This window comes from Oncorhynchus kisutch, unplaced genomic scaffold (genome assembly GCF_002021735.2).
Source record: "Oncorhynchus kisutch isolate 150728-3 unplaced genomic scaffold, Okis_V2 Okis06b-Okis10b_hom, whole genome shotgun sequence".
Lineage (NCBI taxonomy): Eukaryota > Metazoa > Chordata > Actinopteri > Salmoniformes > Salmonidae > Oncorhynchus > Oncorhynchus kisutch.
In genome coordinates this window covers 3,238,118-3,310,206 of record NW_022261983.1, presented here as the reverse complement: position 1 = coordinate 3,310,206, position 72,089 = coordinate 3,238,118, and the positions used below count along the sequence as shown (strand labels likewise).

The window sequence follows — 72,089 nt, the reverse complement described above, 5'->3', positions numbered from 1 at the left end:
CCTGCATTTCCGTGATGTTCATGAAGATCGTATTCACAGTAAACGCTGTGGATGTAAGCATCTGTTACAAGTCAAAGCTATGTTCTACATCCCATAATAAACCAACCATCTGTTATTGGTAGAAGGTAAAACAGCTTCAGTTTTGTAACTATGGGATCCCACACGTTCTAAGGGGAATGCTTACAAAGAGCATCGTTATTATGTGCTCAAGTCTCCAATCTGGGTTATGAGTTTGTACTGTATGTTGTATGTTTCTACAGGGTTGTGTGGGTAGAACAAGAAACCCTGCAGACAGACATTTCATCCTGTTTGTTGGGAATTTTGTGAACTCCTTCAGGAACACACCTATTCTGGTCCAAAGCAGGGCACCATATAGGGAATAGGGTGCCATTTGGGAAGCATGCCATGTCAGCAAAGTCAGGGTAAAACGCCAGACATGGTCAGTATCAAAACCCCTCTTATAAATTTGTCTCAACCTCGTCCGGATTAGGGGAGGGTTTGCCCGGCCGGGATGTCTTTGACCCATCGCGCTCTAGCGACTCCCGTGGCGGGCCGGGCACATGCACGATGACACGGTCGCCAGTTGTACTGTGTTTCCTCTGACACATTGGTGGGGCTGGTGAGCAGTGTGTCAAAACGCAGTGCGGATTGGCAGGGTCGTGTTTCGGAGGATGCATGGCTCTCAACCTTCGCCTCTCCCGAGTCCGTACTGGAGTTGCAGCAATGGGACAAGACTGTAACTACCAATTGGATTTCACGAAAAAGAGGTAAAAGGTATTTTTTCAGGAACAACTACTGTAGTCTGAATCATTTTAAAAAAATCAGATGCCACACCAAGGATCCGTACCTGAGTAGTACTGTACGTTGGAATGACTATGAATGAAAAGGAGTCGAATTGGAGGAGAATGAAAGGAGTCGTAAACTATTTAAAAACTGTAGAAGGAATAGAAAGAATATTATGAAGTCTGACAGCATTGATGCATCATTGGGGAAACTCTTTCTCTCTTTCCCCCCTCCCCTTTTCTTTCCATCCCTCTTTCTTTAACTCTCACTCTTTCCCACCCCTTATCTTTCTCCCCCATCCCCCCACACCCTCTCTCCCCTCCCCTCCCTCTATTCCCACTGTGTGGTAGAACCCTACCGAGGACAGGCCTGACTTATAGTGAGGGTTTACCCTGTAACACAGCAGTTAAAAGCAGCTATGATGAATCAAGACTTCTCAGTACATCTGCTGTGACAGCTGGAGTCAGAGATGTAGCATTGGAGAGAGGAAAGGAGAGGGAAAGGGGGATACCTAGTCAGTTGTACAACTAAATGCCTTCAACTGAACTGTGTCTTCCGAATTTAACCCAACCACTCTGAATCAGAGAGGTTCGGGGGGCTGCCTTAAGAGAGCTTCACTCATTATGAACAGCTCCGATAGTAAAGACGTCAGCCGGATAGACAACTCTGTCAGAGCTGGCCAAGCCGCGATGAAACCTACAGGCGTATCTCCCATGTTTCAGTCATATAGTACACACGCACATACTTCATGTGGCCAGAAGTATGTGGACACCTGCTTGTCAAATATCTTATTCCAAAATCATAGGCATTAATATGGAGTTGGTCCCCCCCCCCCCTCGAGCATTAGTGAGGTCGGGCACTGATGTTGGGCAATTAGGCCTGGATTGCAGTCAGCGTTCCAAATCATCCCAAAGGTGTTCCTTGGGGTTGAGGTCAGGGCTCTGTGCAGGCCAGTCAAGTTCTTCCACACCGATCTTGACAAACCATTTTTGTATGATGATGACTTGCTGTCCCCAGTCCACCTGACCGTGCTGCTGCTCCAGTTTCAACTGTTCTGCCTTATTATTATTTGACCATGCTGGTCATTTATGAACATTTGAACATCTTGGCCATGTTCTGTTATAATCTCCACCCGGCACAGCCAGAAGAGGACCCCACATAGCCTGGTTCCTCTCTAGGTTTCTTCCTAGGTTTTGGCCTTTCTAGGGAGTTTTTCCTAGCCACCGTGCTTCTACACCTGCATTGCTTGCTGTTTGGGGTTTTAGGCTGGGTTTCTGTACAGCACTTTGAGATATCAGCTGATGTACGAAGGGCTATATAAATACATTTGATTTGATTTGATTTGTATGGACCTCGCTTTGTGCACAGGGGCATTGTAATGCTGAACCAGGAAATGGCCTTCCCCAAACTGTTGCCACAAAGTTGGAAGCACAGAATCGTCTAGAATGTCATTTTTTATTTTTATTTTTTTATTTCACCTTTATTTAACCAGGTAGGCTAGTTGAGAACAAGTTCTCATTTGCAACTGCGACCTGGCCAAGATAAAGCATAGCAGTGTGAGCATACAACAAAGAGTTACACATGGAGTAAACAATTAACAAGTCAATAACACAGTAGAAAACGAAGGGGGGGTCTATATACAATGTGTGCAAAAGCATTAAGATTTCCCTTCAGTGCAACTAAGGGGCCCAGCCCAAACCATGAAAAACAGTCCCAGACCATTATTCCTCTTCCACCAAATTTGACAATTGACACTATGCATTTGGACAGGTAGCGTTTCCTGGCAACCCCCAAACCCAGATTAGTCCGTCGGACTGCCAGATGGGGAAGTGTGATTCATCACTCCAGAGAACACGTTTCCACTGCTCCAGAGTCCAATGGCGGCAAGCTTTTCACCACTCCAGCCGACGCATAGTGAGCTTAGGCTTGTGTGCGGCTACTTGGCCATGGAACCCCATTTCAAGAAGCTCCAGAAGAACTGTTCTTGTGCTAATGTTGCTTCCAAAGGCATCTTGGAACTCGGTAGCGAGTGTTGCAACCGAAGACAGGTGATTTTTATACACTACGCGCTTCAGCACTCGGTGGTCCTGTTCGGTGAGCTTGTGTGGCCTACCACTTCGCGGCTGAGCTGTTATTGCTCCTAGACGTTTCCATTTCACAATAACAGCACTTACAGTTGACCGGGGCAGCTCTAGCAGAGCAGAAATTTGACAAACTAACTTGTTGGAAAGGTTGAAAGTCACTGAGCTCTTCAGTAAGGCTATTCTATTGTCAATGTTTGTCTATGGAGATTGCATGGCTGTGTGCTCGATTTTATACTTTTGTCAGCAATGGGTGTGGCTGAAATAGCCCAATCCACTATTTTGATAGGCTGTCCGCATACTTTTGTGTATATAGTGTAAATAGAATGGAAATGATGGGGGAATAAATAGGATGTGCATCCTCCCAGCCTCCTGGATCCTCCCAGCATTCAGTCTTAGTGCACTCTCACTGTCAGACATAGCTTGAAAGTAGATGTTTTATCCTCTGACATTTACACTAACTTTCAATAAAAATGGATGTTGTAAAGTCTTCTTGTTTGGTGGCCAAATATTGACAGATCTTCCTGAAATGAGATCATTTCAAACAGACCCTCCATCACCTCAGGGCATGCAGCTGTAACTACAGACAGAGCTAGCTAACTCAGCAACTCCAATAGGCACCCAAACTGTAAACCAACCGCACAGAAGACATGTTTATGGATAGGATATGTTATCGTGGCTTGTCTAGGGGGTCAGAGGTTTGAATCCGGCCTACTGGCCTACTGACACAACCTCTCTGTATCTTTCCCCGCTGTCATCCTCTATCTCTATCTGTTCAGTCAAATCAGAAAATACATTCAAAATAGGATGTTGCAGGCACAGTGCATCCTAGGTGTTGTTTGAGCTTCGAAGAGGTGAAAACTAGTCATGTGGAGTCGTCAGAATTTTGTCCTTTCTCTGAACAGAATTCTGATTGTCACTTGTCAGTGTTTTTTAATGACAACATTTCCACCTTCCACTAGTTATTTTCCTCTCTTGTCTTCCTCCCTCACTAGAGCAATGTGGCGTGTTCTCACTTCTTCCTCTCCCGGGTTGCATTGCCTCATATGTGACAAGTCATTCTCTGTATCCACCGAGCTGTCAATCATACGTTCAGGTTGCATCCCAAATAGTGCACTACTTTTGACCAGGCTATGATCAGTAGTGCACTATATAGGGAAAAGGGTGCCATTTTGGACCCACACACTCAATCAATAATTCAACGCTGTGTTTTTTTCCATCTATCACATAGGAAGAAGGCCATGATAAGGGGGCTGCAGGACGTTGCCATGGCCAAACACGGTGTGGATTTGGAGTTTCAGGCATTAAGCTGCACAGGTATGTACATATTAATATACTCATTACCTTGCCTTTGGGGGGCAATTGGGAGGTAGCGGGGGTATGTGACCTGTATGTACAGAGGACACTGGAGGAACTAGAGAGCCCAGAAAAACCTCCAGACATAGGGTTGTGTCCAAAATGGCACCCTGTTCCCTATGTAGTGCACTACTTTTGACCAGGGCCAATAGGTCAAAAACAAGTGCACTATGTAGGGAATAGGGTGCCTTTTTGGATGGCTTTTCACTATGAACTGGGATCAGTCTAATGGAGTCTGTTTTCTTTCCTTGTAAATGTTTCCCCTTGCCCATTTGCCATGGACTCTCTTTTTATGGATAACAGCATGTCAGCATCTCAACATCTCAGCATCTCAGCATCTCAACACCTCCCACCCACCACCCACCACTCCTCTCCCCCAGGAACACCCAAAATACACAACCCGTTTTAATCATGTTCCATTTGATTCATTCTCACAGCCGACGGAGAGCGACAGCCTTATTAATCATATTCTGCCCTCACCGAGAAAACGGTGGGTGAAACGACCGCGGGAAACATATTGTCGCTTGTTTATACACTAAATTAATTTCTCTCACAACCACGTCTTGTTTCAGAATTAGATTAAATCCGCCCCAGGTTAAGGAATATTCATGGTTTGCGTGTTAATCCTTGTTTCGTCTTACTCCTCAGTGTATTTCTGTAACGGTTGGTAGCAACAGGCCAGATCCAGATATGGTGATGAACAAACTCCATGCAACATTGGTTTAACACAACATGTGTTAGGAGAATAGAGAAGAATTTAGCCAAATATAGTAGAGAAGAGAATAGAATAAATCAGTACAGAATAGAATTTGATAGAATAGAAAAGAATAGGACAGAATATAATAGGATAGAATAGGATATAATAGAATGTGATAAAATAGAATATAATATAATTGAATAGAATAGGATAGAAAATAATATGATAGAATAGGAACAGAATAGAACAGGAACGGAATAGAAAAGGATAGAATATAACAGAATATGATAGAATAGAACAAGATAGAATAGGAACAGAATAGAACAGAAACAGAATAGAATAGAACAAAATAGAATAGTATACAATAAAATACAATGACTTTATCTTCCTTCTTAGAGTGGATGGTTGTCACATGTTTTCAAACAAAGAAACAGCACAACAATAGCCATTGTTGTGGTACAAATGAACTTGGAATGTACTATGTGGTTTGCCTTCCAGCATTTGTAGATTATGTACAAATAAAGATCCTATTTAAATGCATTTCTGCAGTGTTCAGTATAGTTTTCAATGTAATTGTGCATTTCAAGTCAATAGCAGTGCCAGTGTTTGTTTTTGATAGGTATGAAATGTATTTTTTCAGCAATATGCTTTCCTGTTTCCCCACTGTAGTCAGTGGTACTGCATTCCTGGTCAGGTATTCACACACACACATGCATGCACGCGCATGCGCACACACACACACACACACACACACACACACACACACACACACACACACATACACACACACACACACACACACACACACACACACACACACACACACACACACACACATACACACACACACACACACACACACACACACACACACACACACACACATACACACATACACATACACATACACATACACACACACACACACACATACACACACATACACATACACACATACCTCCTGCAGCCTACACAGAGGACTCTTCTAGCTGGGTCATGTCACTGGGCAGCACCATGCCCATTCAGCCCTGGCAGGTCTGTTATCAGGCAGCCTTTAAATCTGTGAGCTCAGAGGTTAATGAATTACTCTTGACCATACCTGGGCCTTGGCAGACACTGGGGCACAGCCGGACTGGCATGCACTGGCACGCACTGGCACAGTGAAGTGGCATGGGGAGTCTGTGGCTACCAGAGTATTTGTTATTTCCCTGGTGTATCATCTCAGGGATCTCACTATCGATGAACAGCATCATTGTAGGGCTGAGAGAATATAAGAATATGCATTTAAAGGGCGTGGAGTAGGTTTAATGACCACCTAAGCTGATTGACCACTTGAAATACTATATTTAAACCCCTCTGTATTCAAGTTGTATCTAAACCTATGATTTTCGTATGCTGCCCAGTGGAAGTTTTGTCATTGGAGTCTCTAGAATACCTTGGATGCCAAGTAACTAGGGGCAGGTGACAACTCTAGCAGGATATTCTTATGTTCTCTCTGTATCTCTCTCTTCCTCTCTCTGTTTTAGCACGGCCCCTCCCTCAACTGGTTGGCATCCTACTATGGCTGTATGACAGTTATCTCCATAATTACAGTCATTGTCAAATCATTAAGAATACACATTGTGCTCAACATGACTCACTTTGCATTAAATCAGAGGCTGTCCCTTGGGCACCACACAATAAGGATTGGGACAGCTCACTCAGTTAAGCAGTAAGGATAGGACAGCTCATCTACATGGTGTTGGAGGGGACAGCATACATGGGGAGAGCAGGGTGGTGGACACAGGGGACCACCACAGGGGCTGAGGATAGAGGGAAAGAGGGGACGAGAGAGGGATTGTCTCTCTCTGGTCAATCACCAAGGGAAGGACAACTTTATTAGGGCCTATCCAGAGCCATACATAGAGGATGTTGTATAGTATGGTATGGCATATTATAATATAGTATAGCGTAGTATAATACAGTATATTACAGCATAGTACCGTGAAATATAGTATATTATAATATCGTTTAGTATAGTATAGGATAGAATTGTATAATATAGTATATTACAATATAGTATAGCATAGAATAATATAGTATAATATAGTATAGAAAATAATAATGTATCATAGCATATTACAGTGTTGTACAGCATAATATAGTATAGTAGAGTATAGTATAGTAAAATATAGTATAATTTAGTATAATATAGTATAGCATAGCATAGTACACTACAGTATATTATAGTATAATATAGTATAGTATAATATAGTATGATATAGTATAATTTAGTATAGTATAGTAGAATATAGTATAGTAGAAAATAGGATAGTATATTACAGTATAGTAGAGTAGAGGATAGGATAGTATAGTATAATATAGTTTAATATAGTATAGAATAGTGTGTTATAGTATATTACAGTGTAGTACAGTATAATATATTACACTATAGTAGAATATAGTATAATTTAGTATAATATAGTATAGCATATTATAGTAGAGTATAGTATAGTATATTATAGTATAATATAGTATGATATAGTATAATATAGTATAGTATAGTAGATAATAGTATTGTATATTACAGTATAGTAGAGTACAGTAGAGTAGAGTATGGTATAGTATAATATAGTTTAATATAATATAGAATACTATATTATAGTCTAGTCTAGTCTAGTATAATAACAACCTCAATGTGTGATTTTGTAGAGTACAGTAGAGTAGAGTATGGTATAGTATAATATAGTTTAATATAATATAGAATACTATATTATAGTCTAGTCTAGTCTAGTATAATAACAACCTCAATGTGTGATTTTGTTCTCAACATTAGCCTCCGTTTGACAATGGGTCTTAAACAGTATATGACATTGACTCTAGGCCTATCCATCCATAGTACACTACAGTATATTATAGTATAATATAGTATAGTATAATATAGTATGATATAGTATAATTTAGTATAGTATAGTAGAATATAGTATAGTAGAAAATAGGATAGTATATTACAGTATAGTAGAGTAGAGGATAGGATAGTATAGTATAATATAGTTTAATATAGTATAGAATAGTGTGTTATAGTATATTACAGTGTAGTACAGTATAATATATTACACTATAGTAGAATATAGTATAATTTAGTATAATATAGTATAGCATATTATAGTAGAGTATAGTATAGTATATTATAGTATAATATAGTATGATATAGTATAATATAGTATAGTATAGTAGATAATAGTATTGTATATTACAGTATAGTAGAGTACAGTAGAGTAGAGTATGGTATAGTATAATATAGTTTAATATAATATAGAATACTATATTATAGTCTAGTCTAGTCTAGTATAATAACAACCTCAATGTGTGATTTTGTTCTCAACATTAGCCTCCGTTTGACAATGGGTCTTAAACAGTATATGACATTGACTCTAGGCCTATCCATCCATTCTCATTGCTGCTGCTCTGTCCAACCCTACAGCAACAGTCAAAGTGGGACCATCACACAGTCATACATGTAGCGCAGCATATCATTACAATAACGGCCCAGGGCATACATAGCTCATCCTCACCATTGGCGTTGTGTGTGTAAGTGGATGAGACATGACATTGCCTAATGTTGTCATGTTCATTTGGTGTGATTGTTTTTGCATGTGTGCTAAATCATGTTCGATCCACATCAGATCGCCATCAATCAAAATGATTCCATGTAACTATGTTTGAGAAGTCACATCATTCAAATCAACTCATCATCATTCCATAACTTGTAACTGTCATGCTAAGTACATTACATCAAGCTAATGATGTCTCTTTCACTGTTATTATGTGTGGTCATAAGTATGCTAGCCTGGTTAAATGAGACCGAACGCTGTGCTCGCCATTGAGGGAAGCATTCAGTCTGGTTTAATCAGGCTATAGCCACACAGGGTGGACAGTCAGATGTAACGCAACATAATTCCATCCAACGGCACACAAGTGCCCATCGTCAATCTAAAAACAAAAGGAGATATGTTTTTACAGTTGTTGCTGTAGTATAGACAGCAGAACAGTCCAAGATACATATTTAATTAGAACAAACAGAGGATCTTCTAAGTAAAATGATTTGACCAGTGGAGGCTGCTGAGGGGAGGAGGGCTCATAATAATGGTTGCAATGAAGTCAATGGAATGGTATCAACCACACGGAAACCACGTGTTTGATACCATTCCATTGACTCCATTCCAGCCATTACTATGAGCCGTCCTCCCCTCAGCAGCCTCCTAAACAACACAAGAATCAGTCAGCAGCAGTCTGAAAGGCTTGAGGAGTTAGCCTGCAGTGGGCCTTTCCAAAGCTCTCCATGCCCACATACAGACAGGCTGACATACTGGCTGACCTAGCCTAACCTAACCCTCGAAGTGTGGGGTGAATCCTCTGAAGAACCGCCCTCTGACTAAAACCACTTGTTTACCCTGCACTCCCATGTTGACATCCAGGCCACAGTGACCCAAGGCCAGGTTGACATTCAGAGCCTTACCCACCATGACAATACTGTTCCCTGGTCAGGGATGAAAGGAGGGCTGGTCTTTCTGGAGAGAGAACCAGGAGGTGGGGACAGGGACAACAGCTCCATTGGGAGGAATGAAGAGAGGCAATGTACAGTTGAAATCGGAGGTTTACATACACCTTAGTCAAATACATTTAAACTCAGTTTGTCGCAATTCCTGACATTGAATCCAAATAAACATTCCCTGTCTTAGGTCAGTTAGGATCACCACTTTATTTAAGAATGTGAAATGTCAGAATTATAGTAGAGAGAACAATTTATTTCAGCTTTTATTTCTTTCATCACATTCCCAGTGGGTCAGAAGTTTACATACACTCAATTAGTATTTGGTAGCATTGCCTTTAAATTGTTTAACTTGGGTCAAACGTTTCAGGTAGCCTTCCACAAGCTTCCCACAATAAGTTGGGTGAATTTTGGCCCATTCCTCCTAACAGAGCTGGTGAAACTGAATCAGGTTTGTAGGACTCCTTGCTCGCATACGCTTTTCCAGTTCTACCCACACATTTTCTATGGGATTGAGGTCAGGGCTTTGTGATGGCCACTCCAATATCTTGACTTTGTTGTCCTTAAGCCATGTTGCCACAACTTTGGAAGTATGCTTGGGGTCATTGTCCATTTGGAAGACCCATTTGCGGCCAAGCTTCAACTTCCTGACTGATGTCTAAGATGTTGCTTCAATATATCCACAAAATGTTCCATCCTCATGATGCCATCTATTTTGTGACGTGCACCAGTCCTTCCTGCAGCAAAGCACCCCCACAACATGATGCTGCCACCCCCTTGCTTCACGGTTGGGATGGTGTTCTTCGGCTTGCAAGCCTCCCCGTTGTCACGCCCTGCCCTTAGAGATCCTTATTTATTCTCTATGTTTGGTTAGGTCAGGGTGTGACTCGGGTGTGAAAATCGATGTGGTTCCCAATCCGAGGCAGCTGTCTATCGTTGTCTCTGATTGGGGATCATATATACGTTGTGATTTTCCCTTTGGGTTTTGTGGGGTGTTATTTTTTGTTTCTGTTTAGTGTCTGTTACCTGACAGAACTGCTCGCGGTGTTATTTTGTTTTGAGTGGTTGATAATAAAATCATGAACACTTTCCACGCTGCGCTTTGGTCCTTTAGACGAGAGCTGTTACACCCTTTTTCCTCCAAATACAACGATGGTAATTATGGCCAAGCAGTTCTATCTTTGTTTCATCAGACCAGAGGACATTTCTCCAAAAAGTACGATCTTTCTCCCCACGTGCAGTTGCAAACCGTAGTCTGGCTTTTTTATAGTGGTTTTGGAGCAGTGGTTTTGCTGAGCGGCCTTTCAGGTTATGTCGATATAGGACTCGTTTTACTGTGGATATAGATACTTTTGTACCTATTTCCTCTAGTATCTTCACAAGGTCCTTTAATGCTGTTCTGGTATTGATTTGCACTTTCGCACCAAAGTACGTTCATCTCTAGGAGACAGAACACGTCTCCTTCCTGTGTGGTATGATGGCTGTGTGTTCCCATGGTGCTTATACTTGCGTACAATTTTTTGTACAGATGAACGTGGTACCTTCAGGCATTTGTAAATTGCTCCCAAAGATGAACCAGACTTTTTTTTCTGAGGTCTTGGCTGTTTTCTTTTGATTTTCCCATGATGTCAAGCAAAGAGGCACTGAGTTTTAAGGTATGCCTTGAAATACATCCACAAGTAAACCTCCAATTGACTCAAATGATGTGATTTAGCCTATCAGAAGCTTCTAAAGCCATGACATAATTGTCTGGAATGTTCCAAGCTGTTTAAAGGCACAGTCAACTTAGTGTATGTAAACTTCTGACCCACTGGAATTGTGATACAGTGAATTATAAGTGAAATAATCTGTCTGTAAACAACTGTTGGAAAAATTACTTGTATCATGCACAAAGTAGATGTCCTAACCGACCTGCCAAATCTATAGTTTGTTAGCAAGAAATTTGTGGAGTGGTTGAAAAATGAGTTTTAATGACTCCAACCTAAGTGTGTGTAAACTTCCGACTTCAACTGTATGTTGGCAGAGAGGGAAGGAGGTAAGATATGTTGGCTAAGAGGGAGAGAGGGAGGGAGGGGTTTGGTTAGTGTAAAGCTGAATATAGTGTAGCGTATCATGATATATAGAGATAAAATGCAGTCAGCAAATACAGGCATGTATACCTATTGTTCTACTGCAGTTGACATGATGTATTGTGTAAATATTGTGCATACATCCCTTAATAATGATACATATATACATTATTCCTCTAGGGGAGAGTAGAAGATGGGTTGACACCATGGTCCGTAAAGAATGGCACCGGCCCAGCACACACAGACAGCAAAACCCCAACACCTATCTATGCACGGAGGTTGTCCATTGTGGAGACTTATTTTTCTCTCCACAACTTTAAACATCAACTATCTGAGCAGCTAACCGATCGCTGCAGCTGTACATAGTCCATCTGTAAATAGCCCACCCAATCTACCTACCTCATCCCCATACTGTTTTTCTTTTCTGCTCTTTTGCACACCAGTATCTCCACTTGCACATCATCATCTGCTCATTTATCACTCCAGTGTTAATCTGCTAAATTGTAATTATTCGCTCCTATGGCCTATTTATTGCCTACCTCCTCATGCCTTTTACACACACTGTATATATACTTTCTTTTTTTCTACTGTGTCATTGACTTGTTTATTGTGTTATTGGCTTGTTTATTGTTTATTCCATGTTATTCCATGTGTAACTCTGTGTTGTTGTCTGTGTCACACTGCTTTACTTTATCTTGGCCAGGTCGCAGTTGTAAATGAGCCTACCTGGTTACATAAAGGTGACATGAATTGTCTTGTATTGGCAAAGCTTTAGGTGCTGTAAGTATTGGGATCGACTGGCGTAGGAATGAACTAGCTTGGACAATAGGAGAGACAAACTCATCAGAAATGGGTTAGGTCAAGATGTGTTTATACTATATAGCCTGGTCTCAGATCTGTTTGTGCTGTCTTGCCAACTCGAGACAGTACCAACAGATCTGGGGCTAGGCTAGATGATATATCGCGGGTGTCTTTTTTCCTGCGTTTTGAATGAGGGCCAGTGTTTTCATCAAAGCTGATAGGGGATTAGTGAGGGTGTCACACAGGGAGACAGAGGAGGGCCATCTGCATACCTCCCACCTTTCTGCAACAACACACAGAATCACTTCTGTAGTGTCGCTCAGACAGGGGAGGGCCATCTGCATACCTCCCACCTTTCTGCAACAACACACAGAATCACTTCTGTAGTGTCGTTCAGACAGGGGAGGGCCATCTGCATACCTCCCACCTTTCAGCAACAACACACAGAATCACTTCTGTAGTGTCGTTCAGACAGGGGAGGGCCATCTGCATACCTCCCACCTTTCTGCAACAACACACAGAATCACTTCTGTAGTGTCGCTCAGACAGGGGTGGAAACACCTGCAAAACCAACACAAACTCCACACATACTAAAACACACATACACACACATACACGTAAACACAAACACACTTGTTTTACTTCCTGGAAGCCACCCATGACAAAAGAGCCACCTTAAGAGAACACACGAGATTGATTTGTTTCATTAAACGGGTAGTTTATGTTTTTCACAACTCATTAAAGATAATTGCAATCATTTTCTTTTTGAGTGACACTAGTTATTGACTATCAGGCAGAAATAGCGGTTGATGTTATTGACATGCTTAACCACTTCTCTGCTGGGATGCTACCAGACTCTTCAATCATCAATGTTGAATTATTCAAATGTAATTACACTGAAATTCACATCTCTTCCCCACAGGATCAATAATGATCAGTTCCTTTAATCAGAGGAAATGTATAATTTGGTCCAATGGGTGTGTCATCCGCCCTCATCTGCTCTCAACTGTCGTCATCCTCATGGAAACAAAAACCACAGAGCAAACAGAACGATAGCTCACAAATGCACGCAGACACACACACACACACATCCTTAACCATATCCTACCAGAGTGTCGTCATCTGGCCAGCAGGCCTACTTCTGGTCTTTCAGGAAGTAGAGCCAGAGCCAAACACAACACCAGGCAGAGAGAGAGGCAGAGTCACAGCCACACAGACTGCTCCTGTTCCTGGGTCAATCACACACCCTCTCCCCCTGGCTGGCTGTTTCTCGTTCAACTTCCAGACTGAGCTGTAACATGCAGTGCATGTCAGTGGTGGCTGGTGGGAGCAGCTATAGGAGGACGGCTCATAGTAATGGCTGGAATGGAATAAATGGAACGGTATCAAACACATCAAACATATGGAAGCCACATTTGACTCCCTTCCATTCCAGACACTACAATGAGTCTGTTCCCCCAAAGCTCCTCCTACCAGGCTCCACTGGTGTGTGTGTGTGTGTGTGTGTGTGTGTGTGTGTGTGTGTGTGTGTGTGTGTGTGTGTGTGTGTGTGTGTGTGTGTGTGTGTGTGTGTGTGTGTGTGTGTGTGTGTTTGTGTTTGTGTGTGTGTGTGCGTGTGTGCGTGTAGCTACCCTAAACTTTAACAAGACAGGGGACCGGGCAAGAACAGCCTACGAGAGACACAGCTGACCATGACTGTTACTCAATATGACTGCTCTTTACATGACCCAGAGGTGAAGGGAGGAAGTCAGGGTGGTTTCATCCCACTGCTATGTGCCCCACCCCTGTTAGGAGTTTTATTAGTATTTATGGTATACACCGTCCAATGGAATGCTTACTTGCAGGTTCCTTCTCAACAATGCAACAACAATACGAAACAATAAGAGATAAGAATACGAACATAAAGTAAATGGAATAGAATAAACATGTTATACAAGTATAATACAAGAAGGCAAAATGTATGGTCCAATGTTTACATGTTTATTGGGGAAAGGTCTGATAGCAGCTGTTGTGATGTGTGTGTAGCATGAATGTATATGTGTGTATGTCTGTGTGGGTGTGTGGGTGTGTGAGGGAGGGCATGTGTGCTAAGGTGTGGAGAGTCAGTGGAGGTGGTCAGTACAGTTCAAGTGTTCAGCAGTCTAATAGCTTGTAGACAGAAACTGTCTCTGAGCCTGTTAGTATCAGACCTCATGCTCTGATAACGTCTGCCCGACAGTAAGTGAGAGAACAGCTCGTGGCTGGGGTGTGTTGGGTCCTTGATGATGCTGCGTGCACCGGTTTGAGTGGATGTCCTGGAGGGCTGGAAGCACGGTCCCATGGATGTACTGAGCCATCTTCACCACCCGCTGGAGGGCCTTGCAGTCGTGGACAATAGCATTCCCGTGCCAGGCCGTGGTGCAGCGGTTCAACCAATCCAGTAAATGTGGAGGAGGAGTTAAGACGGAGTGTCAACTTGTTATCGTCCAAAAGCAGAAGTCGCAGCACAGGCTCTCTTTTCATTCCCCCTGAAAACCAAAACGTGTGTGCGTGTGCGCGCGTGTGTGTGTGTGAGACTCTCCATGACTGCTTTTGGAACATTGGGGACATTATTTCAGCTAGTCTGTCACACAAGCCTTGAAATTGCAGGAGCGTGTGACCTTATTTCCATGACCTTTGATTAGAGTGCAACCTTAGTCTCAGTGGCATGGCTAAATGAGATGGAGTAGGGTGAAGACGTTGCCCCTAGAGGCCGATCTTGGGTCAGTTTAGCGTTTCTCCACTAATGTTTGAAGTTAGGATAAGGGAAAGCACCCAGGAGCTATATGAGATAGTGTTGTGACGCTCAAGGACCCATTCACTGCCCTTATCCTCTGACCATTGATTAGCTATAGATTGATATACTTATTGATTAATTATAGGCTTTTTTATGCATAGCAATAGTAGCCTGGTCCTAGATCTATTTGTGCTGTCTTGCCAACTGCTATGGTCATTGTCATTGTTTGGCATGTCATGACAATAACCTTACGAGTTGGCAAGACAGCACAAACAGATCTGGGACAAGGCTATAGAAATGCATCTCTTTACCACATCCACACGACTATGGTAGGAATACTATTATCAAATACAGTGTGTTGATGCCTCAGGGCAATATCCCAGGTATCTATTACAGTACATACTGTATGATAGCTTACTGGCAATATCACCCATCTGTCTGCACATGTTACTTTTGTTCGGGTGCACATTGATCCAATATCCCTCTTGCTGGTGAAATGGCTCATAGATTGTGTCCCAAATGGCACTCTTTTCTCTATAAAGTGCACTACTTTTAGTAGGAAATAGGGTGCCATTTGGGACACATATCAGTTGCCTCCCTGGATAGCAGCAGATCTCGGATGACATCCAGGGAAGGCTACCACAGGGCTTCCCAATAACCCTCCTCATGACAGCGTATTAACAGCAGAACTACGGGGCTTCCCAATAACCCTCCTCATGACAGCGTATTAACAGCAGAACCACAGGGCTTCCCAATAACCCTCCTCATGACAGCATATTAACAGCAGAACTACAGGGCTTCCCAATAACCCTTCTCATGACAGCGTATTAACAGCAGAACTACAGGGCTTCCCAATAACCCTCCTCAGGACAGCGTATTAACAGCAGAACTACAGGGCTTCCCAATAAGTCTCCTCATTCTCAGACTCAACCCTAGTGAACTGAAAGGACCCACCCCTCCACCCTGTGTTATTGTAGCTTTCCTTTGACTGGCTGACATTTTAACCCTCGCTGTTGGCAAGCTGGCGTTTGAACCCTCTGTAAGCCCATTGGTTCATTAGGGATATCCACCTCCCCTTTGATGATGATAATAGAGCAACACCATCTCATTTGAATATGTCAAAATCGTGACATTGAAGCCTTGTAGTTATATGCACGTGACTATTTTTCTACACACAATACCCAATGATGACAAAGCAAAAACAGGTTTTTGACATTTTAGCAAAAGTATAAAAAATGCTAAACTGCAATATCATATTTACATAAGTATTCAGACCCTTCACTCAGTACTTTGTTGAAGTACCCTTGGCAGCGATTACAGCCTCAAGTCTTCTTGGGTGTGACACTACAAGCTTGGCACACCTGTATTTGGGGAGTTTCTCCCATTCTCTACTAGCCTCTCAAGCTCTGTCAAGTTGGATGGGGAGCATCACTGCTCAGCTATTTTCAGGTCTCTCCAGAGACGTTTGATCGGGTTCATGTCCGGAATCTGTCTGGGCCACTCAAGGACATTCAGAGTCTTGTCCCGAAGGTTTCCATCAAGGATCTCTCTGTACTTTACTCCTTTCACCTTTCCCTCGATCCCGACTAGTCTCCCAGTCCCTGCAACTGAACAACATCCCCACAGCATGATGATGCTGCGACTAACATGCTTCAATGTAAGGATGGTCCCAAATTTCTATCTGTATCTATTCCAGAGATATAGCACACCTGATTCAACTTGTCAACTAATCCTCAATCTCTTCAATAGCTAGTTCAGAGCTAGAGAAACATTGTGAAATGACTGTATCCCGAGGAGAGGTTTGAGAACCACTGCAGTAGAGCACAGCAGAGTGCAGTATATTACAGTCAAAAAAAGTATAGAACGTTTTTTCAACATTCATTCAGAACCCAAAATGAACCTGATTTCAACTTCTGGAAAATGTGCATTTTCAACTTCCGAAAAATACAGATTTTTGGTACAGTCTCATTGGCTTGTACCTGCTGGCTAGTTGGTGAGCTAACTGGCTATAATAGCAGCCAAGTACTCTGAGATTCGGCTGAAAATATGTTCACATTGTCAGAAATGCTATAAAAAGAACATTGTTGGTTCTTAATGGACTGAAATGACCTGGGGAGAGCGATAAATTATACATTTTATAAAAACTGTTGCACCTCTAAAACGTAGTCAATATGGCAATAAGTCCAACGGTCACTTTATGGACGCGATAGCCTCGTTTTAATCCGACATCTAGAATATGAGCTAGGAAGGCGCAGAAAATACACTTAATTGCTAACGACCCTGTTAAAAAAATCTGGTATGTGGTTCTCGGTAATGGTCTGACGGCTCATGACGAGAGGCGGGGAGTGTGTTGTGTACCTCCCATCAAGTTGATTTGCGAATTTTCATTGAGAGTGGCGTCATTGGTTTATATATGATGATAGGGAGATTTGAATTTAACACTGAGCCAATGCCTATACTATTGTGGAGGCCACATATCATTTAATGTATCATTTACTAAGAGGGAAAGGAAACACTGGTTGATGAGGGATCGTCACCGAAGAGAAAAGATGAACAAATCATTACAGTTGTGGGTATGATTGAACCAGTGTTTGTTGACCAGAGTGATTCTGTTAGTTTTCTTTTCCCACTGAGGTACACACACACTCAAACACACAGTTGTATTGCCTGGGAGCCACCCAAACGATCAAACCACCCTCAGTGCTCCATTATCTCTATTGGCCATTGACGTCAGCCACTGATACGGACGCCGTGTGAAACGACCAGATCTTGTCAGAAGGAGGAGGGGGCCTCTCTCTCTCTTTTTCTCTTTCTCCCTCTCTGATAGTGCTGTGACAGCCGAGGATTTGTTCTGTTCCAATATCACTGTGGCTACAGCTTAGAGTAGGTAGGGGCTGGCTGTAGATAAGCCTGGTGTTGTGTAAAAATGTGCATCTGTCCCCGCTCAGGGGTGTCTCTTTCAGGGATTAGGAAGAGGCTGAGAGCCTGGGTCAGACAGTATCTCCTCTGGTCCTTCAGATTTACATGACAGAGATGGAGGGGTGGAAGAGGGTCACTGTCACTCACAGGGAGAGGGGTGATGGGAGAGGGGGAGAAAGGGGGGGTGAGGAGAGGGAGAAAGGGGGATGGTGAAAGTGCAATCAGTAGATGAGGAGGACTTTTGACCTCAATTAACCAGCTCGATTGCTCGTTAGCGGCAAATGAGAACCGGGGGTGACACTGAGAAGTAGTGTTCTTAATTGGGATTATTGGCCTTTGTCTTTCAACTTGGAATGGGGAATTGGTATCTGTGTGGGAGGTGACCAAGAACCCGATGGTCACTCTGACAGAGCTCCAGAGTTCCTCTGTGGAGATGGGAGAACCTTCCAGAAGGACAACCATCTCTGCAGCACTCATGGTAGAGTGGCCAGACAGAAACCACTCCTCAGTAAAAGGCACATGACAGCCCACTTGGAGTTTGCCAAAAGTCACCTAAATCACTCTCAGACCATGAGAAATAAGATTCTCTTATCTTAACAAACCAATTTTCAACTCTTTGGCTTGAATGCCAAGTGTCTCGTCGGGAGAAAATCAGGCGCCGCTCATCACCAGGCCAATACCATCCCTACGGTGAAGCATGGTGGTGGCAGCATTATGCTGTAGGGATGTTTTTCAGCGGCAGGGACTGGGAGACTAGTCAGGATCAAGGGAAAGATGAGCGTAGTAAAGTACAGAGAGATCCTTGAGGAAAACCTGCTCCAGAGCGCTCAGGACTTCAGACGGGTGAAGATTCACCTTCGCAGGACAACAACCCTAAGCACACAGCCAAGACAACGCAGGAGTGGCTTCAGGACAAGTCTCTGAATGTCCTTGAGCGGACCAGCCAGATTCCAGACATGAACCCAATCGAACATCTCTGGAGAGACCTGGAAATTGCTGTGCGTGATGCTCCCCATCCAACCTGACAGAGCTTGAGAGGATCTGCAGAGAAGAATGGTAGAAACTCCCCAAATTGTCACGCGCTGGCCATAGAGGCTTTTATTCTCTATTTTGGTTAGGCCAGGGTGTGACTAAGGTGGGCATTCTATGTTAATTTTCTATGTTTTGTATTTCTTTGTTGTTTGGCCGGGTGTGGTTCTCAATCAGAGGCAGCTGTCTATCGTTGTCGCTGATTGAGAACCATACTTAGGTAGCTTTTTCCCACATGGGTTTTGTGGGTAGTTGATTTCTGTTTAGTGTTTTTCACCTTTCAGGACTGTTTTGGTTATTCCCTTTGTTATTTTTGTATTTAGTGTTCAGTGTCAATAAACAAACATGAACACGTACCACGCTGCACCTTGGTCCTCACCTTCTTCCACCAACAGCCGTTACACAAATAAAGGTGTGCCAAGCTTGTAGTGTCATACTCAAGAAGATTCAAGGCTGTAATCGCTGCCAAAGGTGCTTCAACAAAGTACTGACTAAAGGGTCTGAATACTTATGTAAATGTGATACTGCAATTTTTTTTTCTTTCTAAAAAACAGTTTTTTCTTTGTCATTATGGGGTATTGTGTGTAGATTAATGAGGAGAAAAAAACGTTTAATACATTTTAGAATAATGCTGTAACATAACAAAACGTGAAGGGGTCTGAGTACTAATAGGGGTGGAAGGTAGCCTAGTGTTTAGAGCATTGGACTTGTAGCCAAAAGGTTGCAAGATCAAATCCCCGAGCTGACAAGATAAAAATCTGTTGTTCTGCCCCTGAACAAGGCAGTTAACCCACTGTTCCTATGGTGTCATTGAAAATAAGGATTTGTTCTTAACTGACTTGCCTAGTTAATTAAAATAAAAATTATTTTAGCGTCATCTTTATTGCAAAAATAGATACAAATGCACTCACAACTTTCAGCTACATATTCATTTGACAGAGGTAATGAACTGCCTGTTGATCAGCACAGCAATTGATAAAACAGGACCATGTTTGCAAGTGTTTCCGATCATATATCATTATTACACAGGTTAACTAATGGTTACAGAAATTAGGAATAGGGACAGGCTCTATAGACCTCCATACTAGAGGTCGACCGATTAATCGGAATGGCCGATTAATTAGAGCCGATTTCAAGTTTTCTTAGCAATTGGAAATCTGTATTTTTTTACACCTTTATTTAACTAGGCAAGTCAGTTAAAGAACATTAAGAACACATTCTTATTTTCAATGATGGCCTGGGAACGGTGGGTTAACTGCCTTGTTCAGGGGCAGAATTACTTTTACCTTGTCAGCTCCGAGATTCAATCTTGCAACCTTAGTTAACTAGCCCAACGCTCTAACCACCTGCCTCTCATTGTACTACACGAGGAGCCTGCCTGTTACGTGAATGCAGTAAGAAGCCAAGGTAAGTTGCTAGCTAGCATTAAACTTATCTTATAAAAAAACAATCAATCAATCATAATCACTAGTTATAACTACACATGGTTGATGATATTACTAGTTTATTTAGCATGTCCTGCATAGCATATAATCGATGCAATGCAGGGGGATGATTTAACAAAAGCGCATTTGCAAAAAAAGCACAATCGTTGCACGACTGTACCTAACCATAAACACGAATGCCTTTCTTAAAATCAATACACAAAGTATATATTTTTAAACCTGCATATTTAGCTAAAGGAAATCCAGATTAGCAGGCAATATTAACCAGATGAAATTGTGTCACTTCTCTTGCGTTCATTGCACGCAGAGTCAGGGTATATGCAACAGTTTGGGCAGTCTGGCTCGTTGCGAAATAATTTGCCAGAATTTTACGTAATTATGACATAACATTGAAGGTTGTAAAATGTAACAGGAATATTTAGACTGGATGGATGCCACCCGTTAGATAAAATACCGAACGGTTCCGTATTTCACTGAAATAATAAACGTTTTGTTTTTGAAATGATAGTTTCCGGATTCTACCATATTAATGACTACAGACTCGTATTTCTGTGTGTTATTATGTTATAATTAAGTCTCTGATTTGATAGAGCAGTCTGACTGAGCGGTGGTAGGCACCAGCAGGCTCAGTAGGCATTCATTCAAACAGCACTTTTGTGCGTTCTGCCAGCAGCTCTTCGCAATGCGATGTTTATTACTTCAAGCCTATCAACTCCCGAGATTAGGCTGGTGTAACAGATGTGAAATGGCTAGCTAGTTAGCGGGGTGGGCGCTAATAGCGTTTCAAATGTCACTCGCTCGGAGACTTGGAGTAGTTGTTCCCCTTGCTCTGTAAGTGGCGCGGCTTTTGTGGAGCGATGGGTAACGCTGCTTCGAGGGTGGCTGTTGTCATTGTGTTCCTGGTTCGAGCCCAGGTAAGAGAACGAGGAGAGGGATGGGAGCTATACTGTTACACTGGCAATACTAAAGTGCCTATAAGAACATCCAATAGTCAAAGGTATATGAAATACAAATGGTTTCGAGAGAAATAGTCCTATAAATACTATATTAACTACAACCTAAAACTTCTTACCTGGGAATATTGAAGACTCATGTTAAAAGGAACCACCAGCTTTCATAATTTCTCATGTTCTGAACAAGGCTTTAGCTTTCTTACATGGCACATATTGCACTTTTACTTTCTTCTCCACTCAAACACTTTGTTTTTGCATTTATTTATCCTTTATTTAACTAGGCAAGTCAGTTAAGAACAAATTCTTATTTCCAATGACAGCCTAGGAACAGTGGGTTAACTGGCTGTTGAGGGGCAGAACGACAGATTTGTACCATGTCAGCTCGGGGGGTTTGAGCTTGCAACCTTCCGGTTACTAGTCCAAAGCTCTAACCACTAGGCTACCCTGCCGCCCCAGGGCTAGCTCAATCAAGCATGATGGTCTTGTAAGTATATTAGCAAAGCTTGCTTTCATATAATTAAAAAAGGTAGAAAAGGATTAGTGGAATGGGATTAGTGTGGTGTGTGAAGAATCCAATACTTGAATCTGTATGGGTTACAAATCACATTATTGTGGGAGCACCTCCTCTAAGAGTATGAATCAGAATGTTTGAGAAGGTTTGAATCCTAAGAATGTAACAGATATCGTCCTCTTCGTCTGAAGAGGAGTAGCAAGGATCGGACCAATACGCAGTGTGGTAAGTGTCCTTGTTTTAATAGTATAAACTGAACATGACAGAATACAAAATAACAAAGTGAATATAAACGAAACAGTCCTGTGTGGCACAAACACTGACACAGGAAACAATCACCCACAAAATACCCAAAGCATATGACTGCCTAAATATGGTTCCCAATCAGAGACAACGATAAACAGCTGCCTCTAATTGAGAACCAATCTAGGCAACCATAGACATACAAAAACCCCTAGAATGGTTCCAAACCCCTAGACAGGACAAAAATATGTAATCACCCATGTCACACCCTGACCTAACCAAAAATATAAAGAAAACAAAGATAACTAAGGTCAGGGCGAGACAAAGAAACCTGAATACACATTCACATGGAGTAGACATTGTGGTGCTGGAAAACCTTGGTAGAGCATGGGTGGAGAAGGCATTGTGGTGCTGGAAAACATTGGTAGAGCATGGGTGGAGTAGGCATTGTGGTGCTGGAAAATATTGGTAGAGCATGGGTGGAGTAGGCATTGTGGTGCTGGAAAACCTTGGTAGAGCATGGGTGGAGTAGGCATTGTGGTGCTGGAAAACATTGGTAGAGCATGGGTGGAGTAGACATTGTGGTGCTGGAAAACCTTGGTAGAGCATGGGTGGAGTAGGCATTGTGGTGCTGGAAAACATTGGTAGAGCATGGGTGGAGTAGGCATTGTGGTGCTGGAAAACATTGGTAGAGCATGGGTGGAGTAGGCATTGTGGTGCTGGAAAACATTGGTAGAGCATGGGTGGAGTAGGCATTGTGGTGCTGGAAAACATTGGTAGAGCATGGGTGGAGTAGGCATTGTGGTGCTGGAAAACATTGGTAGAGCATGGGTGGAGTAGGCATTGTGGTGCTGGAAAACATTGGTAGAGCATGGGTGGAGTAGGCATTGTGGTGCTGGAAAACATTGGTAGAGCATGGGTGGAGTAGGCATTGTGGTGCTGGAAAACATTGGTAGAGCATGGGTGGAGTAGGCATTGTGGTGCTGGAAAACATTGGTAGAGCATGGGTGGAGTAGGCATTGTGGTGCTGGAAAACATTGGTAGAGCATGGGTGGAGTAGGCATTGTGGTGCTGGAAAACATTGGTAGAGCATGGGTGGAGTAGGCATTGTGGTGCTGGAAAACATTGGTAGAGCATGGGTGGAGTAGGCATTGTGGTGCTGGAAAACATTGGTAGAGCATGGGTGGAGTAGGCATTGTGGTGCTGGAAAACATTGGTAGAGCATGGGTGGAGTAGGCATTGTGGTGCTGGAAAACATTGGTAGAGCATGGGTGGAGTAGGCATTGTGGTGCTCATGTGAGTTTTCTTTCTTTTTTTTCTTACTTCAGACCAATGCCTACTTCTCACTTTAAACGTAGGTGTTTCTTTTATAGATCAATTTGTTTGTCTGCACTGTACATTACTTTGGGAGCGTTGTGCATCCCAAACTGCATCCTATTCCCTATGTTTTGAGCAGGGCCCATAAGGCTCTGGTCAAACGTAATGCATTTTATTTTATAGGGAATAGGGTGCCATTTGGGACCCAGTCCTTCTATGCATCAGCCCACATTCTCACAGCACAAAGAGCATGAATTGACTGTATGTCATTGATTTCACAGAGCAGAGTAACTGGTAAGCAACTATAGGTAAAGACACCTGCTCTCTGGGTTATGTTTTTTGTAATGATAGAATTGCTGTGAAAATTGCCTGGCGTGCACAGTTAGTATGTGAAGGGGAACTAGAGTCTGATGTCCTTGGTTCTCTTCAAGCATGTGCAAGGCGTTGGTTCCTACAGGGAGAGTGACATAGCTCAAATCAATGCGCACACACACGCACACACACACAGACACACACACACGCACGCACGCATGCACGCAGAGACACACACACACACACAAAACACACAAGACAACACATGTCAATAACACATCACTTATATCATCCGTCCAGATCTATCTATCATCTCTAGCTGAGAGCTGGAGTGATGATGCCTCATGCATCCATCATACCCACAATGCCCTGGTTAGCAGACAGACACAGTCGTCATCACTCCTCCAAGGTCCCCTTCAGACTGCTATCAGAAGACACAGAATAGATGGACTCTGTCTTTCAGTCTTTTCTTTACTGACCTCTTTGAGTTCTGCAATATGCATCATATTTACCTCAGTCACTGCTTGTGATGTAGGCTTGTTTTGTGTCATTTCTTATAAATGGTTTCATATTGCAGTGAATGCTCTACAGACACCTGTGCAGACTGATGTGTTCAGTTTGTTGAATGAGAGCTGTTTCAGAGGTTAGCAGAATGAACAGAATACACCACCTATCATCGACCCACAGTAAAGCAGACACAGTAAAACAGACGGGCTGACAGACAGACCCCCATGCAAGCACACACACAAACAAACTTGGTTTAGAAAACTATATAAGTACGCTCGCAAAGAACCTCGCGCTCAGTCCCACCTTTTAAAACACTCAAATTAATTAACCTTTCTATTGAGCCAAAGAGGTCCAGTTCAACATTCTACATTGAGCATCCATACAATCTTATCCCCTTCAGTCAGTCTACAACAGTCCAGCTCAGCCCTCGGGGCAAGATGAGCACTGCTGCCTCAGTCACACCCACACTCCTCTGTGTATATAGCCAAAGTTGGACAGACCAATGTCCAGAATCTGAAATATGCATTGATTTCTCCCTTCTTACATTTTCCAATTTCTACTGAAAAAAAAGAGTGTGTTTGTGTGTGTTCCCTCCCTTATTCTTTTATTTTTGTACACAAACTGAGAGAGATTGAGTCCTCCAGCTCTTCAGCTCCAACCAGTCAATGGTGGGAATAATTCCAGTCCCGCCGAGGGTAACTATGCCGGTCTGAGGTCACCCCGTCTCTTAGGCGTTAAAGGCCACCAACCTGGGGCAATGTACTTAAGAATTCACACCACTGAGTCAATACTTTGTAGATGCACCTTTGGCAGCAATTACAGCTGTGAGTCTCTGGATGAGTTTCTAACAGTTTTCCACACCTGGATTTGCAACATTTGCCCATTATTCTTTTCATAATTCTTCAAGCTGTCAAATTGGTTGTTGATCATTGCTAGACGACCATTTCCAAGTCTTGCCATATATTTTCAGATTTAAGTCAAAACTGTAACTCGGCCACTCTGGAACATTCACTGTCTTCTTGGTAAGCAACACCGGTGTAGATTTGGCCTTGTGTTTTATGTTATTGTCCTGCTGAAAGGAGAAATTCTTTCAGAATTCCAAAATGGGGAAAAAATTCATGGGATGTGAATACTTTCTGAAGGCACTACAATACAGTAGCTGCAGGATTAACTGTGTGTGTGTGTGTGTGTGTGTGTGTGTGTGTGTGTGTGTGTGTGTGTGTGTGTGTGTGTGTGTGTGTGTGTGTGTGTGTGTGTGTGTGTGTGTGTGTGTGTGTGTCATGAATAACTTTATTAGTTTCATATGTCAACCTGAACTCATTCCACGGGTATTAAATATTTTCCAAGACGTGCTATAAAAATAATACATTTCTCCCTTCTAACATACACAATGGCCCAGAGTGAAACAACTGCTGTCTCCGGGTGAGAAGAACATGTGTATGCTTCCTTTCTAAATAAATGGCCCAGCATTATAATCAGTGGTCTGTACACCAGATCTAACGCTTTCTTTTTATAAAATCATGGTCCTGGAATGAATAGCCCGAGGGTGATAACGATTACAGTTTATTATAGATGTCATTTCTATACCTGCTCAGTGGGTGTCTACCTAGCCGAATAAAATAATGAATTCCACTTCCTTGTCACAAGAAGAGTACAGATATGAAGAATGACTATAAATCACAAAGACATTTAAGACTTTTGAAAGGCACCTCTGATGTTCTTCTGCTTCCTCTCATGACTTCAGTCTCTACCCTTTTATTAAATGGACAATCTGGGATTGGTACATAATATATCTTTTTTTACTTTTACATTTTGATTTCATGGATCCTTGCATCTATAGCTCTGTCTATGTATTTGACAGTGGTTACATTTATCCAACCCCGTCCATCAACTCTTAAACACAACAAGTGGTGAGGTGCTCGCTTTGCTGTTGCTTCAATCCCAGATTGCCCCCTTTAAAACACATGATTCATATTACCCAACTCCTTTGTTGCTTGAATCCCAGATTGCCCCCTTTAAAACACATGATTCATATTACCCAACTCCTTTGTTGCTTGAATCCCAGATTGCCCCCTTTAAAACACATGATTCATATTACCCAACTCCTTTGTTGCTTGAATCCCAGATTGCTCCCTTTAAAACACATGATTCATATTACCCAAATCCTTTGTTGCTTGAATCCCAGATTGCCCCCTTTAAAACACATGATTCATATTACCCAACTCCTTTGTTGCTTGAATCCCAGATTGCCCCCTTTAAAACACATGATTCATATTACCCAAATCCTTTGTTGCTTCAATCCTAGATTGCCCCCTTTAAAACACATGATTCATATTACCCAACTCCTTTGTTGCTTGAATCCCAGATTGCCCCCTTTAAAACACATGATTCATATTACCCAAATCCTTTGTTGCTTGAATCCCAGATTGCCCCCTTTAAAACACATGATTCATATTACCCAACTCCTTTGTTGCTTGAATCCCAGATTGCCCCCTTTAAAACACATGATTCATATTACCCAAATCCTTTGTTGCTTGAATCCCAGATTGCCCCCTTTAAAACACATGATTCATATTACCCAACTCCTTTGTTGCTTGAATCCCAGATTGCCCCCTTTAAAAAACATGATTCATATTACCCAAATCCTTTGTTGCTTGAATCCCAGATTGCCCCCTTTAAAACACATGATTCATATTACCCAACTCCTTTGTTGCTTGAATCCCAGATTGCCCCCTTTAAAACACATGATTCATTTGAATCCCAGATTGCCCCCTTTAAAACACATGATTCATATTACCCAAATCCTTTGTTGCTTGAATCCCAGATTGCCCCCTTTAAAACACATGATTCATATTACCCAACTCCTTTGTTGCTTGAATCCCAGATTGCCCCCTTTAAAACACATGATTCATATTACCCAAATCCTTTGTTGCTTGAATCCCAGATTGCCCCCTTTAAAACACATGATTCATATTACCCAACTCCTTTGTTGCTTGAATCCCAGATTGCCCCCTTTAAAACACATGATTCATATTACCCAAATCCTTTGTTGCTTGAATCCCAGATTGCCCCCTTTAAAACACATGATTCATATTACCCAACTCCTTTGTTGCTTGAATCCCAGATTGCCCCCTTTAAAACACATGATTCATATTACCCAAATCCTTTGTTGCTTGAATCCCAGATTGCCCCCTTTAAAACACATGATTCATATTACCCAACTCCTTTGTTGCTTGAATCCCAGATTGCCCCCTTTAAAACACATGATTCATATTACCCAAATCCTTTGTTGCTTGAATCCCAGATTGCCCCCTTTAAAACACATGATTCATATTACCCAACTCCTTTGTTGCTTGAATCCCAGATTGCCCCCTTTAAAACACATGATTCATATTACCCAAATCCTTTGTTGCTTGAATCCCAGATTGCGCCCTTTAAAACACATGATTCATATTACCCAACTCCTTTGTTGCTTGAATCCCAGATTGCCCCCTTTAAAACACATGATTCATATTACCCAAATCCTTTGTTGCTTGAATCCCAGATTGCCCCCTTTAAAACACATGATTCATTTGCTTCCCAGATTGCCCCCTTTAAAACACATGTTTCATTTGAATCCCAGATTGCCCCCTTTAAAACACATAATTCATATTACCCAAATCCTTTGTTGCTTGAATCCCAGATTGCCCCCTTTAAAACACATGATTCATTTGAATCCCAGATTGCCCCCTTTAAAACACATGTTTCAGATTGCCCCCTTTAAAACACATGATTCATATTACCCAAATCCTTTGTTGCTTGAATCCCAGATTGCCCCCTTTAAAACACATGATTCATATTACCCAACTCCTTTGTTGCTTGAATCCCAGATTGCCCCCTTTAAAACACATGATTCATATTACCCAAATCCTTTGTTGCTTGAATCCCAGATTGCCCCCTTTAAAACACATGATTCATTTGCTTCCCAGATTGCCCCCTTTAAAACACATGTTTTATTTGAATCCCAGATTGCCCCCTTTAAAACACATAACTCATATTACCCAAATCCTTTGTTGCTTGAATCCCAGATTGCCCCCTTTAAAACACATGATTCATTTGAATCCCAGATTGCCCCCTTTAAAACACATGATTCATATTACCCAAATCCTTTGTTGCTTCAATCCTAGATTGCCCCCTTTAAAACACATGATTCATATTACCCAACTCCTTTGTTGCTTGAATCCCAGATTGCCCCCTTTAAAACACATGATTCATATTACCCAAATCCTTTGTTGCTTGAATCCCAGATTGCCCCCTTTAAAACACATGGTTCATATTACCCAACTCCTTTGTTGCTTGAATCCCAGATTGCCCCCTTTAAAACACATGATTCATATTACCCAACTCCTTTGTTGCTTGAATCCCAGATTGCCCCCTTTAAAACACATGATTCATTTGAATCCCAGATTGCCCCCTTTAAAACACATGTTTCATTTGAATCCCAGATTGCCACCTTTAAAACACATTTAAAGGATTCATATTACCCAAATACTTTGTTGCTTGAATCCCAGATTGCCCCCTTTAAAACACATGATTCATTTGAATCCCAGACTGCCCCCTTTAAAACACATGTTTCATTTGAATCCCAGATTGCCACCTTTAAAACACATAATTCATATTACCCAAATCCTTTGTTGCTTGACATTAGTACCTGGCCATCAATAAAGCTATTCATACAACAGACAATATCTTTGTCCTTTAAATCAGATTCCAGTGCATAGAATTTTGCTTTCTTTGTAACAGAGGTAGAATGTGTTGAACAATTCACAGGGAATGGTAGTTACTCTTTGTATGATGAAGACCCTTGTCATGATGCATTATAAGTATGCCTTATGCCATATTTAATAATTATGCCATACAGATCGGAAGTTTACATACACCTTAGCCAAATACATTTAAACTCAGTTTTTCACAATTCCTGACAAGTAAAAATTGCCTGTCTTAGGTCAGTTAGGATCACCACTTTATTTTAAGAATGTGAAATGTCAGAATAATAGTAGAGAGAATGATTTATTTCAGACTTTATTTCATTCATCACATTCGCAGTGGGTCAGAAGTTTACATGCACTCAATTAGTATATGGTAGCATTGCCTTTAAATTGTTTATTGTTCCCACAATAAGTTGTGTGAATTTTGGCCCAGTCCTCCTGACAGAGCTGGTGTAACTGAGTCAGGTTTGTAGGACTCCTTGCTCGCATATGCTTTTTCAGTTCTGCCCACACATTTTCTATAGGATTGAGGTCAGGGCTTTGTGATAGCCACTCCAATACCTTACTTTGTTGTCCTTAAGCTATTTTGCCACAACTTTGGAAGTATGCTTGAGGTCATTGTCCATTTGGAAGACCCATTTGCGACCAAGCTTCAACTTCCTGACTGATGTCTTGAGATGTTGCTTCAATATATCCACAAAATGTTCCATTCTCATGATACCATCTATTTTGTGAAGTGCACCAGTCCCTCCTGTAGCCAAGAACCCCCACTTCAGTCCCACCAGTCACTCCTGTAGCAAAGCACCTCCACCATCCCAACGGTTGGGATGGTGTTCTTCTGTGTTCTTCGGCTTGCAAGCCTCCCCCTTTTCCTCCAAACATAACGATGGTGATTATGGCCAAACAGCTCTATTTTTGTCTCATCAGACCAGAGGACATTTCTCCAAAAAGTACGATCTTTGTCCCCATGTCCAGTTGCAAGTTTTTTATGGCGGTTTTGGAGCAGACTTTCAGGTTATGTTGATATAGGACTTGTTGTACTGTGGATATATAAACTTTGTACCTGTTTCCTCCAGTATCTTCACAAGGTCCTTTGCTGTTGTTCTGGGATTGATTTGCACTTTTTGCACCAAAGTACGTTCATCTCTAGGATACAGAACGCGTCTCCTTCCTGAGCGGTATGACGGCTGCGTGGTCCCATGGTGCTTATTCTTGAGTACTACTTTTTTGTACAGATGAACGTGGTACCTTCAGGCATTTGGAAATTGCAGACTTGTGGAGGTCTACAATATTTTTTCTGAGGTCTTGGCTGATTTCTTTTGATTTTCCCATGATGTCAAGCAAAGAGGCACTGAGTTTGAAGGTAGACCTTGAAATACATCCACAGGTAAACCTCCAATTGACAAAAATTATATAAATTAGCCAATCAGAAGTTTCTAAAGCCATGACATAATTTTCTGGAATTTTCCAAGCTGTTTAAAGGCACAGTCTGAATCAGTGGAATTGTGATACAGTGAATTATGAGTGAAATAATCTGTAAACAATTGTTGGAACAATGCACAAAGTAGATGTCCTAACCAACTTGCCAAAACAATGATTTGTTTACAAGACATTTGTGGAGTGGTTGAAAAACAAGTTTTAATGACTCCAACCTAAGTGTATGTAAACTTCCGTTTTCAACTGTATATTACGCATAATGCATTATAATGTACAACAGGCTTTAATAACTGTTCATGACCCTGTAACTACATGCATGAAGCATTATGAACAGGCTATGTAAGGCCAAATGAAGCATTATGAACAGGCTATGTAAGGCCAAATGAAGCATTAATGAACAGGCTGTGTAAGGCCAAATGAAGGATTATGAACAGGCTGTGTAAGGCCAAATGAAGCATTATGAACAGGCTATGTAAGGCCAAATGAAGCATTATGAACAGGCTGTGTAAGGCCAAATGAAGCATTATGAACAGGCTATGTAAGGCCAAATGAAGCATTATGAACAGGCTGTGTAAGGCCAAATGAAGCATTATGAACAGGCTATGTAAGGCCAAATGAAGCATTATGAACAGGCTGTGTAAGGCCAAATGAAGCATTATAATGTATTATAATGTCCTTTGTTCTTGAAATTGTATTTTCTCTTCCATTTGTATGCAGAAAGTGTACAGGGCTGACATCAACTATGTGTGTCCTCAAAAACGACATGTTCAGACTGGTTCCTACTGCTTTGAAATGAGCATTGTTTCTCAGATGTAATAACACATGACATATTTCTCTCTCTCTCTCTGTCAGTCAGAACCAATTGCATATTGATGCGAGCTGGGACATTGACTACCTTTACACTTAGAGCTTAGCATCAGTGGATTCTCAGACGTCTGTTCATGCCAAATTGTTTTGTCTGGAAACACAAGATGAATTGGGACAGCAGGCTTGCCTTTGGAGAGAACAATTTGTTTACTTGTTAGCTTTAAGATCCTATTTTATTTATTTAGATGTGCAAATCTGGCAGGGGCATGAACTTGAACACAAATGCCTCTGGGACAAGAGACAGAAGCCAAGTGAAACTCTTCCATTCTGTCCCAGTTAGTGGTGCCTTCAGAAGCACAGTGTACACACACACGCACACACACACACACACAAACCCCTCCCTCCCCTCCATTTCACATCATATGTATTCCCCATAATTTCCATTCTATTTATTTTACAGTAATGTTTTAAGCGGTAGACATTTTCTCCCATAGATAGTTCATGTTTATTGCTCCGCATTGCTCTGCATCCCATACGGTTGAACCTGTGTGGCACATGACGAGGTAAATAGATGTTCTGCATGAGGAGTGTGTTGTATATTTAGCCAGTCAAAAGGCCTATAATTGGCAGATTGAATAAACTCCAAGGCACTTAAGCGGTTATTCATTTAATCCTCTTCCTCTGCTTGCATCCCAAATGGCACTCTATTCCCTACATAGTGCACTACTTTTGACCAGAGCCCTATGGAGGTAGTGCACTAGCGAACAGGGTGCCATTTGGGATGGAAATGCGAGCGCTTTAGGTGCCAGGCTAGCTCTTGCTGCAGCATGTAATAATTGCATGTCTTTTTTGCTGTCGTAATGAAATGTTTGTCTCATTTTCTCACAACAGATAGTTATTGTTATCATTCACTTTCAGAAGGAGGTATTCAAGTTGTTGATGCATAACAGCCATCACAACACATTCATATGCATTAATGAGATCCTTATATTAATGAGATCCAGTATTGAAGTCTTTAGGTTAAGTACAGAGATTAGGTATAGTGCCTATCATAGCCCATCATCTTCAGACAGTTAATCACAGACGGACAGACGGGCCATCTGGCATTTTGGGCAAATGCCATGTGAGCTGGTCCATTTTAATCCAGTGGGCCTATTTAACTTGTTTTTTTTCTTCACAAAATGATCTTTATTTGGCTAATAATGGTGTATAGGGTGATGTATTAAAAATGCTAAGGCTAATTTCTGGTCCTAGTCCACCCCTGCAGACAGACACACAGACAGACACAGAGACACAGACACATACACAGACACAGACACAAAGACACAGAGGGAAGTGGGGACATGGGCTTGCCATTCCCAAAAAAGGAGTTATCTTGAACCTAAAAGGGTTAGGAGAACTCTTTGAAGAACTGTTTTTGTTTCCAGGTCGAACCCTTTTGGTTCCAGGTAGAACTCTTTCCACAGAGGAACCCAAGAGGGTTCTACCTGGAAACAAAAAGAGTTGTTTTTCCTGTTGGGACAGCTGAAGATGCCTTTTGGAACCCTTTTCTCTAAGAATGTGGCTTCATGTCATGGAGTATGGGTATGTGCACCTGCGCGTCAAGTGTATCCAGCAAGTTGGAGCAGCATGATCCAGTGGTGTCTAGGCCTGCAGTTAATGTAGTCTAATGGACCAAGTCGACAAGGTGTCCTATATTATAGGCCTCAGAGCATCAGTGTCGACTGTGGGCCCGGCTCCATGAGGGGGAAAAGGGGGGCTTAGCCCTCTCATTTGAAACTTGAGCCCCTCAGTTTTAGTTTTATGTTGTTACATAAAAACAGCAAAAAAGTTCAAATAATTGAGTGAAAGTTTGGCGCAAAAACTGTATCTCCGCTGCCCAGCACCATGGACAGAGGGGCTGTGTGTAGGGGATAGGTTATGGAAAGCCACTGGGATGGTTTGGTATGACTTCTTTGGGTTTCCTAAAAAGTGGGGGGGAAACGCTTCGGATATGTGGTAGGCTACTGTAAGTGAATAACGTTATACGCCGCTGCCTGTAATATTTGATTTTGATTCATAAGGGCGGGGTCAAGATTACGTTGAAGCTGCTTCACCAAAGACAGTACAGTATGAAGATAGGCTCAAACTGCTTCTCCAATAGAAATCCCCGATCATTCTTGTAGGCGATGTCATGGCGACATTGGCTAGCTAAGCTTATGCGCAAAAATACATAATCGGGCCTAACAATCATCCCGCTCAGAACTGAACATTTTATAGGCCTTCAAATCAAAGGCATCAAACCACAGAGGCCACTGCCAAGCCCAGCAGCTATGATGCTGCCTAGTTCCATCTAGCTCCCCATGCAGAGCCCACCCATCCTTCCACAAGTGCCGCCAGGATGCTGGCTCCACAGCCCCCTCCGCCTCCGACTGTTCCTGACCATCTTGGAGCCCAAGTTAGCCTAGAATGCTATGCTAGTGGCCTAGCCACTGGTTTTCTGTCCAAAAATGTTAATTTAATAGCAACGGGTTCATAGGAAGAGGGTGTCTGGGATATTCAGTTACTGCAGAATTCAATATAATTCCAATGCAAGAACCCAAATGACGCCCCTGTGTAGAGCTACATATTGGTGTTTCATCATAGAAATAGATACATTCTATGATGGTTTTCTTGATGCCTATTGGTTTCTGTGATTGTAAACTATACCTGTTGGATGCGTGTTTATGGTAGGCTGGCATTGCTTAATTGATTACATGGATTGAATTTAATCCACAGAAGTGTATTGTGCCATATCAAACGCGTAGCTTTACTCATGAGCAGCCTGGTTTTCCATGTTTGAAGCGGGCCTATTCGCCTATTTGTTTAGCAAGATAGCTGTGCATGGCTGCATGTCACTAGCCTGTCGGCTCTGTTTTTTGTTATGTGGATCTCCATTTGCCTTTTGTTTACTGCTAATGTAACTAGGCTAAATATATATTGAACAACAATATGAAGAAATCAGTCAATTTAAAAAAAAATCCTTAGGCCCTAATCTATGGATTTCACATAACTGAGAACACATATGTGTCTGTTGGTTACAGATACCTAAAACAATGGGCTTCACAATGGGCCTCAGGATCTCATCACAGTATTTTTGTGCATTCAAATTGCCAATCGATGAAATGCAATTGTGTTCGTTGTCCGTAGTTTATGCCTGCCCATACCATAACCCCACCGCCACCATGGGGCACTCTGTTCACAATGTTGACATCAGCAAGTCGCTCGCCCACGAAACTCCATACACATGGTCTGAGGTTATGAAGCCAGTTGGACTTACTGCCAAATTCTCTAAAACGATGTTGGAGGCGGCTTATGTTTGAGAAGTTAACATTCAATTATCTGCCAACAGCTCTGGTTGACATTCCTGCAGTCAGCAGGCCAATTGCACGCTCCCTCAAAACTTTCAACATCTGTGGCATTGTGTTGTGTGACAAAACTGCACATTTTAGAATGGCCTTTTATTGTCCTCAGCACAGGGTGCACCTGTGTAATGATCATGCTCTTTAATCAGCTTCTTGACATGCCACACCTGTCAGGCGGATTGTTTATCTTGGCAAAGAAGAAATGCTCACTAACAGGTATATAAACACATTTGTGAACAAAATATGAGATAAATAAGCTTATCATCAAGGACAACAACCACCCGAGCCACTTCCTGTTCACCCCGCTATCATCCAGAAGGCAACCACCCGAGCCACTTCCTGTTCACCCCGCTGTCATCCAGAAGGCAACCACCCACTGCCTGTTCACCCCGCTGTCATCCAGAAGGCAACCACCCGAGCCACTGCCTGTTCACCCCGCTATCATCCAGAAGGCAACCACCCGAGCCACTGCCTGTTCACCCCGCTATCATCCAGAAGGCAACCACCCGAGCCACTGCCTGTTCACCCCGCTATCATCCAGAAGGCAACCACCCACTGCCTGTTCACCCCGCTGTCATCCAGAAGGCAACCACCCGAGCCACTGCCTGGTCACCCCGCTATCATCCAGAAGGCAACCACCCGAGCCACTGCCTGTTCACCCCGCTATCATCCAGAAGGCAACCACCCGAGCCACTGCCTGTTCACCCCGCTATCATCCAGAAGGCAACCACCCACTGCCTGTTCACCCCGCTGTCATCCAGAAGGCAACCACCCGAGCCACTGCCTGGTCACCCCGCTATCATCCAGAAGGCAACCACCCGAGCCACTGCCTGTTCACCCCGCTATCATCCAGAAGGCAACCACCCGAGCCACTGCCTGTTCACCCCGCTTTCATCCAGAAGGCAACCACCCGAGCCACTGCCTGTTCACCCCGCTATCATCCAGAAGGCAACCACCCGAGCCACTGCCTGTTCACCCCGCTATCATCCAGAAGGCAACCACCCGAGCCACTGCCTGTTCACCCCGCTATCATCCAGAAGGCAACCAGCCGAGCCACTGCCTGTTCACCCCGCTATCATCCAGAAGGCAACCACCCGAGCCACTGCCTGTTCACCCCGCTATCATCCAGAAGGAGAGGTCAGTACAGGTGCATCATCACCACCCGAGCCACTGCCTGTTCACCCTGCTATCATCCAGAAGGTAACCACCCGAGCCACTGCCTGTTCACCCCGCTATCATCCAGAAGGTAACCACCCGAGCCACTGCCTGTTCACCCTGCTATCATCCAGAAGGTAACCACCCGAGCCACTGCCTGTTCACCCTGCTATCATCCAGAAGGTAACCACCCGAGCCACTGCCTGTTCACCCCGCTATCATCCAGAAGGCCAGGTCAGTACAGGTGCATCATCACCACCCGAGCCACTGCCTGTTCACCCCGCTATCATCCAGAAGGCCAGGTCAGTACAGGTGCATCATCACCACCCGAGCCACTGCCTGTTCACCCCGCTATCATCCAGAAGGCCAGGTCAGTACATGTGCATCATCACCACCCGAGCCACTGCCTGTTCACCCCGCTATCATCCAGAAGGAGAGGTCAGTACAGGTGCATCATCACCACCCGAGCCACTGCCTGTTCACCCCGCTATCATCCAGAAGGCCAGGTCAGTACAGGTGCATCATCACCACCCGAGCCACTGCCTGTTCACCCCGCTATCATCCAGAAGGAGAGGTCAGTACAGGTGCATCATCACCACCCGAGCCACTGCCTGTTCACCCCGCTATCATCCAGAAGGAGAGGTCAGTACAGGTGCATCATCACCACCCGAGCCACTGCCTGTTCACCCCGCTATCATCCAGAAGGAGAGGTCAGTACAGGTGCATCATCACCACCCGAGCCACTGCCTGTTCACCCCGCTATCATCCAGAAGGAGAGGTCAGTACAGGTGCATCATCACCACCCGAGCCACTGCCTGTTCACCCCGCTATCATCCAGAAGGAGAGGTCAGTACAGGTGCATCATCACCACCCGAGCCACTGCCTGTTCACCCCGCTATCATCCAGAAGGAGAGGTCAGTACAGGTGCATCATCACCACCCGAGCCACTGCCTGTTCACCCCGCTATCATCCAGAAGGAGAGGTCAGTACAGGTGCATCATCACCACCCGAGCCACTGCCTGTTCACCCCGCTATCATCCAGAAGGAGAGGTCAGTACAGGTGCATCATCACCACCCGAGCCACTGCCTGTTCACCCCGCTGTCATCCAGAAGGAGAGGTCAGTACAGGTGCATCATCACCACCCGAGCCACTGCCTGTTCACCCCGCTATCATCCAGAAGGCCAGGTCAGTACAGGTGCATCATCACCACCCGAGCCACTGCCTGTTCACCCCGCTGTCATCCAGAAGGAGAGGTCAGTACAGGTGCATCATCACCACCCGAGCCACTGCCTGTTCACCCCGCTATCATCCAGAAGGCGAGGTCAGTACAGGTGCATCATCACCACCCGAGCCACTGCCTGTTCACCCCGCTATCATCCAGAAGGAGAGGTCAGTACAGGTGCATCAAAGCTGGGACCGAGAGACTGAAAAACAGCTTCTATCTCAAGGCCATCAGACTGTTAAACAGCCACCACTAACATTGAGTGGCTGCTGCCAACACACTGACTCAACTCCAGCCACTTTAATAATGGGAATTGATGGGAAATTATGTAAAATATATCACTAGCCACTTTAAACAATGCTACCTAATATAATGTTTACATACCCTACATTATTCATCTCATATGTATATGTATATACTGTACTCTATATCATCGACTGCATCTTTATGTAATACATGTATCACTAGCCACTTTAACTATGCCACTTTGTTTACATACTCATCTCATATGTATATACTGCACTCGATACCATCTACTGTATCTTGCCTATGCTGCTCTGTACCATCACTCATTCATATATCCTTATGTACATATTCTTTATCCCCTTACACTTGTGTCTATAAGGTAGTAGTTTTGGAATTGTTAGCTAGATTACTTGTTGGTTATTACTGCACTGTCGGAACTAGAAGCACAAGCATTTCGCTACACTCGCATTAACATCTGCTAACCATGTGTATGTGACAAATAACATTTGATTTGATTTGATGAAACATTTCTGTGATATTTTATTTCAGCTCATGAAACATGGGACCAACAGTTTACATGTTGTGTTTCTATATGTGTTCAGTGTAGATTCCTTTATGTATCTGATCATTTGTTTACTAGGCTTACTTGGTACTGTTGTTCTGTTTTCATTCACTCCTTTGTATTGCAGTATTTTTGCTTGAATTTTGGTAAAACAGCTGTATATATGGCTGCATTCACATAGGGTAAATCCCCTATGACAAACAGCCTATCTATCTTGCAGCCTATTCATTACCAAAACGGCCTTGCTTTAGTGTGCAGGGCGCTTTCCATTGTACTGATACAGCGCAGCCGAGATAGGTTGGAGAGAAATATGTAGCCTGTCACTTCAAAAGCACTCAATCAATGATCTCGGATCCTCGACATTTGAATTGTATGTTTATTGTGGTATAGCGTGAAATAAGCCGAATTTAATATAATTCAAATACAAGAACACCCCAAAAGTGTGCCCCTTCCCCGATTTCAACTTCCCCCTTTATCCTGGCGCAGGGTCTGGTCGACTGCACAGTGGTACAGAGCAGTATTGCGATTAGAAATAGAAGACGCCCTCTTCTTGCGCTATGGAGAGTTGCAGCCAGGTTTACAGTATATCGTTCCAACACGCTTTCTGAAGCTCTCTCTCTCTTTTTATGTCACTATCGCTGTTTGCATGTAGACGCAGCCAATCTCTTCCCTATGACGCCGGCGAGGCTGGGCTCAGACGGGTTTGATCATAATATTTAACACACCCACCCAGTAAGAGCACGATATTAGTTCGACTGAGAAGTATAACAGCCACGGGACAAGTGGAAGCGAAAATCTCTGCACCTGCCAAGCGGTGTAGCCTACTGGCTCTGCTGTTCCTTGAACGGAAAGACGGAGACGGGGGATTTATACATTTGACAGGATCTGGCCTAGGCTTGCATCCAGGTATCTTCAGCTGACAAAGCGTCACATGTTTTTTTTTTTAAATCTCTTCGATTTTTTTGCGTTGCTTTTCTTTAACGCATTTTTTGTGCCTGTTGCTATTTCCTACAAGGACTGTGGCTACATTTTTTAAATCTGAAATTGAATAAAGAATGTCCCTCGGACTTTTAACAAAAATGACGATTGGACAGCATTGACACGTTTTTATGCTCAGCATTGCATGTTCTGAGGATGGAACAGTGCTTTCGCAACACAATTGTGCTAAAACACGTTTAAAATTCCCTAAACTATTCACTGCTATTACGATTAGATATTGTTTTGTGTCGTATTCAGAATAGCCACAGACCTATTTGCTTTAAGGTGCCTGCTCTCCGCAATGAGTCGGCATGTCCATCTGGCTGAATATGAATCATTCAGTCTTTTCTAAAAGACCAGCGCTCTGTGCGTAAACATGGAGTTTCTGATATAACACGGATTATGTTTGGAATGACCAGAAAAAAATAGCAAAATTATCTACATTGGGTTTTTGCTCCATATTTCACATGTACTATACTTTTTATATATATATCGGTGTTGTGCGCTGCTTTTATGGTTTAGTGATATAACAACAACTACTTAGAAGTGAATCCTGTACAAAATGATCAAGATGATACTGTTTCGTAAATTTCGAGTTTTGATACTCATGGTGTTTTTGGTGGCGTGCACCATGCACATTATGATAGACTTGCTCCCAAAACTAGAGAAGCGAGCGGCGGGACCGGAAACCGGCAAAGGTGGCTGCCAGTGCACTCACAACCCGAGCGAGGAGGCCGGGAGCTGGGGGAAGCAACGCGCTAGGTCGGTGGCGGAACCGGGCTGGCCTAACAAACACACGCTGAGAATCCTGCAAGATTTTAGCAACGAGCCGAGCTCAAACCTCACGTCCCATTCCCTGGAAAAAATCACTGCCGCTGGGGAGAGAACGGAGTCTTTCAAACGAATGAAACAGTACGACGGGGCAGCGGATAACCAGAAGCCGCTCATCAGAGACGCCAGCGGGGGTAAGACCGTTGCTGCGACCGGTATCTTCCGGCTGCCGTCTCTGTTCGAGCACCCTTTATACAAGACGGACCTGCCGACCCTCACAGACGACGACACCTTGTTCAACGTCAATACTGACATCAGGTTATATCCGAAAGCAGCGGGGAATCAAGAATGGTAAGCTGGGGATAAAAATAATCAGGCGTATCACCTTATAAGAAATCAAGGTGACAGGTGTATAGTGCCATAAATGGATTATTACCCTCAAGCAACCGTTACTTAAATTGACTTCCTCCCTGACTTTCACTGTTTTAATTAAATTAATACAAAAGTGATATTAATAACTAATGGTCCACTTGTCCAGATACTTGAACTGAGCATCAGTCAATATACCCCGTAGCTTAAAGGCTACATGACTATATACATGACTTATTGTCCATACACTATTCATTGCACCTACTGCAAAGTGGTACTCCTGCATGCAAACCCATTCTTTATTCTCTACTGCTATCTCTCTCTATCCATCTATCTATCATCATTTCTCCTCACACTCTCTCCATTCTATGGGGATATCGTTAACTGGAAGACAATCCAATCTCTCTCTTCAACTCTTCCTCTCCACCTCTACCGTTGTGTAGTGAATAAACTATCTATCCATCCTTTCCTTTGATCTGAACTGTGGTGGTCTTCTGAGCACCCCCTGCCCTCTGCACCTGTACTTACCTATTTTATTCTGCCGTGGTTTACTCTAATATCTAATGATCTCCTAAGCATGTGGGGGTAGGAATACTATTTTCATACTTATTGTGTTATTACAATGTAACAAGTTAATTAAGAATAGAGAGTTTGGCCACAGATATGTGTCCTGTATTCAACCAACACTGTAGGCATAGATGTCAGGTTATTTGATTTGACTGTAGCCTATGTATGACTTCAATAAGGATGCTGTTTATGTTCAATCATGTGTAAACAACATATTGATTGAATTTCAATGGTGAGTCTCTCCAATATATTTTATGATGATGTGATTGCCATATATGGTGGTTGCATCATAAACATTGGCTTTAGGTTTGCTTAGCGAAATAGTGTTGTTTATTACAGCACTATTTGACACCTTCATTAAGCGGCAGCTTCCTTGATATTGCATGTAGGACTCTACTTTGACGGCCGGTGTGATATTTGATTTAATTAATGTCATTTGATTAGACTTAATGACATTTCTAAGGAAAGTTTTTGATAACCTGGATACCATTATAAAAATGTGAAATCCATCCAATCCCAAAGCAGACCCTGTAACACACCCATTAATGCAGGAGAATACTGTGAGGCTTATGAACACACCTGAGGCTGGTGGGAGGAGCTACAGTGTAGGAGGACAGGATCATTGTAATGTCTGGAATGGAATCTATGGAACGGACTCAAACACGTTGTTTCCATGTGTCTGATGTGTTTGGTACCATTCCCTTTATTCCATTCCAGCCATTACAATGAGCCCGACCTCCTATAGCTTCTCCCACTAGCCTCCTCTGCTGTAGCAGTCATCTTCCTTACCAAATCTGTAGCAGTGAATTAGACAATGCATTGACAGTTGAGCTCCTCTCCTCTTCTCCTTTCCTACAACTCATCCCTCACTTCTGTTCTCCATCCACTAGGCACAATGAAGCTAACGTGGAAGAGGAGGAGTACCCCCCTACAGGGGAGGTGACAGCCGAGTCCTACCCCAACTGGCTTCGCTTCCACATCGGTATCAACCGCTACGAACTCTACTCCAGACACAACCCTGTCCTGGACTCCCTGCTGAAGGATCTGGTCACCCAGAGGATCACCAGTGTGGGTGAGTCTGGGATGAACTAGAATACTGTGCAGTGCATCTCTGTGAGACTGTTGTGGAGGGAGGGAGGGAGGGAGGGAGGGAGGGAGGGAGGGAGGGAGGGAGGGAGGGAGGGAGGGAGGGAGGGAGGGAGGGAGGGAGGGAGGGAGAGAAAAACAATGATACACACATAGACACTTAAGTAAAGGCATTATATTGAAAGCCACATTCAATCAACATCCGGTGCTTTTGTCCCAATGCTGAGTTTCAATTAAATCCCCCTTCATTTTTACCTGAGGCCCTTGTTACAGATAGCAAATACATTCAGAGGAAGTGAAAAATAGATGAAAAACCATCAATCCTTCTGTGTCAAACAGTTTGGTTATGGAAAATAATCTTTCAGACCTCAAAGCAATCATACCAAGTGTTTAGGTGACATTATGTGGCTGTCGCAGGCTTAATGTGTCCACCTCTGTGACTGCTACTGTTCCCACTGGAGAGCTACAGCTGCAATGAAGTACTGCCTCCCTCGCTCACCAGTCTGAGGTCTGCCATATCATAGACCTGTGTGTGTGTAAGGGGGTCGGGGTGGGTGTGTGTGTGTGCCTGCATGCGAGGGATACATACGTACACAGTCTCGTGTCTATGCTGATGTTTGTGTGCATGAAAAGACGAGGGCTAAAATAAGAACCGCTGCACCACGCCATTAAAGTTCCCACCAGCATCGATATTAGTTCCTCAATCACTCCTGGACAGGATGTAATCACTCGTGCTCCATGGCACCTCTTGTTGTAGGTGTGTGTCACACACTGTTTCCATTCCTCTGCCCATCAATCAACTGCATCTGCACTCAGAGATGGCCATATAAAACGCTGTGTGTGGGAGGGAAGGAATGTGGGGGTTGTGGAGGAGTGTGTGTGTGCTTACTGTACCTCCACACAGACAGCCACCTTCCCAATCAGTCCAGCCTGGACCAGGGAGAGAGACAACACAGGGTGCAGATATTGAGGAAAGTTTCCACTTCAGCATTTTTCCTGCTGATAATGTTTGGTTGAGCCTGTCTCTCTGTAAAGATATGACCTTTTTCTCAGTGTGCAGAACATCTCATAACTCATACATCTACAGCAGCCCAGGTGTGTGTGTGCGTGTGTATGCGTGCGTGTGTGTGTGTGACCATGCGTGTGTGTGTGTGCGTGTACGCCTGTGTGTGTGTTTGAGAGAGAGAGGGAGAGAGAGAGAGAAAGAGACAGAGAACACATTCATCAATATGATACAGAAGTGTTCCACCGAGAGGGAGCTTTTGTAAAAAAAAAAAAAATACATTGTCATTCATGAATTCAGGGATGCTCAGATAGAGAGGGCACTATGGATGGCCATCATAACCGTTATGGAATGCATAGCAGTGCTTCTACTACAGGTGGCCGTGACTCACACTGTAGGCTACTCTATGCTAACACTGGCCTAGTTTCAATCCACTTGAACCATGAATCTCATTTGAATGTTTCATCAGGGATGACCTTTTTGAGTTTTGTCGATTAGATCGGCGCTTCCCAGCTGGTGCATCTCATCCAGTACCTTTTGGATCGCGGGTCGCGGCTCATTATCAGTGTCCTAGTTACACACAATGGTTTTGTTTGTGGGGGCGGGTCACAAGCAGTTTTCGAAAGCTTTATATAGAGGCAGGTCACGGTGGCAAAGTGTTTAGACAACTAAAGGATTAATGTTAGATTATCTGATAGCACTATCAATATGACCCAGCAACCGGAAAATCTAATACATCTTGCCCTATAACAAAAGAGAGAAATGGTAAGAGAGAGAGACCTAGCTGGGAGAGAGAGAGTTTAAGAAAGACAGAGTTTAAGAGGGAAATACAGAGAAATAAAGAGAGATTGAGAGAGAAAGACAGAGAAATAGAAATAAAGTGAGTGTGAGAGCAAAGGAGAAAGAAAGAGTGAAAGAGGAGACTGCAGGGCTTGTTTACATTGTGGTTAGGCAGAGCTGCAGGGTTGTGTAATATGCTCAAGTTAATGCTCTGTAATATATGGACAAATCCCCTGAAAGCCTGTCCATTATGACAGAAACACAAGCCATTTAGACAGCCCCTCTCAGGCCTTTTGTTAGACAGATAATCAGGCAGAGTCTGGAGCGTGTCTGATTTAGCCTGGCCCACTCCCTCCGCGTGAAACGGAGCGATGGCGCAACGGCCAGATCTGAAGGGAAAGATGGGCGTAGGTAATTGTACTGTTCTTTTACACGGGCGGAGAGAGTTTTGGAGTTGGAAAACTTCTAGCCTCCTGGGTAGTCTGGAGTTTCCTAGTTACTGTACAGCCTAACCTGGTCCACCTCTAACAGGGTTATTGAGTCTTCTCTTTGCAATTGAGGAGATCCATGCATGGATTCAGCAGAAGTGTAGTAGCTACTGTTTCCTGCTAATAGTGTATTTGTACATCATAGGAATATGATCACTGAAAAGAGCTGAAGGCAATAGTTTGGTAGACCTCCTATGAAGACATATTACTGTAAGTGCATTTACAACACTTCACAATGCTTCTAATGCATTATGAAGAGGGTGAAGAGGGTATTCACTAAGTGTTACCAGTCGTTTGTATTAGGTACGTCAACGTTAAGAAAACACACAGACACACGGAAAAAGGTGTCACCCAGGTTAGGTTTCGTCAACATCAAAGAGAGGATGGCATTGACGTTTCTCTAAAAGTAGGGGTTTTCTTCTTGCACGAACGGACACACACACACACGCACACACGCACGCACACGCACACACACACACGCACATAGAAATCAGAACCATGGACAGCCACATCATATTTAGCTTACGTTGATTGGACTAAATTGTTTTTGGTATCTTTTAGTTGTCTCTGTATTAGACTAAGCAGAGGTGATTTGATGATGTTGAAATGTTGAAGTGTAAATGGTGCTGGAATAGTGGAGCTTCTGTTTTCTTTGTGACTTGCAGTAACTCTCTGTGGTTCTAAATCAATAGTTATTTAGAAGTCTGAAAATGTCAGAAACATGAACTTTCTTGACCATGCTGTAGGTCATGTAACTGTTTGTTACATGCAATATGCTTTGTGGACTTCACTGGACAGAGGTTACTGTCTGGTTTTGTGATGAAAGAAAGGTTTGGTTGAATTTATTCTGCTCCTCTGTCTTCTTATTGTCTCGGCCTTTAGGCCTGTATATCACAGTGTCAAGGCATATGAACCAAACAACACAATTATCACAACAGACAGGTTGTAATATAGCTCTTTGGGGGGGGGCTTTGGTTCCCCAGTGATTTTACCTACACACTGCTACTGTACAGGTTGTAATATAGCTCTTTGGGGGGGGGGGCTTGGGTTCCCCAGTGATTTTACCTACACACTGCTACTGGACAGGTTGTAATATAGCTCTTTGGGGGGGGGGGGGCTTGGGTTCCCCAGTGATTTGACCTACACACTGCTACTGGACAGGTTGTAATATAGCTCTTTGGGGGGGGGGGGGGGCTTGGGTTCCCCAGTGATTTTACCTACACACTGCTACTGGACAGGTCGAGGAAGACAATGATTGCAAATTGATTCATATTTTTGGAATATTGAGTGTCAGTTGGGACATTGAGTACGCATCGTCTCAATGCTCATTTTGGCCAAAACACCTTCCGACTCTAATTAACACTATCGAACACAACAGCAAGTGGCCACGATAAAGGGCCTAATCCAAGTGTTACATTTGAGATTCAGCCTACTGCGGTACATAGAACTTCATTGCCCCCTAGTGCTCATACGCGATAGGAACATATTCTGCATTGGGAATTCATGTGGAATTTTATACTTTATGGTTTTATGTAAAACCGGCTGTTTAATAGTTAGGAAAATGTTTCAATTTGTCACATTCCTAGTGGGGTGGGGGAAGGGTGGCCATTGGTGTGTGTGTGTGACCTGCGTTTGTGTGTGCCTGCGTGTGTGTGCCTGCGTGTGTGTGCCTGCGTGTGTGTGCCTGCGTGTGTGCCTGCGTGTGTGTGCCTGTGTGTGTGTGCCTGCGTGTGTGTGCCTGCGTGTGTGTGCCTGCGTGTGTGTGCCTGCGTTTGTGTGTGCCTGCGTGTGTGTGCTCGTGTGTGGTCGTGTGGATGTCTGTGTTTCTGTACCTCAAGATGATACAGTAAATTCACATTTGACCTCTTTGTCTCTTCCCTAAACAGTCATGAAGTCAGGAGGAACTCAACTGAAGCTCATCATGACCTTCCATAACTACGGACAGGCGCTGTTCAAGCCCATGAAGTAAGTACCAATCGTTTGTATAAAATGTACAAGAAGGATGAAGGATAACCTACCTGACATCTCTTCAAGTAGTGTCTGTAGTGTCTGTAATGTCTGTAATGTCTGTGGTGCCTGTGGTGCCGGTGGTGTCTGTGGTGCCGGTGGTGTCTATGGCATCTGTAGCGTATGCGGCATCTGTGGTGTCTGTGGTGCCTGTGGTGTCTGTGGCACATGTAGCATCTGTAGTGTATGTGGTGTCTGCGGCGCCCGTGGCACCTGTATCGTCGGTAGTGTCTGTAGTGTCTGTGGTGTCTGTGGCAGATTGAATAAATGTTGACAAAGTAAAAGACCTTCAAAGCCCCCGTTATATCATCCATTTATGAACGTTAATGACATCATAATATATCAGGTTTGCCTATTTATGTCCTATGTATGTCCTAATGATGCCCTACCTATGTCCAATATATTACTATTTATGTCCTAGTGATGCCCTACCTATGTACAATATAATACTATTTATGTCCTATATATGTCCTAATGATGCCCTACCTATGTCCAATATAATACTATATATGTCCTAATGATGCCCTACCTATGTCCAATATAATACTATATATGTCCTAGTGATGCCCTACCTATGTACAATATAATACTATTTATGTCCTAGTGATGCCCTACCTATGTACAATATAATACTATATATGTCCTAATGATGCCCTACCTATGTCCAATATAATACTATTTATGTCCTAATGATGCCCTACCTATGTCCAATATATTACTATTTATGTCCTAATGATGCCCTACCTATGTCCAATATATTACTATTTATGTCCTAATGATGCCCTACCTATGTCCAATATATTACTATTTATGTCCTAATGATGCCCTACCTATGTCCAATATAATACTATATATGTCCTAATGATGCCCTACCTATGTCCAATATAATACTATTTATGTCCTAATGATGCCCTATCTATGTCCAATATAATACTATATATGTCCTAATGATGCCCTACCTATGTCCAATATAATACTATTTATGTCCTAATGATGCCCTACCTATGTCCAATATATTACTATTTATGTCCTATTTATGTCCTAATGATGCCCTACCTATGTCCAATATATTACTATGTATGTCCTATTTATGTCCTAATGATGCCCTACCTATGCCCAATATATTACTATTTATGTCCTATTTATGTCCTAATGATGCCCTACCTATGTACAATATAATACTATTTATGTCCTATTTATGTCCTAATGATGCCCTACCTATGTCCAATATAATACTATATATGTCCTATTTATGTCCTAATGATGCCCTACCTATGTACAATATAATACTATTTATGTCCTAATGATGCCCTACCTATGTCCAATATATTACTATTTATGCCCTATTTATGCTATATTATGTCCTAGTTATGACATATTATGTCCTATTTATGCCCTATTTATACCCTATTTATGCTAAGAAAGGCCACCATTTACTTTGCTTCTTTTACTCTTCTTTACTCTTTTAACACCAAATCCTATATCATACTCCCTGATGTGCTTGATCAACTAAAGGAATGAACAAAGTGCCTAAAAATCAAACATTTTATTCCAGGGAAAAACAACCAGAATAAATGCTAGATATTTCAACTGCTGCGCTCATGAGTGGTTAGGATCCATCATTCATTTTCTGTCTGATCTGTTCTAGTGGGGAATGATCAGTCTGTTTTCAATGAATGAATGAATTAACATCAACAGGCTTACGTGTTAATTAAAAAGATAACCCAGAGCCGTCACACCAAGCTCTTGGGGGAGACATTTTGCCAACATAAGCACGGCACATAAAAACCATCCAGCTGAGTTATTATGCCCAGTGAATTCCCCCACCGTTAAAACAGACAGTGTGTGTGTGTGTGTGTGTGTGTGTCTTGGCTAACTCGCCTGTGATCAAACAGTAATTGCTCAAGAGCCCACTTTGACACATTGGATGCTGGCGTTTCCGACTGAATTCAACCACAGTGTGGATTGAGGGAGAGAGAGAGAGAGAGAGAGAGAGAGAGCGAGAGAGAGAGAGAGAGAGAGAGAGAGCGAGAGAGAGAGAGAGAGAGAGAGAGAGAGAGAGAGAGCGAGAGAGAGAGAGAGCGAGAGAGAGAGAGAGAGAGAGAGAGAGAGAGAGAGAGAGAGAGAGAGAGAGAGAGAGAGCTGCCTCTTCTTCATTGCAGGTGCGATGTGGTGGTGACCCATAGAGGTTTAATAAGGTATCACACTTTTCTGTTAGCTAAACTCCAATGTTTACTTTGATGTTGAATAAATAAAAATAAAGACTACAACAAAGGCTATGGTTTAAGATTATGTGTCACTTTGTAACAAAGTGAGCTAGCGTACTCATAGTCCACTTACCCACATTAAAATGAAGCCAATTCACGACTCAGGCTTTTCCCTCTGTGTTTAGTTCCTATTTCTGAATGCCTCTAGACGAGACAATGTTTAGAATTCATCTGTCAGAGGTTCCAATAGTGTTTGCCGAAATATGTATGATTCTGTGATGTCCCTGAGCCCCACAGACAGCTGGGGAGGCAGGACAGACTGAGGCTGTCTCGCTGATGCTGTGTGTGTGTGTGTGTGTGTGTGTGTGTGTGTGTGTGTGTGTGTGTGTGTGTGTGTGTGTGTGTGTGTGTTGACTGGCCGTTGTGCCTCAGCACGTGTCAATGTTCACACTGTTAACATGCAGAGTTACTGCCCTGGCTGTCTCCTCGTATCATGTCTCCTCATATCATTCAGCAAGTCCAGCCGAGCATAGAGCTAATTTGGGCTGGTTAGCTTTGGGATAGCTTTGCGTTAGCTTAAGGGTTAACTATGGGTTAGCTTTGGGCTAGCTTTAGGCTGCCTTTAGATTAGCTTTGGGCTGGCATTAGGCTGATTATGGGCTAGCTTTGAGCTAGACTTGCTTGGCTGGCTTTGGGCAACCTATGATTAGATTGGCAGGTTAGCATCATGCACCAACTCAACCAATCCAGGGTGTTTCTTGCATGTGAGAAAATGATGTGAAATAGTAGAAAGCCAGCTACACTTGGGGTGTTTGAAATACAGTATATTGAATGATGATAGTCAGTGGGGTGTTTGAAATACAGTATATTGAATGATGATAGTCAGTGGGGTGTTTGAAATACAGTATATTGAATGATGATAGTCAGTGGGGTGTTTGAAATACAGTATATTGAATGATGATAGTCAGTGGGGTGTTTGAAATACAGTATATTGATTGATAATAGTCAGAGGGGTGTTTGAAATACAGTATATTGAATGATGATAGTCAGAGGGGTGTTTGAAATACAGTATATTGAATGATGATAGTCTTTGGGGTGTTTGAAGTACAGTATATTGAATGATGATAGTCAGAGGGGTGTTTGAAATACAGTATATTGAATGATGATAGTCAGTGGGGTGTTTGAAATACAGTATATTGAATGATGATAGTCAGTGGGGTGTTTGAAATACAGATTATTGAATGATGATAGTCATCGGGGTGTTTGAAATACAGTATATTGAATGATGATAGTCATCGGGGTGTTTGAAGTACAGTATATTGAATGATGATAGTCAGGGGGCTGTTTGAAATACAGTATATTGAATGATGATAGTCATTGACCATAGCAGCTCATGTAGAAAAACACACTTGAGTGTCACACCACAGTAACATCTTGTTTTTCATCAGAGACGATTGGACTTTTTTCATCAGATACATAGTCTTTAGTCTAGCTATGAGATGAGACATAGTTTTCGGTTATCTTGCATTTAATGATATGTTATTAACCTGAAATCTCCTAATGACACGTCTGAGATTGCACCAGACTTCTTATTAGCCTGATGGATGAACTTGAGTGGAATGATGGATGTCTGTGGTGCAACATGTACAGTTTAAAGTTCCTCATAGGACAGATGGTTACTGATGATACTGAAAGACGGAGTAAGAATGTAGAATGTTCTGGTAACTGCCCAAAGTAAAGGAAGCACCAACATAAAGTGTCTTAATAGGGTGTTGGGCCACCACGACCACGAGCCAGAACAGCTTCAATACTTGCATTTGTTGATGTTGGTAAAACATGCTCCAGAATCTCCCATAAGTGTTCATTTTTGTTGAGATCTGGTAACTGAGACACACACACACACACACACCACAAACCCCACATTCCTTCCCCCACACACACAGCGTTTTATATGGCCATCTCTGAGTGCAGATGCAGTTGATTGATGGACATAGCAATGGAAACAGTGGGTGACACACACCTAGAACAAGAGGTGCCATGGAGCACGAGTCACAGATATCTCTTCTTCTAGCCAGGGTAGCCAGAATAATGGGCATTTTTATATATGATCCTAAGCATGATGGGATGTTAATTGCTTAGTTAACTTTGGAACCACACCTGTGTGGAACCACCTGCTTTCAATATACTTCGTATCCTTCAATTGCTCAAGTGCTTCCTTTATTTTGACTATGTCTATGCTAGATATAATGTACAATGTCTGGAGTGTGTTTTGTTGGGGGCTGATCACTGATCTTATAGGCAGGGCCAGTTTCTGCTGTATGAGCTCTAGTTATATGCTATAATGATCTTTTACAACCCGACTGTATGCTACAGATGTGTTCCTTTAATTAGAGCAGGCTTGCCATGGCAGCAACACTATCATGCCACTGCAGCATTTTGAATGGCTGATCATTTGAATTCAAATTCTAACTAACTAGCTATATGCTATAACTACATGCTACGACTAGGGCCCTGGGATGGTCTAGGACACATTTGGAGGAATGTTGTTGTGTTCAGATTTCCGATGCCTCGAGAAAAGATTTTCAAAGAGTCTTCCAGAGGCGTGACGGTGGGAGAGACAAGCAAGGGGGCTAAGAGGAGTTCATGCTCACACCCTTGGTAGAGAGCCAACAAGTAGGCCTGCAGGGTGGTTCAGTCAAGGGCTTCATTATCCCACAGTCTCACTGTGAAGAGTCCTGGCTCACATAATACAGGGGAGGAGAGAGAAAAGGAGAGAGATATGTCTGAGGGAAGGAAGCAGCAGGAGGTAGGTGGGTAAGGCCTGGCAGGGCAGAAGGGGTCAGAGACAGATAGATAGATGGAGGGACACCATATAGGAAAAGGAGGTAGACCAGAGGAGACAGGAACAGAGCTGAAGCCTGATCAGACAGTTGGCTCCGCCCTGGGTCTGTAAGTTGGCAAGAAGAGGGGAAGTGGTTGAGAGCATGGAAGGGCAGAAGGGTTGATTGAAGGGGTATGGAGTGAGGGTATGTAAGGGAGGTCAGAGAAGACGAAGAGACAGAACAGTGATTGTGGCATAGACAGAAAGCAGAGAGGAGCGATGCAGTAGTTGGCACTGCCCACGTCTGTGAGCTGGCAGTGCCAGCCGTGGAGGAGGTTCGAGCGCTCTATCTATTGCTGCAGAACAGATGCACTATGCCAGGGCCCATCCACAAGGGTGCCCATCTGCCACGCTGTCTCCCTGCCCTGCCCTGCCCTGCCCCGAGCCTGGCATCCATCCTGGGCAGTGGGCACCCACCCTGCGCCAACCGAAGCTGGCATTGCAGATTTGGGCATGGTATACGGGCGCTGTAATGTCAAGTTAATTGGATTTGTCAAAAGGGAGGAAAGGGAACAACATTGGCGCAGAGAAATGCGATGACAGAATGCAGCTCATCCTCATAGAGGAAACAACAAGCCCTGCATTTCTTTTTCTTCTATGATGTTCCACAAATAGATATCCGCTCGGTGCTCGGTCAAAATGGTTGACGCACCGAGTGCTGAATAAACAACTCTTTGATTTGATTTATTGGTTACGGAAAGGCTAGAATCTCGGTGCACAGGGGGGCTTTTCACACACGTGTCCCGTGTATATATTTATAGGACCCATGTGTGTTTGTCCCTTCGCGCTGCGCCCATGGATGTATGTGCCTGAGGGAGGTGAGGTAGGAACTCACTTACAGTATATCTAGTCCACATGAACTCAATGAGAAATAACAAGGCTTCATCTCTCAGCCCTGCGAGGACCCCAATGTGTGTTTGGCAGTGGCCTCTTTACTGCCTGCACTAAAAGGCTGCTGTGTTTTCATCAGCTCAGGCTGTTAATAGTTCTTTTCCAACCATAAGCTCATACATATAGGACCCCTTCTCTCTCTCTCTTTCTGTCACTCTCTTGTTCTCACTGTCTGTGTTTTGTCAATCTCTGACTCTGCCCATTGCAACTCACCATAGAAGAGAGAGAGAGAGAGAGAGAGAGAGAGAGAGAGAGAGAGAGAGAGAGAGAGAGAGAGAGAGAATCCAATGTGATATTCCATCCATCACCCGTAAAGTTTCGAGAGAGAGACAGATTCATCTGGTTGTATAGATTCATCTGGTTGTATAGATTCATCTGGTTGTATAGATTCATCTGGTTGTATAGATTCATCTGGTTGTATAGATTCATCTGGTTGTATAGATTCATCTGGTTGTATTCCTATGGCCTGATAACATGAGATTGATTACATCAAGTTGATAACTCTTCGTATTGATCTCTGCACATTTTACTACAGAATATTGTTCACGTTCAATCTTCGTCTTGGTAGTTTCATGTGGCTGGAATATTTGTACCTCTGAGTGGATTTTGGTCATGTTGCATCATACATATTGCACATTTCACACACACATACATACATGCAGACACTCTTTCACTCTCTCTCACAGCAAGGAGTAAATCACTGTCTTGTTACGTACTGAGGTGGTGAATTCTAGGGGTTTTCTGTCAGGGTTGTTCATGAGAAATGGGGATTGATTGAAAGTGAAAGTCAGAGAGGCCAGGGATCAGTGCTCCCATCCTCTGAATAGTGGATCGTAAATCCAACTCCACAGATTGAGCTTGATCCAAATGGCTAAATCCAAAGTTAAAACGTGCACGACTGCTCCCAATCCGCTGCGGGAAAAGTGGAGGGGAAATGTCTCTCTTTCATGGATAAAAGCATACACAATCTACAATTCCCTCTTCTGTATTCAAACCCCCAGCTTAACACAGAGCTGTCCTCTCTGTCTCACGCCCAACATCTTGCTATCCATGTAAAGAGGACAGAAAGAAGGAGGGAGGATGGAGCGTTGAAATGCAGCCCGTTTTCTCTTTCTCTTCTCTGGAAGTCAACTGAGATGACATGGTTCATTTAACAGGGCCAATGGAGGACTATAAAAATGCCAATAGTTCACATGAAATGGAGGGGCATTGGGGTGTGTGTGTGTGTGTGGGGGGGGGCGTGTGTGTGCGCGCATGCACGTGTATGTGTGTGGTTGCACGGATGTGTCAGAGCGGATGGAGCCCAGTTACCACGGACAGCTGTCTGCACAGCTGCAGCTCATACAGCACACATACACACACACACACACACACACACACACACACACATACACACATGTTGAACAGAACTTTAGAGGAGCTGCAGCACATGCAGTATTTCACACTATAGGAAATCCTAAGAAATCAGCACATTGTGTTGGTCAATCTGACTTCTGGTTATGATTGTACTGATGTGTCCTATGTGGTGTGAAATGCCACATTAGTTTGTTTTACGCTCAGATTGATCAACTTTCTGCACCTGATTAGCAGTTAGCGGTTAGCAGTTAGCGTTAGCAAACCTTTGGCAGCTCTGTACCTAAGTACCAGTTAGTGGTTTGCATTAACCTGATCATCAGTTAGTTATGGCTACTAGGTTAGCGCTAGCTAACCCTTGGCACGGAGAGGTTCCTGAGCCTCAGCGTCTGATCGTGTAACGCTATTTACAGTTGGGCCTCACTTGTCACTTTTACTCAATGTATACATCAGGATCCGTCCCCTCGCACCGACAAGTGTGCCTGTTCTCCTCCAGGGAAGCGAGCTGATCATGATGCTGTGTCCATGTGCATCAGGCATCAATTTGTTAGTCCTGGCGCTTCTGATCATGGCTCGGAGAATAGATGAGATCCACATAAATATGTAATTATGAATAAAGTAGACAAACATAGATGAATAAGCCTGGAAGCACAGAGGCAAACTGCCAGACATTTGAGTTGGAAATTCTAGAAATCACACAATTCCTGCCTAGAGATAATGAAGAGCTCGGTTGATTCATAATGTAGTCTGTCATGAGCAATAACAGGCTCTCACTGTCTCATATGTCAACTGGTGACAGGTGTCACCTCTGTTTACTACTCAGAGATAGGGGGAGATAGGGGGGAGAGATAGAATGGGAGGGAGACATAGAGAGAGGGAGGAGAGAGAGAAATGGAGGGAGACAGTGAGATAGAGGGGAGAGAGGGAGAAAGAGAGACGGAGAGAGACCGAAAGAGATAGAGAGGGAGAGTGATGGAACAGAGAGTGAGAACAGAGAAATATACCAAAAGAGAGAGAGATGTATTGCCACGATGAAGCCAAGAGGTAGAATTCATGTTGACTGTTTCTGTTTTTAACACGTTGGCTGGGAAAGTTGTTATTCTGTTCCTGGTTTCCTGGACAATGTGTTGGACATCACTCATCCAATGCCATGAGTGAGTTTGACGTGGTAAGCTGCAGATGATACAGAGGGCAGTGAAATTCCTTCCTTCCAACACACTCACACACACACACACACACATGTACACACACACGTTCGCACATGCAAATACACACAAACACCCACACAGACACAATCTCCATGGCACCGGCCCTGTGTAACGCTTGGAAGACATCTGTTCCACAGCTCAGCCTGAAGTGGGCCAGGCCCAGTCTGCTTGCAGTGAGAGTCCCAAATTGAAACCTATTCCCTACATAGTGCACTACTTTTGATCAGAACCATATGGGCCCTGGTCAAAAGTAGTGCACTATATAGGGAGTAGGGTGCCAATTGGTAAGCAGCTACAGTGTCCAGGGTCTCGCTAAAGCCTTCTTTAATTTGACTCTGAAGCTGCTGATCTGATGGAGACGAGGATTGCTCATCTGAAATGATTTCTCTGCCCTCCTACCTCCCTCTCTTCTTTCATTTTATATTTCCTCTCTCCTCATCCCTGCTGGCCTCTGTGTTACTGTCTGGGAAGTCAGAACACGGACTGAAAACAATTTTGCATTCTCAAACCGACTTAAGCTTTCTGTTTTAGCATGAATACAATGACCTCTATGAAAATGCCTGCATGGGTTGTGTGTGTGCATGCCTGCTTGTGTATGTGTGCATGCCTGCTTGTGTATGTGTGCATGCCTGCTTGTGTATGTGTGCATGCCTGCTTGTGTATGTGTGCATGCCTGCTTGTGTATGTGTGCATGCCTGCTTGTGTATGTGTGCATGCCTGCTTGTGTAGGTGTGCATGCCTGCTTGTGTATGTGTGCATGCCTGCTTGTGTATGTGTGCATGCCTGCATGTGTAGGTGTGCATGCCTGCTTGTGTATGTGTGCATGCCTGCTTGTGTATGTGTGCATGCCTGCTTGTGTATGTGTGCATGCCTGCTTGTGTATGTGTGCATGCCTGCTTGTGTATGTGTGCATGCCTGCTTGTGTAGGTGTGCATGCCTGCTTGTGTAGGTGTGCATGCCTGCTTGTGTATGTGTGCATGCATGTGTTTGCGCCCCGTGCGTGTGCTGGTGTTGATAGAAAGTGTGTGAATGGTTCACCTGGGGGAGATGTGCGTGGAAGTGCATAGCTACACATGCATTAGAACAGTAATGGCCAGCAGTAGGACATTGAGAACATGTCATAATGAGACAGTCATCATCAACCCCATTACATTCAGTATTTAAGTTACTGTTCAGCACGGCTGTCAACACAACGGCTTCACACCATTTGATATCTCACTCAAATAAAAATGCTGTGGATTGTCAAACACCTGAGGATTTGGTCTTTTTACAACCATGATCTGAATGAATTGTCGATGTATTTTAGATTCATGCGTATGTGTCGCTCTATAAGAGTTGTAGTGGTCAGACTTCTCACTGTTTGTTCTGTGATGCTGGTCTATGTGAGGCTGTGTGTGTCACACACATCTGTGTTACTGTGACACATTTCCATTTCATTTGTCACAAGTGTTCGCATGAGAAGATACAATGTCTGTCTGTGTTGTTATTCATCTCACTGTTATTTTCAATCAGTTTCTCTATCTATTTTCTCTCCTCTCTCCTCTCCCTCCTGTCTCTCCTGTCTCCTCTCTCTCATCCCTCTCCTGTCACCTCACTCTCCTCTCTCTCCTTTCTCTCATCTCTCTCCTGTCACCTCTCTCCTCTCTCTCCTGTCTCCTCCCTCTCCTCCCTCTCCTGTCTCCTCTCTCTAGTCTCTCTCCTGTCTCCTCCCTCTCCTGTTTCCTCTCTCTCCTCCCTCTCCTCCCTTTCCTCTCTCTCCTCTCTCTCCTCCCTCTCCTGTCTCCTCTCTCTCCTCTCTCTCATCTCTCTCCTCTCTCTCCTCCCTCTCCTGACACCTCTCCTCTCTCTCCTCTCTCTCCTGTCTCCTCTCTCTCCTCTCTCTCCTGTCTCCTCTCTCTCCTCTCTCTCCTCTCTCTCCTGTCTCCTTCCTCTCCTCTCTCTCCTGTCTCCTCCCTCTCCTCCATCTCCTGTCTCCTCTCTCCCCTCTCTCTCCTGTCTCCTCCCTCTCCTCAATCTCCTGTCTCCTTTCTCCCCTCTCTCTCCTGTCTCGTCTCTCTCCTCTCTCTCCTCTCTCTCCTTTCTCCTCCCTCTCCTCCATCTCCTGTCTCCTCTCTCCCCTCTCTCTCCTGTCTCGTCTCTCTCCTCTCTCTCCTCTCTCTCCTGTCTCCTCCCTCTCCTCCATCTCCTGTCTCCTCTCTCTCCTCTCTCCCCGTCTGTCTCACCTATCTCCCCTTTCTTTATATCTCCCCCTTTCCCTCTTCTTTCTCTCTCTTATGTGCCCCCCCCCCCCCCCCCCATGTCTCTGAGCAAGGAGGTAGTGGTCTATCCTTAAACACTCCTTTCCTCGCTGACCTCATCTGTCTGGCTTGGAACATGTGCCTGCCGCTATGCCCGCGTGTCACCCCCAATCTGACAAAACGACTCTGACATACAGACAGACAGACACGTCTTATGTTAGATTCACGAACCGAAGCCGAGCCCGGCATTACCCCTCATACACACCCCCCTACACACACACACATACACCCCCCTACACACACACACATACACCCCCCCTACACACACACACATACACCCCCCTACACACACACACACATACACCCCCCTACACACACACATACACCCCCCTACACACACACACATACACCCCCCTACACACACACACATACACCCCCCTACACACACACACCAGGTGTAAGAACATCAACACTTATCAACCCTAAGGTTACACACACACACACACACATTAGCCTCCTTAGACAGCTCTTCTACATGTTTTACTAGGTCAGCTCCAGTGGTAGCTACAAGCTCCACGCACTGCCTTCCCAGAATGCTCTCTTGTTGGACTTGTTTATTAGATTTGCCGTGGTACGTTTGATCCTAATCCGGCCCTCCCTTCCTTCCCTCCCTCCCATTCTCTCTTTCTCTCTCTATGATGTTTTCGGTGGTGTTCTGTGGCATTGTGGGTCTCCACGTCTCAATATGATTACAGCTGATCTGGGATCTGTGGATGAGGCTATGAGTGGCAGGAGTATGAGTGGGTCTCTTATGTAATACACTGATCTGGGTGCAGTCAGGGAAGGCAGGGCTCTCATCCTGGGTCACTGGATTGTGACATTTCTTGTTCATTACAGTGTGATTTTCCAATTTTACAGTTTTAGGCTATAAATAGCCTGATCCCAGATCTGTTTATGCTGTCTTGTAAACAATTATCATTGAGTTGGCTAGACAGCATTAACAGATAAGGGACCAGGCTACATACAGTTGAAGTCGGAAGTTTACATACACCTTAGCCAAATACATTTAAATTCAGTTTTTCACAATTCCTGACATTTAATCCTAGTAAAAATTCCCTGTCTTAGGTCAGTTAGTATCACCACTTTATTTTAAGAATGTGAAATGTCAGAATAATAGTAGAGAGAATGATTTATTTCAGCTTTTATTTCTTTCATCAAATCCCAGTGGGTCAGAAGATTACATACACTCAATTAGTATTTGGTAGCATTGCCTTTAAATTGTTTAACTTGGATCAAACGTTTCAGGTAGCCTTCCACAAGCTTCCCACTATAATTTGGGTGAATTTTGGCCCATTCCTCCTGACAGAGCTGGTGTAACTGAATCATGTTTGTAGGCCTCCTTGCTCACACATGCTTTTTCAGTTCTGCCCACAAATGTTCTATAGGATTGAGGTCAGGGCTTTGTGATGGCCACTCCAATACCTTGACTTTGTTGTCCTTAAGCCATTTTGCCACAACTTTGGAAGTACGCTTGGGGTCATTGTCCATTTGGAAGACACATTTGCGACCAAACTTTAACTTCCTGACTGATGTCTTGAGATGTTGCTTCAATATATCCACATAGTTTCATCCCTCATGATGCCATCTATTTTGTGAAGTGCACCAGTCCTTCCTGCAGCAAAGCACCCCCAAAACATCATGCTGCCACCCGCGTGCTTCACGGTTGGGATGGTGTTCTTTGGCTTGCAAGCCTCCCCCTTTTTCCTCCAAACATAACAATGGTCATTATGGCCAAACAGTTCTATTTTTGTTTCATCAGACCAGAGGACATTTCTCCAAAAAGTACGATCTTTGTCCCCATGTGCAGTTGCAAACTGTAGTCTGGCTTTTTTATGGCGGTTTTGGAGAAGTGGCTTCTTCCTTGCTGAGCGGCCTTTCAGGTTATAGGACTCGTTTTACTGTGGATATAGATACGTTTGTACGTGTTTCCTCCAGCATCTTCATAAGGTCCTTTGCTGTTGTTCTGGGATTGATTTGCACTTTTCGCACCGAAGTACGTTAATCTTTAGGAGACAGAACGCGTCTCTTTCCTGAGTGGTATGACGGCTGCGTTGTCCCATGGTACTTATACTTGCATACTATTGTTTGTACAGATGAACATGGTACCTTCAGGCGTTTGGAAATTGCTCCCAAGGATGAACCAGACTTGTGGAGGTCTACAAATCTTTTCTGAGGTCTTGGCTGATTTCTTTTGATTTTCCCATGTTGTCAAGCAAAGAGGCACTGAGTTTGAAGGTAGGCCTTGAAATACATCCACAGGTACACCTCCAATTTACTCAAATGATGTCAATTAGCCTATCAAAAGCCTCTAAAGCCATGACATAATTTTCTGGAATTTTCCAAGCTGTTTAAAGGCACAGTCAACTTAGTGTATGTAGTTACCTTTTGACCTATTGGAATTGTTATACAGTGAATTATAAGTGAAATAATCTGTCTGTAAACAATTGTTGGAAAAATTACTTGTGTCATGAAGGAAGTAGATGTTCTTACCGACTTGCCAAAACTATAGTTTGTTAGCAAGAAATGTGTGTAGTGGTTGAAAAACGAGTTTTAATAACTCCAACCTAACTGTATGTAAACTTCCGACTTCAACTGGACATGCTATTGATCTGACAAAGACAAGTGGATTATGTGATGAGAGGAAATCACATTTCAAAGGAAGTAAGTGATTGTTTGGGGTTTTTCATGTATTGAGATATAATCTGCCTGGGAACAACAGTTTACTAGGGATTTTCTGATGAATTAAGGAGTCAATCAAAATCAATCTGGTTTAATACAAGTTGCTACAGGCAGAGAAAATGTGTCACTCACCTTCTCTAATCAGGCCCTTATATTGTAATCTCACAGCACCAATGTTCTGTAAACACCTGCCAACAGGATTGTAGGAAGTTAAACATCAACTGCTACAGAATCACACAGGGTCACAGAACAATCTCTGTCCTTGTACCTCCAGTCTGTCGTCAATCACTATCAACTGATATGAGCACATGAAATATGAGATAAACAGAGAGAGATGAACAGCTTCTACCTCCAGGCCATCACTGTTAAACAGTTACCACTAGCTGGCCTCCATCCAGTACTTTACCCTGAACCTTAGTCATTGTTACTCCCGGGACAATACGAGTATCGCAATATTTTTTCCATGGCAAAAATGAAAACACGAAGCAGACCAAACTCCTGCTGTATGTAAAATATTGGGGCTATTTTCCTAAAGAAGTTAAATCTGCTCTCACGATACTGGTATTGACCCGGTCCTACTGGCAACCACCTGCTACTCTGCACCTTAGAGCTGCCCTATACTCATAGAGTCATTTAACACTGGTCACTTTAATAATGTTTATATACTGTTTTGCCCTTTATGTTTATATACTGTATTCTAGTCAAGGCTCATCCTATATAACTACAGCTGTACATCTTTTCTATTCCTATACTGTCCATACTGTCTATTCACACCCTTATATACTGTACATATATATATATATATATATATATATATATATATATATATACTGAAAAAATATATAAACGCAACATCCAACCATTTCAAAGACTTTAGTGAGTTACAGTTCATGTGAGGAAGTCAGTCAATTGAATTAAATTAATTCGTCCCTAATCTATGGATTTCAAATGACTGAGAATACAGATATGAATCTGTTGGTCACAGATATGGGCCTCAGGATCTCATCACAGTATTTCTGTGCATTCAAATTGCCATCGATAAAATACAATTGCGTTCGTTGTTCGTAGTCTATGACTGCCATTACCTTAACCCCACTGCCACCACGGGGAACTTTGTTCAGCAAACCGCTCCACATGATGTCATACATGTGGTCTGCGGTTGTGAGGCCAGTTGGATGTACTGCCAAATTCTATAAGACCATGTTGGAGACGGCTTATGGTAGAGAAATTCAATTCTCTGGCAACAACTCTGGTAGACATTCCTGCAGTCAGCATGCCCAAAAAAATGATGTAATAAATGTATCACTAGCCACTTTAAACAATGCCACTTTATATAATGTTTACATACCCTACATTACTCATCTCATATGTATATACTGTACTCTATACCATCTACTGCATCTTGCCGATGCCGTTATGCCATCACTCATTCATATATTTTTCATATATATATTTATATATGAATATATTTCATATATTTTCTGTACATATTCTTATTCATTCCTTTACACTTGGTACACATATGGTAGTTGTTGTGAAATTGTTAGGTTATATTACTGCATGGTCGGAACTAGAAGCACAAGCATTTCGCTACACTCACATTAACATCTGCTAACCATGTGTATGTGACAAATAACATTTGATTTGATTTATATTCCGGAGTCTGACATTCCTCATTCTGACATTTCTTAATTTTGGACTTTTTGTATTCTGTGTGCATTGTTTTGTATTCTGTGTGCATTGTTTTGTATTCTGTGTGCATTGTTTTGTATTATGTGTGCATTGTTTTGTATTCTGTGTGCATTGTTTTGTATTCTGTGTGCATTGTTTTGTATTCTGTGTGCATTGTTTTGTATTCTGTGTGCATTGTTTTGTATTCTGTGTGCATTGTTTTGTATTCTGTGTGCATTGTTTTGTATTCTGTGTGCATTGTTTTGTATTCTGTGTGCATTGTTTTGTATTCTGTGTGCATTGTTTTGTATTCTGTGTGCATTGTTTTGTATTCTGTGTGCATTGTTTTGTATTCTGTGTGCATTGTTTTGTATTATGTGTGCATTGTTTTGTATTCTGTGTGCATTGTTTTGTATTTCTTGTCATTACTGTTCTGTTGGAGCTAGAAACACAAGTATTTCACTGCACCTGCAACCACTTCTACAAATCTGTGTAACTTTGATTGATTTGAACAATCCATAGCATTCAGTATAACGTGTCGTGACAATCAACCCCTACACAAATGAGTGTCACAAATAGAACACCTGAAATCATGTCTTTTACATAAAGGGAAAACACATAAATATGCTAAGCATTGTGTTATTTACTTGTAACTGAATATGAATTTTATTCATCTTAAATCTTCCCGTTACAAACAGTATAGTCAACCAGATGTATCATATACATTTGGGGCTGACAACTATTATAGATGAGCGGTATTATAAAGCACACCTACTATACTGTAGGCAACAACATGTAGTTATGCACTTGGTAGAATGCAATAGCACCAGCTGGCTTGCCTGTGTTCAGCTCTGTGTATTAAGGAATGCAGAATATCTTTACACAACCTTGTCCTATCTCATTTGCCAGGAATGTTACTATTAGGTTGTCACCACAGATGAATAAGGGATAATTGTGAACGTTTGCATCCTGAAAGCCAACTGCCATGTTCTCAGTCTGTGGAATGCTGAAAGTCCTGTTTCTCTGTTCGGCATCCCAAACTGTAGCCTATTCCCTACATATTGCATCACTTTTGGCCAGGGCCCATATGGCTCTACTATGTAGGAATAGGGTGTCATTTGGGATGCAGACTATAATGCAGTGAGGAATACTGGGGATTCCGGAGTGCTTGATTTAAGAACAGAGCAAACCAAGAAACCTAAACTCCTGTTCTTCCATCCCGTCGATGTCCACTGAGTTAGTGATTTTTACACAAGTAAGCAAAATAACCTAAGGCTCACTAAAGTTAAGGACCTTTTTACTGAAAAAATGTGTTTAGCTTTTTGTGTATTAATGTGAATATTGATGTGTATAGTGATGTGTATAGTGTATATTGATGTGTATAGTGATGTGTATAGTGATGTGTATAGTGTATATTGATGTGTATAGTGATGTGTATAGTGTATATTGATGTGTATACAGGGCTCGTCTGTGAAAGAGACCTTGGTCTCAGCATGGCTGCCTGTTGAAATGAAGGTGAAATAAAACAGGCCTTTTAAGAACAGTCAAACCTAAAGTTATGGGAAGACACAGTGTCTGTCTGCTCAAAGCAGGTGGTGAAACAAAAAGTTCAACCCTAAAGTTATGGGAAGCCACAGTGTCTGTCTGCTCAAAGCAGGTGGTGAAACAAAAAGTTCAACCCTAAAGTTATGGGAAGCCACAGTGTCTGTCTGCTCAAAGCAGGTGGTGAAACAAAAAGTTCAACCCTAAAGTTATGGGAAGCCACAGTGTCTGTCTGCTCAAAGCAGGTGGTGAAACAAAAAGTTCAACCCTAAGGTTATGGGAAGCCACAGTGTCTGTCTGCTCAAAGCAGGTGGTGAAACAAAAAGTTCAACCCTAAAGTTATGGGAAGCCACAGTGTCTGTCTGCTCAAAGCAGGTGGTGAAACAAAAAGTTCAACCCTAAAGTTATGGGAAGCCACAGTGTCTGTCTGCTCAAAGCAGGTGGTGAAACAAAAAGTTCAACCCTAAAGTTATGGGAAGCCACAGTGTCTGTCTGCTCAAAGCAGGTGGTGAAACAAAAAGTTCAACCCTAAAGTTATGGGAAGCCACAGTGTCTGTCTGCTCAAAGCAGGTGGTGAAACAAAAAGTTCAACCCTAAAGTTATGGGAAGCCACAGTGTCTGTCTGCTCAAAGCAGGTGGTGAAACAAAAAGTTCAACCCTAAAGTTATGGGAAGCCACAGTGTCTGTCTGCTCAAAGCAGGTGGTGAAACAAAAAGTTCAACCCTAAAGTTATGGGAAGCCACAGTGTCTGTCTGCTCGAAGCAGGTGGTGAAACAAAAAGTTCAACCCTAAAGTTATGGGAAGCCACAGTGTCTGTCTGCTCAAAGCAGGTGGTGAAACAAAAGTTCAACCCTGCAAGTCTCTTGTTTAACCGCCAGGAATTTCAAAGCCTAATTGGCATCTGATTGGTTTGGTGAATCTAACATCTATGGTGAAGACACTCTTTCTGCAGTGTATTACACCCAGGTGGAAAACAACAGCCCATGCAAGTCAAATCTTGCCAATGGCCTCGCATTTTCTACATTCCTTCCCGTCTGTATCTGTATAATCACGTTAATTGTGTTTTTGGCTGCGCATTTAGAAGAACTGTTATTTTAAGGCGGTGTTGAGAGAAATCCCACATATTTTATTTAGTTTCCTTTAGTGGTGGTTTCTTCCTCACAACCTAGCAGGAGGTCTAGCCCCACCCCCCACCGCCTCTACAAGACTACATATCATTAAGAAACTACATTTCCCTGTAGGCATCCATTTTGAACATTTTAGTCAATTAGCAGACACTCTTATCCAGAGAAACTAGGGTTCAGTGCCATGCTCAAGGGCACATTGACTGATTTTCCGTGGTTTCAAACCAGTGACCTTTTCGGTTACTGGCCCAACGCTCTAACCGCTAGGCTACCTGCCACCCCTTTCACACACTAAAAATAATGGTACTTTATTAGCCCATCTCTGGTGGGACAGACATTTCTCTTCTGATCTGCTACCCAAACAACTAGTCATCTATATGACTAACCAACACTTTGCAATGAACAAACAGCACTTTGTCAGAGAGCCTTTTTGTACAATGAACATGTATACTATAGCATGGGCTTTGTGACAAAAGACAAAGGTTTAAAAGCTTCCATTGTGGGAGCTGGGAACGCTTCACCTCCCTCAGTCTCACTGAGTTCACTCCTTGAACACCACATGACTCCCTGTTCCCTTAAGTCCCCTAACCAGGGGAAGGGAGTAGAAACACGACACAAGAATAGAAGTCATTGTCTCCCAATTAAACCAGAGTCTGTTGCTGGTCCCCTGGGTTCTTTGTGTGTCCAGGATGTAGGAGGGGCCCTTGTGAACAGGTCTGGTATCGGCTAGGTCAGGGAGGCACCTGAAGGATAGGAACCTGATCCATGGAGGTTGCCTTGCCCACCCATTTCCTTTCCACCCCCGCTCTCCCTCCCCTCTGGCTGGGCAACGCTTCAAACAGAGGAGCCCCTGTGTGCTGGAGGTGGATTCTGAAGGTGGTCTCGTTCTCTCTCTCTCTCTCTCTCTCTCTGTCGCTCTCTCTGTCTCGTTCTCTCTCTCTCTCTCTCTCTCTCTCTCTGTCGCTCTCTCTGTCTCGCTCTCTCTCTCTCTCTCTCTCTCTCTCTCTCCGTCGCTCTCTCTGTCTCGTTCTCTTTCTCTCTCTCTCTCTCTCTCTCTCTCTCTCTCTCTCTCATTTTCTCTCTCTCGCTCTCTCTCTGTCTCTCTCTCTCTCATTCTCTCTCGTCCTCTCTCTCTCTCGTTTTCTCTCTCTCGTTCTCTCTCTTGTTCTCTCTTGTTCTCGTTCTCTCTCCCTCGTTCTCTCTCTCGTACTCTATCTCATTCTCTCGCTTGTTCTCTCACCCCCCCCCCCCCCCCTCTTTCTCTCTATTTGGTCATGCTGGGTATTGTCCGCAGTGGGACAGAGCCCCGATTCGAGAGATAGGCATGGGTTGATATAACCATGGGGGGTTGAGAATGGGAAAGGAAAGGGAAAGGGGATACCTGGTCAGTTGTACAACTGAATGCTTTCAACTGAAATGTATCTTCCGCATTCAACCCAACCCCTCTGAATCAGAAAGGTGCGGCGGGCTGCCATAATCGACACCCACATCTTCGTTGCCCGGGGAACAGTGGGTTAACTGCCTTGCTCAGGGGCAGAACTACAGATTTTTACTTTGCCAGCTCGGGGATTCGGTCCAGCAACCTTTGGTGGGGTCTCTCTGTGTCCTTGCTCTGATCGTTAAAGGGGTTGGGGGATTGATTGTGTGTGTGTGGGGGGGATGTGGGATGTGTAGGACTAGTTCTTCTATACCATGATGCATCACACACTGTAATGGTGTTACGGGATGATACATTGGCCATGGTTTTCATCTCATATCTACATCAATAACACTAGAAGGCATAAGGCAGATCCACTGGTTCTCATCACCAGCAGCACATATCCTCAGTGAGAATGCTATAGGGACTGAGCTATTACAATGCTATACAGGCCAGTGAATTGTGTACTGTCTTTGGTCTCATTATAATATGTCTAGTAGCATGTACACAGTGGGTAGGTATTATCAGTGTTGTAAAGTAGTTATGTAAAGATGTAAGTCATTTTTGGGGGTATCTGTGCTTCACTTTACTGTTTATATTTTTGACAACTTTTATTTCACTACATTCCTAAAGAAAACATTCCTTACTCCATACATTTTCCCTGACACCCAAATGTATTTGTTACGTTTTGAATCCTTAGCAGGACAGGAAAATGGTTCAGTTCACACACTCAAGAGAACATCCCTGGTCATCCCTACTGCCTCTTATCTGGTGGACTCACTAAACAGAGAACATCCCTGGTCATCCCTACTGCCTCTTATCTGGTGGACTCACTAAACAGAGAACATCCCTGGTCATCCCTACTGCCTCTTATCTGGTGGACTCACTAAACACACATGCTTCATTTGTAAATGATGTGTTGGAGTGTGCCCCTAGTATCATTAAATAAAAAACAAGACAATTGTCCCGTCTGATTTGCTTAATATAAGGAATTTTAAATGATTTATATTTTTACTTTTGATACTTAAGTACATTTTAGCAATTACTTTTACTTTTAATACTTAAGTATGTTTAAAACCAAATACGTTTAGACTTTTACTCAAGTAGTATTTTACTGGGTGACTCTCATTTTAATTTGAGTCATTTTCTATTCAGGTATCTTTACTTACAAAGTATGACAACTGGGTACTTTTCCCACCACTGTTTATTATCATCCATCCACTGTACAGGCAGAATAACCTGAAGCACAAAAGAAAAGCAGATTTGGGTGATTTGTTTTTGCATGTGCACCCTGCTCTCACCTACAGTAGGCAGATAGAAATCAAGGAATGTCCTTGTCTGCATCCCAAATAGCATCCTGTTCCCTACATGAAATGTCCTTGTCTGCATCCCAAATAGCATCCTGTTCCCTACATGACATGTCCTTGTCTGCATCCCAAATAGCATCCTGTTCCCTACATGACATGTCCTTGTCTGCATCCCAAATAGCATCCTGTTCCCTACATGAAATGTCCTTGTCTGCATCCCAAATAGCATCCTGTTCCCTACATGACATGTCCTTGTCTGCATCCCAAATAGCATCCTGTTCCCTACATGAAATGTCCTTGTCTGCATCCCAAATAGCATCCTGTTCCCTACATGAAATGTCCTTCACTGCATCCCAAATAGCATCCTGTTCCCTACATGACATGTCATTGTCTGCATCCCAAATAGCATCCTGTTCCCTACATGAAATGTCATTGTCTGCATCCCAAATAGCATCCTGTTCCCTACATGAAATGTCCTTGTCTGCATCCCAAATAGCATCCTGTTCCCTACATGACATGTCCTTGTCTGCATCCCATATAGCATCCTGTTCCCTACATGAAATGTCCTTGTCTGCATCCCAAATAGCATCCTGTTCCCTACATGAAATGTCATTGTCTGCATCCCATATAGCATCCTGTTCCCTACATGAAATGTCCTTGTCTGCATCCCATATAGCATCCTGTTCCCTACATGAAATGTCCTTGTCTGCATCCCAAATAGCATCCTGTTCCCTACATGAAATGTCCTTGTCTGCATCCCAAATAGCATCCTGTTCCCTACATGAAATGTCCTTGTCTGCATCCCATATAGCATCCTGTTCCCTACATGAAATGTCCTTGTCTGCATCCCATATAGCATCCTGTTCCCTACATGAAATGTCCTTGTCTGCATCCCAAATAGCATCCTGTTCCCTACATGAAATGTCATTGTCTGCATCCCAAATAGCATCCTGTTCCCTACATGAAATGTCCTTGTCTGCATCCCAAATAGCATCCTGTTCCCTACATGAAATGTCATTGTCTGCATCCCATATAGCATCCTGTTCCCTACATGAAATGTGCTTGTCTGCATCCCATATAGCATCCTGTTCCCTACATGAAATGTCATTGTCTACATCCCAATAGCATCCTGTTCCCTACATGAAATGTCCTTGTCTGCTTCCCAAATAGCATCCTGTTCCCTACATGAAATGTCATTTTCTGCATCCCAAATAGCATCCTGTTCCCTACATTGCGTATTACTTTTGAACAGGGCCCATTGGGAATAGTACAACATTTGTGACACATCCCTTGAGTGTAGTGGTGCTGGACTATGGCCAGTGTGCTCAACCCTTCCACAGGAATAAACACAGCCCCCAAGAGGTTTCTCTAACTGCTTCCCCACTTCCACCACCCCCATTGCCCACTCTCTGACCACAATGACATCTTGAACCCGCCATTTAGCAGTTGATGCATGTGTTCCATTTAGGACTTGTCCTTCTAAACCACTTTCAGAATAACAAGGATGTTGACAGATCTAAATCAGGAAACTGAAAGTTGGGGAAAAACACAGTACAAACACAAACACTCTTGAATTGAGACCACAAACTCAAATCCATTTACAAAAATACTTTTGGCAAAATGGTGTCATGAGTTGAAGAATTTCGCAAATTTTCCCCAAATTCACAGGTTTTCCAGAAATCCTGGTGGGAGGATTCCAGTTTCTCTAGTAATCAGTGGGGAACCCTTGAGTTGAATGTAGTTTCACACTGGAGCTGAGGCTGTGGCATCTATTTATTAGGACACTACATAGAAGACAGAGCTCTTAAATCAACCACAGTTCTGTCATCCCTCATGCACCACTGGTAAATGGCATTTTAATGAGTCTCACGTTGGATTAATTAAAGGGAAAATGGCAGCCGTGTCTATAAACCCCACGGAGCAGAACTCACGGGATGCTGTTGTTGTTTTGGGAGAGGGAGCGAGAGTCCAAAGTAAACTGCCACGGCTGAGTGCCAAGCCCTTCGCTCACTGCTACTGCCATTGTTGTGGATGTTTATCTGTTTGACTGTTTTTGTGGTACGTCCAGGTCCTTTAACTAGAAACAGAGAGGAGAGAGAAGGAGAGAAGAGAGAAGGAGAGGAGAGGAGAGGAGAGAGAATGAGAAGAGAGAAGGAGAGGAGAGGAGAGGGGAGAGAGAAGGAAAGGAGAGAGGAGAGAGAAGGAGAAGGGAGAAGAGAGAGAAGGAGAGGAGAGGAGAGGAGAGAGAAGGAGAGGAGAGAGAAGGAGAGGAGAGAGAAGGAGAAGGGAGAAGAGAGAGAAGGAGAGGAGATGCGAGGCCAGAGAGGAGAGAGAAGGAGAGTAGAGTGAAGGAGAGAGAAGGAGAGGAGAGGAAATGAGAGGAGAGGGAAGTAGAGCATAGAGAAGGAGAAGAAAGGAAAAGAGGAGAGAAGAAGCAGGCTGGCCAGTGGCACTCCTTTGTCTAAGGAGAGGGAGACAGAGAGGGAGAGCGATTAGGGTCATGGAGAGCTGGGCTCCTACCTAGTGATCCTAGCTGACCGACCAGACTTTGGAATTGCCAGCCAGAGCCCACACATGCCAGACAGCTGGGACTCTAGAACAAATGGAGAAACAATTAAGAGAGCAGAGAGATACATTTGAACTCTTTGAGTCAGAAAGAACAGAGATATACAAAACCCATTTTAGTTGTCATAATGCTTTGTAAATAACAGGTGTTACATACATGTCATTTCCAACAATGCAGAGTTAAAGATGAAAATATATACATAAAAAAGATTGAAATAATGACACAAGGAATAAATACACAGAGAATAACGAATAACAATAATGAGTAAAAAAAAACATGTCTATATACAGGGAGTTGTCGAGGCGAAAGAGGTGCTGGCTAGCGGAGTAGAACACTCTAGGAGAACATTTGGACAGACAAGCTGTCTTCATCAGGGTATAATGACAAACACGGCAGGTCACTAGTTTATATAGTGTCAAAGGACACATACAGGTGTCTGGAATCATTGGTTAATGTACAGATATAAGTAGAACATATTAAAAACAGAGATAGATACAATTTGTCAACATAGTCCTACAAATAACATGCAATATACATGGAGTACCAGTACAGAGTCAATGTACATGGGTCCAAGGTAATAGAGGTGTCTATGGACATACTGTACAGGTAGGGGTAAAGTGGCAACAGTTAGGTAGGCTGTAGGGAGTCCTGCACTGTAGGCAATTATCTCTGTTTTCAGAGAGAGAGAGGGTGTGAGTGAGTGAGTGAGTGAGTGAGTGAGTGAGTGAGTGAGTGAGTGAGTGAGTGAGTGAGTGAGTGAGTGAGTGAGTGAGTGAGTGAGTGAGTGAGTGAGTGAGTGAGTGAGTGGGTGAGTGAGTGGGAAAGAGATAGAGACAGACGGTAAATTGGAGGAACCAAACTTCTCATTAGGTCAAACTAATGGATGACACGTCTTCTCCAGATATGAACCCACACAGATGGAGGATAATAATGAAGGCTCAAATGTTTAGTCACGACCCAATTAATTGCACTAAGTAGACACACACACACACACACACACACACAAAAATGGTCTCAATCTTCTGCTTAGTCATGGAAATAATTGCCTGCCTGAAATGAACATATTTAGTACTGCACTGTTGTCAGACAAATACTGTGACCATCATTGAATCCATTCTTAATGATCACTGGACTCCACACCAGAGGCTCTGCTGGGTGGGTTTCAAGAGGCCCTTTCGAAGAACCTTTTCACAGAAACGTTTGATTGCACTCCAACACTGGGCCTTATTGGATCTTGGCATGTCTTCCCACAACCCTCCCCTTCCCTCTCAGCGGCTCACTTTCTATCGAACCCGCCTGCCAAGTTACACCGTGAGACCTGCCTTGAGTTGTCGGAAGAACGAGAACCTGATATTAGATTTAAAAACATAAAAAACCCACGTTTGTTTTCCCTGGTTGGAGATTGGAGCCCTTGCAACCCCAATATAATGTAATTAGGGTTGAGGGTTAGTTACCAGTGCAGTCTTGACGCATGTAAATCCGTACCAACTTTGTCAGTTGGCCAGAGAAAAAGTGCTCTCCCCCACACATTGTATCCAGAAGTACATTGTAAGTGTTTTTTTCTATCAACCTTGCTTAGAGAGAGAGAAAGAGAGAGAGAGAGAGAGAGAGAGAGAGCGAGAGAGAGAGAGAGAGAGAGAGAGAGAGAGAGAGAGAGAGAGAGAAGAGAGAGAGAGAGAGAGAGAGAGAGAGAGAGAGATGAGAGAAAGAGAGGGAGAGAGAGAGAGAGAGATGAGAGAAAGAGAGAGAGAGAGAAAGAGAGAGATGAGAGAAAGAGAGGGAGAGAGAGATGAGAGAGAGATGAGAGAAAGAGAGAGAGAGAGAGATGAGAGAAAGAGAGGGAGAGAGAGAGAGAGAGATGAGAGAAAGAGAGGGAGAGAGAGATGAGAGAGAGAGAGAGATGAGAGAAAGAGAGAGAGAGAGATGAGAGAAAGAGAGGGAGAGAGAGAGAGAGAGATGAGAGAAAGAGAGGGAGAGAGAGATGAGAGAAAGAGAGGGAGAGAGAGAGAGAGAGAGATGAGAGAAAGAGAGAGAGAGAGGGAGAGATGAGAGAAAGAGAGAGAGAGAGAGATGAGAGAAAGCGAGAGAGAGAGGTGTGTTCCAACTTTTTTGTGTACCCACTGACAAGCTCAAGCCAGGGAGGAACGTTCTGCTAACCCTGCAGTTTCATGACACGTTCACATACACTTTTTCTCTTCAGCTTCTGGCTCACAGGCCTACAGTCTGTGGTGCTGCTGAATACTAGGAGGCTCAGTATATAAAAAGGAGCAGACTGCATCCCAAATGGTACCCTATTCCCTACTTTTGCCCAGGGCCTATAGGGCATTTACAGTGCATTCGGAAAGTATTAAGATCCCTTGATTTTTTTTTGTTACATTACAATCTTATTCTAAAATTGATTAAATCGTTTTTTTCCTCATCAATCTACACACAATACCACATAATGACAAAACCAAAACAGAAATAATTAAATATGACATTTGCATAAGTATTCAGATCCATTACTCAGTACTTTGTTGAAACACCTTTGGCAGCAGTTACAGCCTCTTGTTTTCTTGGGTGTGACGCTACACGCTTGGCACACCTGTATTTGGAGAGTCTCTCCCATTCTTATCTGCAGATCCTCTCAAGCTCTGTCAGGTTGGATGGGGAGCGTCGCTGCATAGGTCACTCAAGGACATTCAGAGACTTGTTCTGAAGCCACTCCTGCTTTGTCTTGGCTGTGAGCTTAGGGTTGTTGTCCTGTTAGAAGGTGAACCTCTGGAGCAGGTTTTCATCAAGGATCTCTCTGTACTTTGCTCTGTTCACCTTTCCGACGATCCTGACTAGTCTCCTAGTCCCTGCCGCTGAAAAACATCCCCACAGCATGATGCTGCCACCACCATGCTTCACCGTAGGGATGGTGCCAGGTTTCCTCCAGACATGACGCTTGGCAGCTAGGCCAAAGAATTCAACCTTGGTTTCATCAGACCAGAGAATATTGTTTATCATGGTCTGAGGTTCTTTAGGTGCCTTTTGTCAAACTCC

The 72,089-nt window shown here is 43.2% G+C and overlaps 2 protein-coding genes across 2 annotated transcripts in view; one reads left to right on the top strand and one right to left on the bottom strand.

The window, feature by feature from the left end:
* Nucleotides 1-9,422, bottom strand: part of LOC116359854 (extensin-3-like) — a 29,439-nt gene extending 20,017 nt beyond the window's left edge. The window contains exon 1 of the mRNA XM_031813730.1: nucleotides 9,350-9,422. Coding sequence (XP_031669590.1) covers nucleotides 9,350-9,422 — 73 coding nt within the window. The remainder of the gene's footprint in view (nucleotides 1-9,349) is intronic.
* Nucleotides 9,423-38,494: 29,072 nt separating this feature from the next.
* On the top strand, nucleotides 38,495-66,145 carry LOC109883719 (extracellular serine/threonine protein kinase FAM20C). Its single transcript, XM_020475754.2, has 4 exons — nucleotides 38,495-39,970; nucleotides 41,446-41,627; nucleotides 45,799-45,877; nucleotides 65,890-66,145. The coding sequence occupies exons 1-4, from the start codon at nucleotides 39,411-39,413 to the stop codon at nucleotides 66,077-66,079; spliced, it is 1,011 nt and encodes a 336-aa protein (XP_020331343.2). The 5' UTR covers nucleotides 38,495-39,410; the 3' UTR covers nucleotides 66,080-66,145.
* Nucleotides 66,146-72,089: the final 5,944 nt, after the last annotated feature.

What these genes read in the sequence shown, in the direction of transcription:
- LOC109883719 (XM_020475754.2), top strand. Translation starts at nt 39,411, where the DNA reads ATGATCAAGATGATACTGTTTCGTAAATTTCGAGTTTTGATACTCATG. An exon ending in CCAGAGGATCACCAGTGTGG is followed by an intron (nt 41,628 to 45,798) that starts GTGAGTCTGGGA and finishes TTCCCTAAACAG; the next exon opens with TCATGAAGTCAGGAGGAACT. An exon ending in GCGCTGTTCAAGCCCATGAA is followed by an intron (nt 45,878 to 65,889) that starts GTAAGTACCAAT and finishes TTGAATCCTTAG; the next exon opens with CAGGACAGGAAAATGGTTCA.